The following is a 72,089-nucleotide window of genomic DNA, read 5'->3' as shown; positions in this document are numbered from 1 at the left end:
TTGCTAAGTATGGATCCTTTCTAGAGAAGGAGTTTCTCTCGAAAGAAGTGAGTGGGAGGAAAGTAGAACTTGATGAGGTAATTGTACCTGCTCCCTTATTGGAAAGTAGTTCATCATAGAAACCAGTTTCTGTGACGCCTATACCAATTAGTGAGGAAGTTAATGATGATGATCATGGAACTTCAGATCAAGTTATTACTGAACCTCGTAGGTCAACCAGAGTAAGATCCGCACCAGAGTGGTACGGTAATCCTGTTCTGGAGGTTATGTTACTAGACCATGACGAACCTACGAACTATGAAGAAGCGATGGTGAGCCCAGATTCCGCAAAATGGCTTGAGGCCATGAAATCTGAGATGAGATCCATGTATGAGAACAAAGTATGGACTTTGATTGACTTGCCCAATGATCGGCGAGCCATTGAGATTAAATGGATCTTCAAGAGGAAGACGGACGCTGATAGTAGTGTTACTATCTACAAAGCTAGAATTGTCGCAAAAAGTTTTCGACAAGTTTAAGGGGTTGACTACGATGAGAGTTTCTCACTCGTATCTATGCTTAAGTCTGTCCGAATCATGTTAGCAATTGCCGCATTTTATGAAATCTGGCAAATGGATAAACAAAACTGCATTCCTTAATGGATTTATTAAAGAAGAGTTGTATATGATGCAACCAGAAGGTTTTGTCAATCCTAAAGGTGCTAACAAAATATGCAAGCTCCAGCGATCCATCTATGGACTGGTGCAAGTATCTCGGAGTTGGAATATACGCTTTGATAAGTTGATCAAAGGATATAGTTTTATACAGATTTGCGGTGAAGCCTGTATTTACAAGAAAGTGAGTGGGAGCACTACAACATTTCTAATAAGTATATGTGAATGACATATTGTTGATCGGAAATAAAGTAGAATTATTCTGCAAAGCATAAAGGAGTGTTTGAAAGGAGTTTTTCAAAGAAAGACCTCGGTGAAGCTGCTTACATATTGAGCATCAAGATCTATAGAGATAGATCAAGACGCTTGATAAGTTTTTTCAATGAGTACATACCTTAACAAGATTTTGAAGTGGTTCAAAATGGAACAGTCAAAGAAAGAGTTTCTTGCCTGTGTTACAAGGTGTGAAATTGAGTAAGACTCAAAGCCCGACCACGGCAGAAGATAGAAAAAGAATGAAAGTCATTCCCTATGCCTCGGCCATAGGTTCTATAAAGTATGCCATGCTGTGTACCAGATCTATTGTATACCCTACACTGATTTTGGCAAGGGAGTACAATAGTGATCTAGGAGTAGCTCACTGGACAGCGGTCAAAATTATCCTTACTAGAATAAGGATATGTTTCTCGATTATGGAAGTGACAAAAGGTTCGTCGTAAAGGGTTACATCGATGCAAGTTTTGACACTAATCTAGATGACTCTAAGTCTCGGTCTAGATACATATTGGAAGTGGGAGCAATTAGCTAGAGTAGCTCCGTGCAGAGCATTGTAGACATAGAAATTCGCAAAATACTTACGGATCTGAATGTGACAGACCCGTTGACTAAAATTATCTCACAAGCAAAACATAATCACACCTTAGTACTCTTTGGGTGTTAATCACATAGCGATGTGAACTAGATTATTGACTCTAGTAAACCCTTTGGGTGTTGGTCACATAAAAATATGAACTATGGGTGTTAATCACATGGTGATGTGAACTATTGATGTTAAATCACATGGCGATGTGAACTAGATTATTGACTCCAGTGCAAGTGGGAGACTGAAGGAAATATGCCCTAGAGGCAATAATAAAGTTATTATTTATTTCCTTATATCATGATAAATGTTTATTATTCATGCTAGAATTGTATTAACCGGAAACATGATACATGTGTGAATACATAGACAAACAGAGTGTCACTAGTATGCCTCTACTTGACTAGCTCGTTGATCAAAGATGGTTATGTTTCCTAGCCATATACATGAGTTGTCATTTGATTAACGGGATCACATCATTAGGAGAATGATGTGATTGACTTGACCCATTCCGTTAGCTTAGCACTCGATCGTTTAGTATGTTGCTATTGCTTTCTTCATGACTTATACATGTTCCTATGACTATGAGATTATGCAACTCCCGTTTACCGGAGGAACACTTTGTGTGCTACCAAACGTCACAACGTAACTGGGTGATTATAAAGGTGCTCTACAGGTGTCTCCGAAGGTACTTGTTGGGTTGGCGTATTTCGAGATTAGGATTTGTCACTCCGATTGTCGGAGAGGTATCTCTGGGCCCTCTCGGTAATGCACATCACTTAAGCCTTGCAAGCATTGCAACTAATAAGTTTGTTGCGAGGTGATGTATTACGGAACGAGTAAAGAGACTTGCCGGTAACGAGATTGAACTAGGTATTAAGATACCGACGATCGAATCTCGGGCAAGTAACATACCGATGATAAAGAGAACAATGTATGTTGTTATGCGGTTTGACCGATAAAGATCTTCGTAGAATATGTGGGAGCCAATATGGGCATCCAGGTCCTGCTATTGGTTATTGACCGGAGACGTGTCTCGGTCATGTCTACATAGTTCTCGAACCCGTAGGGTCCGCACGCTTAACGTTACGATGACAGTTTTATTACGAGTTTATGAGTTTTGATGTACCGAAGGAGTTCGGAGTCCCGGATGAGATCGGGGACATGACGAGGAGTCTCGAAATGGTCGAGACGTAAATATCGATATATTGGATGACTATATTCGGACATCGGAAAGGTTCCGAGTGATTCGGGTATTTTTCGGAGTACCGAAGAGTTACGGGAATTCGTATTGGGCCTTAATGGGCCATACGGGAAAGGAGAGAAAGGCCCCAAAGGGTGGCCGCACCCCTCCCCATGGACTAGTCCGAATTGGACTAGGGAGGGGGGCGCCCCCTTCCTTCCTTCTCCTTCTCCCTTCCCTTCTCCTACTCCAACAAGGAAAGGAGGAGTCCTACTCCCGGTGGGAGTAGGACTCCCCCCTTGGCGCGCCCTCCTCCTAGGCCGGCCGCCTCCCCCCTTGCTCCTTTATATACGGGGGCAGGGGGGCACCCCAGAGACACAACAATTGATCTATTGATCTCTTAACCGTGTGCGGTGCCCCCCTCCACCATATTACACCTCGATAATATCGTAGCGGTGCTTAGGCGAAGCCCTGCGTCGGTAGAACATCATCATCGTCACCACGCCGTCGTGCTGACGAAACTCTCCCTCAACACTCGGCTGGATCGGAGTTCGAGGGACGTCATCGAGCTGAACGTGTGCTGAACTCGGAGGTGCCGTGCGTTCGGTACTTGATCGGTCGGATCGTGAAGACGTACGACTACATCAACCGCGTTGTGTTAACGCTTCCGCTTTCGGTCTACGAGGGTACGTGGACAACACTCTCCCCTCTCGTTGCTATGCATCACCATGATCTTGCGTGTGCGTAAGAAATTTTTGAAATTACTACGTTCCCCAACACTGCCGGGCCTAATTCGGATAGGGCGTAACGGGCCTTGGGTTAGCGGGCTGTAAATGGGCTATATGCGAACAAGCCATTAACAGGCTTTCCATGGGCCGGCCTGCCAGCTTTTGACCAAGTCAAATGGGCCGGCCTTTTCATAGGAATGGGCCACTGTTGGGCCGTGCCACGTGTTGACGTATCATAGGCGCCTTCTGTCCAGTGAGTGGATGACATCTGTCCCAACGATGAGCCGACACGTGTTTCCTCTAGCCAATGATGATTTTACACGTGGAAAATCCCCATTGGTCGGGGCTGTTAATGGGTTATCAGATCCAAAACCCGACCCGATAGCTTAACGGCGTTCCGTTACGGTGGATGCCACGTGTCGGTCACCCTTGACGAAAGCACTTCTGTGACGCGCGATTTATCATCATGGAAGTGGACACTTCCGTGATGATAATTTTGGTAATGTCATGGAACACTTCTACGACAGCACAGGTATGACTATCTTGATTCTGTCATAAATTTGTCATGGATGTACATGCATGACAAAAAACGCGACCTACTGTGACAAACACGTATCATCACGGAAGTGTATTTTTTTGTAGTGTATACAAGCCAAGTTCTATAATGAAAAATTCCCACTAGTATATGAAAGTGAAAAAATGAGAGACTCTTTATCATGAAGATCATGGTGCTACTTTGAAGCACAAGTGTGGTAAAAGGATAGTAACATTGTCCCTTCTCTCTTTTTCTCACATTTTTTTATTATTTGGGCCTTTCCCTTTTTTTTATGGCCTCTTTTTTTTTGTCCGGAGTCTCATCCTGACTTGTGGGGGAATCATAGTGTCTCCATCATCCTTTTCCTCACTTGGGACAATGCTCTAAAAATGAAGATCATCACACTTTTATTTTCTTACAACTCAACAATTACAACTCGATACTTAGAACAAAATATGACTATATGAATGCCTCCGGTGGTGTACCGGGATACGCAATGAATCAAGAGTGACATGTATGAAAGAATTATGAACGGTGGCTTTGCCACAAATACGATGTCAACTACATGATCATGCAAAGCAATATGACAATGATGGAGCGTGTCATAATAACGGAACGGTGGAAAGTTGCATGGCAATATATCTCGAAATGGCTATGGAAATGCCATGATAGGTAGGTATGGTGGCTGTTTTGAGGAAGGTTTATGGTGGGTGTATGATACCGGTGAAAAGTGCGCGGTATTGGAGAGGCTAGCAATGGTGGGAGAAAGAAGAGTGCGTATAATCCATGGACTCAACATTAGTCATAAAGAACTCATATACTTATTGCAAAAATCTACAAGTTATCAAAGCAAAGTATTACGCGCATGCTCCTAGGGGGATAGATTGGTAGGAAAAGACCATCGATCGTCCCCGACCGCCACTCATAAGGAAGACAATCAATAAATAAATTATGCTCCGACTTCATCACATAACGATTCACCATACGTGCATGCTACGGGAATCACAAACTTTAACACAAGTATCTCTCAAATTCACAACTACTCAACTAGCATGACTCTAATATCACCATCTTTATATCTCAAAACAATTATCAAGCATCAAACTTCTCATAGTATTCAACACACTCATAAGAATTTTTATTATTCTTGAATACCAAGCATATTAGGATTATTTAAGCAAATTACCATGCTATTTAAGACTCTCAAAATAATCTAAGTGAAGCATGAGAGATCAATAGTTTCTATAAAACAAATCCACCACCGTGCTCTAAAAGATATAAGTGAAGCACTAGAGCAAAACTATATAACTCAAAAGATATAAGCGAAGCACATAGAGTATTCTAACAAATTCCTCATGTATGACTCTCTCAAAAGGTGTGTACAGAAAGTATGATTGTGGTAAACTAAAAAGCAAAGACTCATATCATACAAGACGCTCCAAGCAAAACACATATCATGTGGTGAATAAAAATATAGCTCCAAGTAAAGTTACCGATGGAAGTAGACGAAAGAGGGGATGCCTTCCGGGGCATCCCCAAGCTTTGGCTTTTTGGTGTCCTTAGATTATCTTGGGGGTGCCATGGCATCCCCAAGCTTAGGCTCTTGCCACTCCTTGTTCCATAATCCATCAAAATCTTTCACCCAAAACTTGAAAACTTCACAACACAAAACTCAACAGAAATCTCGTGAGCTCCGTTAGTGAAAGAAAACAAAAGACCACTTCAAGGTACTGTAATGAACTCATTCTTTATTTATATTGGTGTTAAAACTACTGTATTCCAACTTCTCTATGGTTTATAAACTATTTTACTAGCCATAGATTCATCAAAATAAGCAAACAACACACGAAAAACAGAATCTGTCAAAAACAGAACAGTCGGTAGTAATCTGTAACTAACGCAAACTTCTGGAACTCCAAAAATTCAGAAAAATAGGACGACCTAGAAAATTTGTTTATTGATCAGAAGCAATTGGAATCAGTATTTTATCACGTTCTGGTGATTTTTAACAATTATTTTCGTGACCAGAAAGTTTCTGGAAACTACAGCAAGATCAAATAACTATCATCCAAGAAGATCCTATAGGTTTAACTTGGCACAAACACTAATTAAAACATAAAAACACATCTAACCAGAGGCTAGAACAAATATTTATTCCTAAACAGAAGCAAAAGGCAAAAAACTAAAAATAAAATTGGGTTGCCTCCCAACAAGCGCTATCGTTTAACGCCCCTAACTAGGCATAAACGCAAGGATAGATCTAGGTATTGCCACCTTTGGTAGGCAATCCATAAGTGGCTCTCATAATAGATTCATATGGTAATTTTATTTTCTTCCTAAGGAAGTGTTCCATGCCTTCCTTTAATGGAAATTTGAATCTAATATTCCCTTCCTTCATATCAATAATTGCACCAATCGTTCTAAGGAAAGGTCTACCAAGAATAATAGGACATGAAGGATTGCAATCTATATCAAGAACGATAAAATCTACGGACACATAGTTCCTATTTGCAACAATAACAACATCATTAATTCTTCCCATAGGTTTCTTAATAGTGGAATCCGCAAGGTGCAAGTTTAGAGAGCAATCATCAAAATCACGGAAATCTAGCAAATCACACAAAGTTTTGGGAATATTGGAAACACTAGCACCCAAATCACATAAAGCATAGAACTCATGATCCTTAATCTTAATTTTAATAGTAGGTTCCCACTCATCATAAAGTTTTCTAGGGATAGAAACTTCCAACTCAAGTTTTTCTTCATAAGATTGCATCAAGGCATCAACGATATGTTTGGTAAAAGCTTTATTTTGACTATAAGCATGCGGAGAATTTAGCACGGATTGCAACAAGGAAATACAATCTATCAAAGAGCAATTATCATAATTAAATTCCTTGAAATCCAAAATAGTGGGTTTATTAACATCTAGGGTTTTGATTTCTTCAATCCCACTTTTATCAATTTTAGCATCAAGATCTAAAAACTCCAAATTTTTGGAACGCCTTCTAGGTAAAGGTGGATCATATTCAGTCCCATCATTATCTAGATTCATATTGCAAAACAAGGATTTAATAGGAGACACATCAATAACTTTTAGATCTTCATCTTTATTTTCATAGAAATTTGAAGAACACGCTTTTATAAAGCAATCTTTCTTAGCACGCATCCTAGCGGTTCTTTCTTTGCACTCATCAATGGAAATTCTCATGGCTTTGAGAGACTCATTGATATCATGCTTAGGAGGAATAGATCTAAGTTTTAAAGAATCAACATCAAGAGAAATTCTATCAACGTCCTAGCCAATTCATCAACTTTAAGCAATTTCTCTTCAAGCAAAGCATTCAAATTCTTTTGCGAATTCATAAACTCTTTAACACTAGTCTCAAATTCAGAGGGCATTTTATTAAAATTTCCATAACAGTTGTTGTAGGAATTACCATAATTATTAGAGGAATTACTAGGATAAGGCCTAGGATTAAAGTTTCCTCTATACGCGTTGTTACCAAAATTATTCCTACCAACAAAATTCACATCCATAGATTCATTATTATTCTCAATCAAAGTAGACAAAGGCATGTCATTAGGATCAGAAGAAACACTTTTATTAGCAAATAATTTCATAAGTTCCTCCATCTTTCCACTCAAAATATTAATTTCTTCTATCGCATGAATTTTTTTATTAGTAGATCTTTCAGTGTGTCATTGAGAATAATTAACCATAATATTATCTAGGAGTTTAGTAGCTTCTCCTAAAGTGATTTCCATAAAAGTGCCTCCCGCGGCCTAATCTAAAAGATTTCTAGAAGCAAAATTCAATCCGGCATAAATTTTTTGTATAATCATCCACAAATTCAAACCATGAGTAGGGCAATTACGTATCATTAATTTCATCCTCTCCCAAGCTTGTGCAACATGTTCATGATCAAGTTGCTTAAAATTCATAATATCGTCTCTAAGAGAGATGATCTTAGCGGGAGGAAAATATTTAGAGATAAAAGCATCTTTGCACTTATTCCATGAATCAATACTATTTTTAGGCAAAGACGAAAACCAAGCTTTAGCACGATCTCTAAGCGAAAAAGGAAATAGCTTCAATTTAACAATATCATTATCAACATCTTTCTTCTTTTGCATATCACACAAATCAACGAAGCTATTTAGATGAGTAGCGGCATCTTGTCAGGACCGGGTTTTCGGGATATTAATTCTCCAGAAAATGGCCCTTGTGCTCACCAGCCCCAGGATTACTGTTAGCTGATGAGGCACCAACTTGATACAAGAATTCCAAGCAAAGTACAAAATATGAAGTACAAGACCATTGTGGCCTATGAGTACAACGCTTGGTTTCTAGGGGTTGATGGCGGAAGCGGTTTGTGGTTCATCTGCGTCCATGGGACTCCATTTCCCCACAAGAACAGCTTACCAGGATAACTCCTATCTTCGCGAGGCTGCTATCAACACTGCATAGGTTCCGGGGCTGTCGTCGTAACGCTCTTCTCCACGCAAGAAATCTGGCCAAGACAATAGCGAGGGACAAGCCAGTGAGTACGTTTGAATGTACTCGCAAACATCAAGAACACGGGTATAATATAACCAGGGGGTAATCATGCTCCGGAATATTCTATGACCATAACGTCAGTCACGAGATAAACAAAATATTCATGATGTACGCATGCGAGTTAAAAATGCATTACGGGAGTAGACATAGAATGCACCGATCGAGTGTCTGAAGCGACGCCTCGAAAGGAAAGTAAATTAAATCATGCCTCAGTCGGGCGTCTGAGCGACACCACATAAGGGGCTTATAAATAAAAGGAATAACACGCATGCCACAGTCGGGCGTCTATGCGACACCACATAAATGGCTTATAAATGATAAAGAAATAACAAGCATGCCACAGTCGGGCGTCTATGCGACACCACATAAACGGCTTATAAATAATAAAGAAATAACAAGCATGCCACAGTCGGGCGTCTATGCGACACCACACAAAGGGCTTATAAAGGATAATTAAATAACAAGCATGCCGCAGTCGGGCGTCTGAGCGACACCACATAAAGGGTTTATAAATAATAATAACAGTGAATATCCAGGAGGTAGAACCGTCCCAGGGATACTCAATAATTCAAATAATGTAAATGGTTAGTCCATAATAATAGTAATCATAATCATCAAGTCACAAGTCATGATTCAAGTTCTGTATTAACAGTTTTTCCTCCGAAGACCGACACTAAGACCGACACTTGACCCATCCCAGACTGTAGTCCTTAACCATGGACACGGCTATTCAAATAGATGTATAATCTCTGCAGAGGGTGTACTCTTTACCCACGGGTAACGGATTTCTTTAGTCCATCGGGACTAATTCCGTCTACGGTCTTTTAATTGAAAACACGCCTGACCTGGACACACCAGCTTAACTTACCGGTGTCTGGAATCACCCACGACACCTGTCAAGCGAAACTCTAAGTGGGGAGGCTACAACCTCGACGTAGCATGGGATCACAAAAATTTATACCGCGCGCAAACTAGGGGAGCTACCCCTTCGGCTACAACCGAAACACCCATGCCCCCAGACCGGATGACTGGCTTTAATCCATGGCCATGGGACCCTCATCACGGCATCTCTGTACGGTGTGTGCTAGAAAGGGGTTGACAACTTACTGAACCGTACCCTACCTATGGCAGGGACAAGTGGTAGTACGAAGCAAGTATGGGGGTTACTGGACAAGACTCGATCTACGGCCGACTCAGGAGGTTCAAGTATTCTCTGCATGAATAGCATAACAAAAATATTTCCATTAACCGATAAACTTACCACTCGTCAAGCCTCACCATGCCATACCGGACATACTCGTCCCGACGAGGAACTAGGGACAAGCTCGTGTCTACCCAAGACCGCGACTTTCCCGACTTCCTTCCGGCATGCATGAGAAGCTTACGAGGATGATCACTATCACCAGCATATCCATTTATAACAGCAAAGAAATCTCCATTTTGCACTTATGCGTATGATCTTATTGTCACATAAAATAGCGTATGCTCCAAGTCAAGGTGATGTTGTAACCGTATCAACAACATCCCAAAGGTATTAAGCCAGGGTTCAGAATGCTTGCCTTCAAGTGTATGCATGTGGGGGTGCACTTTTTGAAGGTTGCCTTTTTCTCCAAAATCCTATTTAGAGAAATATTCAAATAACACACATTTCAAAAACAGTACAAAAGGTTGTCCCAAATATTTTTTAAATAAATCTTAAAATAAACTAGATGAAATTTGAGAGAGGTAGGAAAAAGAATCAACTCATTTGGAGTTTTATTTTAAAAGTTATAGCCAGTCAAAGATTTGTCAAAGTTCTGTTTTTAAATAAAACCAGAAAAGAAAACGCTTCGAGGGAGAATACGCTTTCGAAGCAGAGGAGACGTACTCGGGATTTTGCGCTATCACTTAACCAGAGTGGACGGGCGAGCGGGTCACTGACAGTGGGTCCAGGGGGCCCACTGGTCAGGTTTGACTGGTCTTCCCTCCCTCCTCTCTCTCTGCCCGAACGGGGCGGGACTCCGGCGATCGCCGTCGACGAACGGCAGCTCCCCACGGGGCCCCGAGGGCAGAGATGGATCCGCCAGACCGGGGCGGTCCTCCAGGTGGGCGCTAGGCAGGTGGGGACGGAGGAAGTCACCGGCGGCGAGCTCCGCGGCGGACGGAGGTTCGGGAGCAAAGTGAGCTTCGGGCTATGGTGGTCCTTGGTCGAGGCTGAGGCGCTAGGCAGCTCCGCGTGACTATGGGGAGACAGTTGGTGGCGTTGGATGGGCGGGGGAGGGTCTGGCTGCGACGTACTGCATCGGAGCTCGGCGGCGGCCGAACTGGCCGGAGACGAGGAAGAAGGCCCCTCCCCGTCGATTGCTGGCTGCGGGAGTACTATGGGGGTGGCCTGGGGTTGGCTGAGTGTTCGGAGGAGCTCGGGGCCTCCTTAAATAGGCGCTCGAGGTCGGTCCCGCGGCGGCCGAGGATAGGATCGCCGGCGACCACTGTTCTGTAGCTGCAGGACTACGTGGCGGCGACGAGCGCGTGCCGACGGCTTGCGGATAAGCTCGGGCTGTTCCCAGGGGGCAGCTGGCGCGCGCGGGTGGCTTGGGCGGCGCCGTCCACGGCAGAGCCCGCTGCCGACACCGGCGTGCCGCCAAGGGAGCCCTGACGGCGGTGCTGTAGGGCGCCAGGGAGTCTTGGATGGTTCTGGTGAGTGGGCGAGAGCAGGGCGCGGCTCTGCAGGTGAGCAAGGGCCAGGGGTGCGACGCGGCGACCCGTGCGCACGCACGTGCAAAACGCGCGCTCTGGCCGCGCCCAGAGCACGCACGCTAGGTGCTCGACGAAATGCCAGCGCGTGCTAGAGAGCTTGGGTGATGCTGGTAGTTAACAGGCCAGGGTTAGGGATAGCTAGGAGGTTAGTGGACATGCTGAATGGGTCAGGGGCTCAAGCTCACAATGCAAACTAGAAATCATGCCAAGACTGTCCCTGCACACAGGGTGTTCGACAGAATGCCATGGGCATCTAGGCAACTCTTGGGGTGGCCAAAATCTCCAGTTCCTAGTCTCTTTAGGAGCTAAAGGAAGTGGTAAGGTTAGTTTGGCAAAAACAGAAATTTGTTAGTGCAAGTTTTTGAGAAAACCAGTTTTGGGTAGAAACTAAAGGCTATCATTGCATGCACCAAAAATACTCCAATGGGTCCAATCTCCTGGACTTAAGGGTTTGGTAGGGAGGACTATAAGTAGGAAAAAGCTCAAGGGCACTAGAGCAAAATAAAATAGGGTTGCAGTACCAATCACCAAACTGGACCAGAATGAAAATGGAGATGATTCACTCAAATTTTTCATAGAGCATCACTGGGTTTTAGCATAAAGTTGAATTATATGCATCTCCTGACATCCCCAAACACTTGGAAGAATTTTTAGGGAAATATTTAAATAGGTTGTAGTGCAAAAGTACCTACTGGCCCAGATTTAAAAATTGATGTAGAGCCCAAAATCTCCAATAACCAAAAGATATTTTTGCATAAAAGTGAACTGGAAACCTCACATGATATCCCCAAATTTTGGTGAAAATTTTAAAAGCATTTATCAAAAGGTTGCAGTGAAAAAGGGGCTCCAAATTTATGAAAAATCATTTTAAAAGAATAAAGCTCATAAAAAATAATTATGCAAATAAATCCACTGATAAAGAATTGTGTTTATAAAGAGGGCATACAAGTCCAATAATAATTTTGGAAAGTTTCCACTTGAGGTAAAAACCCACAATATTAAAGAGAAGAGGGGTTCTGAAATCCAAGGAGAAATCCAGAAAAATAAAAATTTAATTTCCTGGCAAAATTTTAATTGATAAAACAAGGTCAAATTTTGGGGTGTTACACATCTTCACTAGGAAGGCCGGCGAATTGATCTTTCATGACAAGATTCAACAAAGCAGCATTGATTTCACAAGATTCAGTATTGGTAAGAGGAGCAATCGGAGTGCTAAGGAAATCATTATTGTTGGTATTGGTAAAGTCACACAATTTGGTATTATCTTGAGCCATCGCGACAAACAAGCAATCCAACACACGAGCAAACAAAAAGCAAGCGAAAAAGAGGCAAACGGAAAAGAGAGGGCGAACAAAACGGCAAGGGTGAAGTGGGGGAGAGGAAAACGAGATGCAAATGGAAAATAATGTAGTGCGGGAGATAAGGGATTGTGATGGGTACTTGGTATGTTGACTTTTGCGTAGACCTCCCCGGCAACGGCGCCCGAAATCCTTCTTGCTACCTCTTGAGCACTGCGTTGGTTTTCCCTTGAAGAGGAAAGGGTGATGCAGCAAACTAGCGTAAGTATTTCCCTCAGTTTTTGAGAACCAATGTATCAATCCAGTAGGAGGCTATGCGCGAGTCCCTCGCACCTACACAAAACAAATAAATCCTCACAACCAACGCGATAAGGGGTTATCAATCCCTTCACGGTCACTTACGAGAGTGAGATCTGATAGATATGATAGGATAATATTTTTGGTATTTTTGTGATAAAGATGCAAAGTAAAATAAAAGCAAAGTAAAAAAGCAAAGGAAATAACTAAGTGCTGGAAGATTAATATGATGGAAGATAGACCCGGGGGCCATAGGTTTCACTAGTGGCTTGTCTCGAGAGCATAAGTATTTTACGGTGGGTGAACAAATTACTGTTGAGCAATTGACAGAATTGAGCATAGTTATGAGAATATCTAGGTATGATCATGTATATAGGCATCACGTCCCAGACAAGTAGACCGACTCCTGCCTGCATCTACTACTATTACTCCACTCATCGACCGCTATCCAGCATGCATCTAGAGTATTAAGTTCATAAAAACAGAGTAACGCCTTAAGCAAGATGACATGATGTAGAGGGATAAATTCATGCAATATGATAAAAACCCCATCTTGTTATCCTCGATGGCAACAATACAATACGTGCCTTGCTGCCCCTACTGTCACTGGGAAAGGACACCGCAAGATTGAACCCAAAGCTAAGCACTTCTCCCATTGCAAGAAAGATCAATCTAGTAGGCCAAACCAAACTGATAATTCGAAGAGACTTGCAAAGATAACCAATCATACATAAAAGAATTCAGAGAAGATTTAAATATTGTTCATAGATAAACTTGATCATAAACCCACAATTCATCGGTCTCAACAAACACACCGCAAAAGAAGATTACATCGAATAGATCTCCACGAGAGAGGGGGAGAACATTGTATTGAGATCCAAAAAGAGAGAAGAAGCCATCTAGCTAATAACTATGGACCCGAAGGTCTGAGGTAAACTACTCACACTTCATCTGAGGGGCTATGGTGATGATGTAGAAGCCCTCCGTGATCGATGCCCCCTCCGGCGGAGCTCCGGAACAGGCCCCAAGATGGGATCTCGTGGGTACAGAAGGTTGCGGCGGTGGAATTAGGTTTTTGGCTCCGTATCTGATCGTTTGGGGGTACGTAGGTATATATAGGAGGAAGGAGTACGTCGGTGGAGCAACAGGGGGCCCACGAGGGTGGAGGGCGCGCCCTGGGGGGGGGGGGGTAGGCGCGCCCCCCTACCTCGTGGCCTCCTCCTTTATTTCTTGACGTAGGGTCCAAGTCTCCTGGATCTTGTTCGTTCTGAAAATCATGTTCCCGAAGGTTTCATTCCGTTTGGACTCCATTTGATATTCCTTTTCTGCGAAACTCTGAAATAGGCAAAAAACAGCAATTCTGGGCTGGGCCTCTGGTTAATAGGTTAGTCCCAAAAATAATATAAAAGTGAATAATAAAGCCCCAATAATGTCCAAAACAGTAGATAATATAGCATGGAGCAATCAAAAATTATAGATACATTGGAGACGTATCACCCCTTGGCCTTATTTATAAGGTGAATGGATAAGTGGTAGGCGCGAGAATCGAGGAGCCCGGAAAATGGGATATGTGACAGCTCTATTGCCTCGATTGTCGGAGGCCCATTAATAAAGGTGGGTTATGCGTAGTTCTTAATAACAGATGACGTCATGGCGATTTATCATGGTCCTGGAAAGTGACGTCATGGCGGTTTACAAGATTTCTGTGAAGATGATGATGCGTTGAGGATTGACATGAACCGGTTCAAATTAATCTGGGGCCTAATGTTGGGGATATTACTACTGGGCGTAAACCGGCCAGGAGAGGCCGGGTTAACCCCATAATGGTTCACTATATCTAAAGCCCATGAAGACAAAGACGGTGACGATTTATGAAGGCCCAGGGCCCAAAGCCGGTTTAAGACCTGTAGACATAAGCCGGCATTGATATGTGAACTTGTGTTGTAAGATAGAAAGAGCAGAGACCGAGCCGGACACGTTTATGAGCCGGCCTCGGGATTCTGTAAACCGACGGGAGTCAACCCATGTATATAAGAGGACGACCCGGCGGCGGTTTAGGACACACACAACAACTTGAGACTCAGGCAAAGCGTATTCGCTCCCTGGTCATCGAAACCCTAGCAATTCCACAACAACTGGAGTAGGCTTTTACCTTCACCGCAAGGGGCCGAACCAGTATAAACTCTTTGAGTCCCTTGTCCGCTTTAACCCCTTTAAGCTAACCCGTGGCGATGGCTCCACGACTAAGTCCTTTCCTTAGGACATCTGCCGTGACAAAACCACGAAAACTATGATGATTATTATTAGCTAGTGTTGGTGGTGATTAAATAGCTACCGCATCTAGTGTTGGTGGTGATTAGCTAGCTATAATGAGTTTGAAGATGATGATGTGCTACACTATGACTATGGTGATTAAATAAATACTGTTGGTGGTAATGACTATGATGATGATTAAATAGCTTGTGCTGGCGGATTAGATTCAAGTGGAGGCAACATGTGGTGCACATCGAAAGTACTACTAGTCCAAACTAGATCAAGTTTGGATTAGTAGTATACTTTTGACATGCACCACATATTGCCTCCACTTGAACCTAATCCACCTTCATTTGACACACTGTTATGGAAAGAATGATATAAACCTCATAATTGGTATTGTACCAAAATTTGTATAACGGCGTATAAATACACTAAAAATGAAAAAAGAGTACTAGTAGCGATGGATAGTAAACACGCTACAACTAGCTGGATTAGCAGCAGCGCGGGATAGAACAAGCGCTGCCGCTATGTGTCTTAGCAGTAGCGCTTGTCGCACGCGCTACTGCTAAGTAATAGCTGTAGCGCCTTATTGGTAGCGCGGCTGCCCGCGCTACTAGTGGGCATTAAACCCGCGCTACTACTAGGGTTTTCCCTAGTAGTGAGGGTATTCCAAAATTTAATCTTGATAGATTTCTTGATTTTGATCTAGAAGAAATTTTTATGTATTGTGCGGTGAATTGCATTGAAAACCCTTATATTGCCAATTACATAAAGATAAGAAAACAAATAGAAGATGAAGAGAATACTAATGAAAGGGAAGAGACTTCCCAATATCCTCCTATTATTTCTTATCATGAATCAGGTAACGAGGAGGAGCCTTCTATTCAACCAATCTCATTAATAAGGAGCTCCGAAAAGAGGATTAAACCCATACATGATGTGAAGAAGAAAAAGAAAAGACGTAGGAGCAAAGGTGAAAAGGTATCCCTCCCAAATGATGTTGCTCCTATTACTCATTGTGATGATGATAATTGCTATACTATTGGTGCTATCCATACTATTAATTATGAGAGTGATTATGCTTATGATATGAAAAGGCCCAAGCTTGGGGATGCTATGTTTGATGAGAATGACATGTTTGAGAATGTATTTGCTGCAATTAATGTTTGTCCCAAGCTTGGGGATGCTATGTTTTATGAAGATGATATGTTTAACCTCCCAAGTTTTGATATGCAAATTTATTATGATGATAGCATGCCTCCTATTTATGATAGTTATATTGATGAAAGTGGGTTTGGAAGAGTGTTAACTTTAGGAAGTAATGATCCCACTATTTTGGAGGGTGTTGAATCTTATTGTGACAATTATGAAAGTGGATTTGGAGAGGTCATGACTTTATTTAGTAATGATTCCACTATCTTGGAAGAGGTTTCAATTGATTATGATAACAAAGTTGCTACTTATGATGATTATTGTGATGACACTTATGCTATAAAAAGTAGTGATGATTATATTTATAAAACTTGCCATGATTATATTACCCTTTTTCTGAACATTACTCTTTTAATGTGGAAACAATTTATAGTATTCGATTTCTTATGATACTCCCACTATTCCGAATGAGAAGAATCTTGCATATATGGAGAGTAGTAAATTTTCTATGCTTGTAGATCATGAAAATAATGCTTTATGTGATAGTTATATTGTTGAATTCATTCATGATGCTACTTCAAATTATTATGAGGGAGTAACATATGCTTGTAGGAGTTGCAATAATATCAAGTTTCCTCTCTATGTGTTGAAAATCTTGAAGATTTGCTTGTTTTACCTTCCTATGCAAGTTGATTCTTGTTCCCACAAGTTGTTTGCTCATAAAATCCCTATGCATAGGAAGTGGGTTAAACTTAAATGTGCTAGTCATATTCTTCATGATGCTCTCTTTATGTTTCAATTCTTATCTTTTATGTGATCATCATTGAAATCATCATGCCTAGCTAGGGGCGTTAAACGATAGCGCTTGTTGGGAGGCAACCCAATTTTGTTTTGTTCCTTGATTTTTGTTCCTGTTTAGTAATAAATATATCATCTAGCCTCTGTTTAGATGTGCTTTTATGTTTTAATTAGTGTTTGTGCCAAGTAGAACCTTTGGGAAGACTTGGGGAAAGTCTTTGCTATCTTGCTGTAAAAAACAGAAACTCTAGCGCTCACGAGATTAGCTGCCATTTTTTACTGGAGAGTACTATTTAGTTGATTATTTTTGCATATGATTAATAGATAAATTCCTCACGTCCAGCAATTTATTTCAGAATTTTTGGGGTTCCAGAAGTATACGTTTGATACAGATTACTACAGACTGTTCTGTTTTTGACAGATTCTGTTTTCATTGTGTTGTTTGCTTATTTTTATGAATCTATGGCTAGTATCGGAGTGTATGAACCATATAGAAGTTGGAATACAGTAGGTTTAACACCAATATGAATTTAGAATGAGTTCACAACAGTACCTAAGTGGTGATTTATTTTCTTATACTAACGGAGCTTACGAGTTTTCTGTTGAGTTTTGTGTTGTCAAGTTTTCAAGTTTTGGGTAAAGATTCGATGGACTATGGAATAAGGAGTGGAAAGAGCCTAAGCTTGGGGATGCCCAAGGCGCCCCAAGGGGACAACCAAGAGCCTAAGCTTGGGGATGCCCCGGAAGGCATCCCCTCTTTCGTCTTCGTTCATCGGTAACTTTACTTGGAGCTATATTTTTATTCACCACATTATATGTGTTTTGCTTGGAGCGTCATTTTATTTTCTTTTGTTTTGCTTGATGTTTGAATAAAATACCAATATCTTAAATTCTTAAATGTTAGAGAGTCTTCACACAGTTGCATAATTATTCGACTACTCATTGATCTTTACTTATATCTTTGGGATAATTAGATTTATGCCCCTAGTTGTGTCCCACTCGTCTGTTTCACCCCTAATTTCCAAAAGTCACCGGTTCTGTCCAAGTCAATTCGCTCCTCTTATGCTTTTGCCCTTTGCCTGTTTGACCGTCAGTTTGAAAACTTCATAACTAATTCATACTAAATCAGAAAAATGCAAATAAGATACCAAAATGTTCAGAAAAACATCACCTATATGTTAGTGTCATTTGCATTAATGAAAAAAGTTTGGGAAAGTGCACATCCAAGTTTTAGCTCTTTTGATACCACCATGAATAGTAAAATCTAAAAAAATTCAAAAAAATTAAAAAAAAATATGGTGGCAAAGAACGACAAATGTTCTAAGTGCCTGCCAAGTTTCATCAGGGAACGACATTCCTGGAAGTTGTGGCAAAACAATAATCTATTTTGGAGTGCTGATTGTTTTTTTTTGCTGGGGCACCCACAAATGTCATTCCCTGATGAAACTTGGCAAGCACATAAAACATTTGTCATTCTTTGCCACCAATTTTTGTTGAATTTTTTAGATTTTACTATTCATGGTGGTAGCATAAGAGCTAAAGCTCGGATGGGCACTTTCAAACACTTTTTTCATGAATGCAAATGACACTGACATATAGGTGATGTTTTTCTGAACATTTTGGTATCTTATTTGCATTTTTCTGATTTAGTATAAATTAGTTATGAAGTTTTTAAACTGATGGTCAAACGGTCAAATGGTAAAAGCATAACAGGAGCGAAGTGACTTGGACAGAAGCGGCGACTTTTGGAAATTAGGGGTAAAACAGCCGAGTGGGACACAACTAGGGGCATAAATCTAATTATCCCTATATCTTTTGGAGTAGTTTGTCGTTTGCTCTAGTGCTTCACTTATATCTTTTTAGAGCATGGCGGTGGTTTTATTTTGAAGAAATAGATGAACTCTCATGCTTCACTTATATTATTTTGAGTCTTTAGAACAGCATGGTAATTTGCTTGGGTTATAAAATTAGTCCTACTATGATGGGCATTCAAGATGGGTGTAATAAAAACTTTCATATAGAGTGCATTGAATACTATGAGAAGTTTGATACTTGATGATTGTTTTGAGATATGAAGATGTTGATATTAGAGTCATGCTAGTTGAGTAGTTGTGAACTTGAGAGATACTTGTGTTAAATTTTGTGATTCCCGTAGCATGCACGTATGGTGAACCGTTATGTGATGAAGTCGGAGCATGATTTATTTTTTGATTGTCTTCCTTATGAGTGGCGGTCGGGGACGAGCGATGGTCTTTTCCTACCAATCTATCCCCCTAGGAGCATGCACATAGTACTTTGTTTCGATAACTAATAGATTTTTGCAATAAGTATGTGAGTTCTTTATGACTAATGTTGAGTCCATGGATTATACGCACTCTCACCCTTCCACCATTGCTAGCCTCTCTAGTACCGCGCAACTTTCGCCGGTATCAAAAACCCATCATTTACCTTCCTCAAAACAGCCACCATACCTACCTATTATGACATTTCCATAGCCATTCCGAGATATATTGCCATGCAACTTTCCACCGTTCCGTTTATTATGACACGCTCCATCATTGTCATATTGCTTTGCATGATCATGTAGTTGACATCGTATTTGTGGCAAAGCCACCATTCATAATTCTTTCATACATGTCACTCATGAGTCATTGCACATCCCGGTACACCGCCGGAGGCATTCACATAGAGTCATATTTTGTAATTCTTGAGTTGTAAGTAAATAAAAGTGTGATGATCATAATTATTAGAGCATTGTCCCATGTGAGGAAAGGATGATGGAGAATATGATTCCCCCACAAGTCGGGATGAGACTCCGGACAAAAAAAAAGAGGCCATAAAAAAGGAGAAGGCCCAAAAAAAAGAGAGAAAAAGAGAGAAGGGGCAATGCTACTATCCTTTTACCACACTTGTGCTTCAAAGTAGCACCATGATCTTCATGATAGAGAGTCTCCTATGTTGTCACTTTCGTATACTAGTGGGAATCTTTCATTACAGAACTTGGCTTGTATATTCCAATGATGGGCTTCCTCAAAATGCCCTAGGTCTTCGTGAGCAAGCGAGTTGGATGCACACCCACTTAGTTTCTTTTTGAGCTTTCATACACTTATAGCTCTAGTGCATCCGTTGCATGGCAATCCCTACTCACTCACATTGATATCTATTGATGGGCATCTCCATAGCCCGTTGATACGCCTAGTTGATGTGAGACTATCTTCTCCTTTTTGTCTTCTCCACAACCACCATTCTATTCCACCTATAGTGCTCATGTATTGCGTGAAGATTGAAAAAGTTTGAGAACATCAAAAGTATGAAACAATTGTTTGGCTTGTCATCGGGGTTGTGCATGATTTAAATATTTTGTGTGATGAAGATAGAGCATAGCCAGACTATATGATTTTGTAGGGATAGCTTTCTTTGGCCATGTTATTTTGAGAAGACATGATTACTTTGTTAGTATGCTTGAAGTATTATTATTTTTATGTCAACATTAAACTTTTGTCTTGAATCTTATGGATCTAAATATTCTTGCCACAATAGAGAAGATTACATTGATGAATATGTTAGGTAGCATTCCACATCAAAAATTCTGTTTTTATCATTTACCTACTCGAGGACGAGCAGGAATTAAGCTTGGGGATGCTTGATACGTCTCCAACGTATCTATAATTTTTTATTGTTCCATGCTATTATATTATCAACCTTGGATGTTTTATATGCATTTATATGCTATTTTATATGATTTTTGGGACTAACCTATTAACCTAGAGCCCAGTGCCAGTTTCTATTTTTTTCCTTGTTTTCGAGTTTTATAGAAAAGGAATACCAAACAGAGTCCAATTGACGTGCCAATTTTTGACGATTTTTTATGGACCAAAAGAAGACCCCGGAGTAAAAGAGTTGGGCCAGAACAGTCTCGGGCCGTACACGAGGGTGGGGGGAGCACCCACCCCCCCCCCCCCGGGCGCGTGGGCCTACCTCGTGGACGACTCGGGCACCTCCTTGACGTGAGACCTATGCCAAAACTTCCTATAAATACTGAAACCTTCAGAAAATAACCTAGATCGGGAGTTCCGCCGCCGCAAGCCTCTGTAGCCACCGAAAACCAATCTAGACCCATTCCGGCACCCTGCCGGAGGGTGGAATCCCTCTCCGGTGGCCATCTTCATCATCCCGGCGCTCTCCATGACGAGGAGGGAGTAGTTCACCCTCGGGGCTGAGGGTATGTACCAGTAGCTATGTGTTTGATCTCTCTCTCTCTCTCGTGTTCTTGATTCGGCACGATTTTGATGTATCGCGAGCTTTGCTATTATAGTTGGATCATATGATGTTTCTCCCCCTCTACTCTCTTGTGATGAATTGAGTTTTCCCTTTGAAGTTATCTTATCGGATTGAGTCTTTAAGGATTTGAGAACACTTGATGTATGTCTTGCATGTGCTTATCTGTGGTGACAATGGGATATCACGTGATCCACTTGATGTATGTTTTGGTGATCAACTTGCGAGTTCCGTGACCTCGTGAACTTATGCATAGGGGTTGGCACACGTTTTTGTCTTGACTCTCCGGTAGAAACTTTGGGGCACTCTTTGAAGTACTTTGTGTTGGTTGAATAGATGAATCTGAGATTGTGTGATGCATATCGTATAATCATACCCACGGATACTTGAGGTGACATTGGAGTATCTAGGTGACATTAGGGTTTTGGTTGATTTGTGTCTTAAGGTGTTATTCTAGTATGAACTCTATGATAGGTCGAACAAAAAGAATAGCTTCGTGTTATTTTACTACGGACTCTTGAATAGATCGATCAGAAAGAATAACTTTGAGGTGGTTTCGTACCCTACAATAATCTCTTCGTTTGTTCTCCGCTATTAGTTACTTTGGAGTGACTCTTTGTTGCATGTTGAGGGATTGTTATATGATCCAATTATGTTATTATTGTTGAGAGAACTTGCACTAGTGAAAGTATGAACCCTAGGCCTTGTTTCCTAGCATTGCAATACCGTTTTTGCTCTCTTTTATCATTAGTTACCTTGCTCTTTATATTTTCAGATTACAAAAACGTATATCTACCATCCATATTGCACTTCTATCACCATCTCTTCGCCGAACTAGTGCACCTATACAATTTACCATTGTATTGGGTGTGTTGGGGACACAAGAGACTCTTTGTTATTTGGTTGCAGGGTTGCTTGAGAGAGACCATCTTCATCCTACGCCTCCCACGGATTGATAAACCTTAGGTCATCCACTTGAGGGAAATTTGCTACTGTCCTTCAAACCTCTGCACTTGGAGGCCCAACAACGTCTACAAGAAGAAGGTTGTGTAGTAGACATCAACCTCTGACAGTACTTTGCCTACAAGATGGAGGAGAATAGCTCAACCAGTGAGCATGTGCTCAGATTGTCTGGGTACTACAATTGCTTGAATCAAGTGGGAGTTAATCTTCCAGATAAGATAGTAATTGACAAAGTTCTCTAGTCACTATCACCAAGTTACTAGAACTTAGTGATGAAGTATAATATGCAAGGGATGACGAAAGTAATTCCCAAGCTCTTCACGATGCTGAAATCGGCGAAGGTAGAAATCAAGAAAAGCATCAAGTGTTGATGGTTGACAAGACCACTAGTTTCAAGTAAAAGGGCAAGGGAAAGAAAGGGAACTTCAAAGAAGAATAGCAAGCAAGTTGCTGCTCCCATGAAAAAGCCCAAAGCTAGACCCAAGCCTGGAACTGAGTGCTTCTACTGCAAAGGAAATGGTCACTAGAAGTGGAACTGCCCTAGATACTTGGCGGATAAGAAGGATGGCAAAGTGAACAAATGTATATATTATATACATGTTATTGATGTGTACTTTACTAGTGTTTATAGCAACCCCGCAGTATTTGATACTGGTTCAGTTGCTAAGAGTAGTAACTCGAAACGGGAGTTGCAAAATAAACAGAGACTAGTTAAGGGTGAGGTGATGATGTGAGTTGGAAGTGAGTCCAAGGTTGATAAGATCACCATCGCACACTCCCTTTACCTTCGTGATTAGTGTTGAACCTAAAATAAATGTTATTTGGTCTTTGCATTGAGCATAATATGATTGGATCATGTTTATTGTAATAAGGTTATTCATTTAAGTCAAAGAATACTTGTTATTCTGTTTACATGAATAAAACCTTCTGAGGTCATACACCCAAGGTGAATGGTTTATTGAATCTCGATCGTAGTGATACACATATTCATAATATTAAAGGCAAAAGATGCAAAGTTAATAATGATAGTGCAACTTATATTTGGCACTGCCATTTAGGTCATATTGGTGTAAAGCGCATGAAGAAACTCCATGCTGATGGGCTTTTGGAATCACTTGATTATGAATCATTTGATGCTTGCGAACCATGCCTCGTGGGCAAGATGACTAAAACTCCGTTCTCCAGAACAATGGAGCAAGCAACTGACTTATTGGAAATAATACATACTTATGTATGCAATCCGATGAGTGTTGAGGCTTGCGACGGGTATCATTATTTTCTGACCTTCACATATGATTTGAGAAGATATGGGTATATCTACTTGATGAAACATAAGTCTGAAACATTTGAAAAGTTCAAAGAATTTCAGAGTGAAGTGGAAAATCATCGTAACAAGAAAATAAAATTTCTGCGATCTGACCGTGGAGGAGAATATTTGAGTTACGAGTTTCATCTTCATTTGAAACAATGCGGAATAGTTTCGCAACTCACGCCACCTGGAACACCGCAGCGTAATGGTGTGCCCGAATGTCATAACCGTACTTTATTAGATATGGTACGATCTATGATGTCTCTTACCGATTTACCACTATCGTTTTGGGGTTATGCATTAGAGACAGCTGCATTCACGTTAAATAGGGCACCATCTAAATCCGTTGAGACGACATCGTATGAACTATGGTTTGACAAGAAACCTAAGTTGTCGTTTCTTAAAAGTTTGGGATTGCGATGGTTATGTGAAAAAGTTTCAACCTGATAAGCTCAAAACCAAATCGGAGAAGTGCGTCCTCATAGGATACCCAAAAGAAAATGTTGGGTACACCTTCTATCATAGATCCAAAGGCAAAATCTTTGTTGCTAAGAATGGATCTTTTCTAGAGAAGGAGTTTCTCTCGAAAGAAGTGAGTGGTAGGAAAGTAGAACTTGACGAGGTAACTGTACCTACTCCCTTATTGGAAAGTAGTTCATCACAGAAATCAGTTCCAGTGATTCCTACACCAGTAAGTGAGGAAGCTAATGATGATGATCATGAAACTTCTGATCAAGTTACTACCGAACCTCGTAGGTCAACCAGAATACGTTCCGCACCAGAGTGGTACGGTAATCCTGTTCTGGAGGTCATGTTACTTGACCATGACGAACCTACGAACTATGAGGAAGCGATGATGAGCCCAGATTCCACGAAATGGCTTGAAGCCATGAAATCTGAGATGGGATCCATGTATTAGAACAAAGTATGGACTTTGATTGACTTGCCCGATGATCGGTGAGCCATTAAGAATAAATGGATCTTCAAGAGGAAGACGGACGCTGATAGTAGTGTTACTATCTACAAAGCTCGAATTGTTGCAAAATGTTTTCGACAAGATCAAGGTGTTGACTACGATGAGATTTTCTCACTTGTATCGATGCTTAAAAGTTTGTCCGAATCATGTTAGCAGTTGCCGCATTTTATGAAATCTGGCAAATGGATGTCAAAACTGCATTCCTTAATGGATTTCTTAAAGAAGCGTTGTATATGATGCAACCAGAATGTTTTGTCAATCCTAAAGGTGCTAACAAAGTGAGCAAGCTCCAGCGATCCATTTATGGACTCGTGCAAGCATCTCAGAGTTGGAATATATGCTTTGATAAAGTGATCAAAGCATATGGTTTTGTACAGACTTGCGGTGAAACCTGTATTTACAAGAAAGTGAGTGGGAGCACTACAACATTTTTGATAAGTATATGTGAATGACATATTGTTGATCAGAAATAATGTAGAATTTTCTGGAAAGCATAAAGGAGTGTTTGAAAGGAGTTTTTCAAAGAAAGACCTCGGTGAAGCTACTTACATATTGAGCATCAAGATCTGTAGAGATAGATCAAGACGCTTGATATATTTTCAATAAGTACATACCTTGACAAGATTTCGAAGTAGTTCAAAATAAAACAGTCAAAGAAGGAGTTCTTTCCTGTGTTGCAAGGTGTGAAGTTGAGTAAAGACTCAAAACCTGACCACGGCAGAAAATAGAAAGAGAATGAAAAGTCATTCCCTATGCCTCATTCATAGGTTCTATAAAATATGCTATGCTGTGTAACAGACCTATTGTGTACCTTACCATAAGTTTGGCAATAGGGTACAATAGTGATCCAGGAGTGGATCACTGGACAGCGGTCAAAAATTATCCTTAGTGGAATAAGGAAATGTTTCTCGGTTATGGAGAGGTGACAAAGAGTTCGTCGTAAAGAGTTACGTCGATGCAAGCTTTGATACCGATCTGGATGACTCTAAGTCTCGATACATATTGAAAGTGGGAGCAATTAGCTAGAGTAGCTCCGTGCAAAGCACTGTAGACATAGAAAATTTGCAAAATACATACGGCTCTGAATGTGGCAGACCCGTTGACTAAATTTCTCTCACAAGCAAAACATGATCACTCTTTGGGTGTTAATCACACAGCGATGTGAACTAGATTATCTACTCTAGTAAACCCTTTGGGTGTTAGTCACATGAAGATGTGAACTAATCACATAAAGATGTGAACTATTCGTGTTAAATCACATGACGATGTGAACTAGATTATTGACTCTAGTGCAAGTGGGATACTGAAGGAAATATGCCCTAGAGGTAATAATAAAGTTGTTATTTATATTTCCTTATATCATGATAAATGTTTATTATTCATGCTAGAATTGTGTTAACCGAAAACTTAGTACATGTGTGAATACATAAACAAACAGAGTGTCACTAGTATGCCTCTACTTGACTAACTCGTTAATCAAAGATGGTTAAGTTTCCTAGCCATGGAGAAAGAGTTGTCATTTGATAAGCGGGATCACATCATTAGAGAATGATGTGATAGAATTGACCCATCTGTTAGCTTAACACGATGATCGTTACAGTTTCATTGCTACTGCTTTCTTCATGACTTATACATGTTCCTCTAACTATGAGATTATGTAACTCCCGAATACCGGAGGAACACCTTGTGTGCTATCAAACGCCACAATGTGACTGGGTGATTATAAAGATGCTCTACATGTTGGGAATCGTAGCATAATTTAAAAAATTTCTACGCTCACCAAGATGCATCTATGGAGTCTACTAGCAACGAGGGGAAAGGAGTGCATCTACATACCCTTGTAGATCGCGAGCGGAAGAGTTCCAATGAACGTGGATGACGGAGTCGTACTCGCCGTGATCCAAATCACCGATGACCGAGTGCCGAACGGACGGCACCTCCGCGTTCAACACACGTACGGTGCAGCGATGTCTCCTCCTTCTTGATCCAGCAAGGGGAAGGAGAGGTTGATGGAGATCCAACAGCACGACGGTGTGGTGGTGGATGTAGCGGTTCTCAGGCAGGGCTTCGCCGAGCTTCTGCGCGAGAGAGAGAGAGGTGTTGCAAGGGAGGAGGGAGGCGCCCAAGGCTGTTGTGTGCTGCCCTCCCTCCCCCCTCCTTTATATAGGCCCCCTGGGGGGGGCGCCGGCCCTGGAGATCAGATCCAAAGGGGGGGCGGCGGCCAAGTGGGGGGGAAGGGGTGCCTTGCCCCCCAAGGCAAGGGGGAACCCCCCTAGGGTTCCCAACCCTAGGCGCATGGGGGGAGGACCAAGGGGGGCGCCCCAGCCCACTAAGGGCTGGTTCCCTTCCACTTTCAGCCCACGGGGCCCTCCGGGATAGGTGGCCCCACCTGGTGGAACCCCGGGACCCTTCCGGTGGTCCCGGTACAATACCGGTAACCCCCGAAACTTTCTCGGTGGCTGAAACTGGACTTCCTATATATAATTCTTCACCTCCGGACCATTCCGGAACCTCTCGTGACCTCCGGGATCTCATCCGGGACTCCGAACAACTTTCGGGTTTCCGCATACATATATCTCTACAACCCTAGCGTCACCGAACCTTAAGTGTGTAGACCCTACGGGTTCGGGAGACATGCAGACATGACCGAGACGCCTCTCTGGTCAATAACCAACAGCGGGATCTGGATACCCATGTTGGCTCCCACATGTTCCACGATGATCTCATCGGATGAACCACGGTGTCGAGGATTCAATCAATCCGTATGCAATTCCCTTTGTCAATCGGTATGTTACTTGCCCGAGATTCGATCGTCGGTATCCCAATACCTTGTTCAATCTCGTTACCGGCAAGTCTCTTTACTCGTACCGCAATGCATGATCCCGTGACTAACGCCTTAGTCACATTGAGCTCATTATGATGATGCATTACCGAGTGGGCCCAGAGATACCTCTCCGTCACACGGAGTGACAAATCCCAGTCTCGATCCGTGCCAACCCAACAGACACTTTCGGAGATACCCGTAGTGCACCTTTATAGTCACCCAGTTACGTTGTGACGTTTGGCACACCCAAAGCACTCCTACGGTATCCGGGAGTTGCACGATCTCATGGTCTAAGGAAAAGATACTTGACATTGGAAAAGCTCTAGCAAACGAAACTACACGATCTTTTATGCTATGCTTAGGATTGGGTCTTGTCCATCACATCATTCTCCTAATGATGTGATCCCGTTATCAATGACATCCAATGTCCATAGTCAGGAAACCATGACTATCTGTTGATCAACGAGCTAGTCAACTAGAGGCTTACTAGGGACACGTTGTGGTCTATGTATTCACACATGTATTACGATTTCCGGACAATACAATTATAGCATGAATAATAGACAATTACCATGAACAAAGAAATATAATAATAACCATTTATTATTGCCTCTAGGGCATATTTCCAACAGTCTCCCACTTGCACTAGAGTCAATAATCTAGTTACATTGTGATGAATCGAACACCCATTGCGTCCTGGTGTTGATCATGTTTTGCCCTAGGGAGAGGTTTAGTCAACGGATCTGCTACATTCAGGTCCGTGTGTACTTTACAAATATCTATGTCTCCATTTTGAACACTTTCACGAATGGAGTTGAAGCGACGCTTGATATGCCTGGTCTTCCTGTGAAACCTGGGCTCCTTCGCAAGGGCAATAGCTCCAGTGTTGTCACAGAAGAGAGTCATCGGGCCCGACGCATTGGGAATCACCCCTAGGTCGGTAATGAACTCCTTCATCCAGACTGCTTCCTGTGCTGCCTCCGAGGCTGCCATGTACTCCGCTTCACATGTAGATCCCGCCACGACGCTTTGCTTGCAACTGCACCAGCTTACTGCTCCTCCATTCAAAATATACACGTATCCGGTCTGTGACTTCGAGTCATCCAGATCTGTGTCGAAGCTAGCGTCGACGTAACCCTTTACGACGAGCTCTTCGTCACCTCCATAAACGAGAAACATATCCTTAGTCCTCTTCAGGTACTTCAGGATATTCTTGACCGCTGTCCAGTGTTCCTTGCCGGGATTACTTTGGTACCTTCCTACCAAACTTACGGCAAGGTTTACATCAGGTCTGGTACACAGCATGGCATACATAATAGACCCTATGGCCGAGGCATAGGGGATGACACTCATCTCTTCTATATCTTCTGCCGTGGTCGGGCATTGAGCCGTGCTCAATTGCACACCTTGCAATACAAGCAAGAACCCCTTCTTGGACTGATCCATATTGAACTTCTTCAATATCTTGTCAAGGTATGTACTTTGTGAAAGACCAATGAGGCGTCTTGATCTATCTCTATAGATCTTGATGCCTAATATATAAGCAGCTTCTCCAAGGTCCTTCATTGAAAAACACTTATTCAAATAGGCCTTTATACTTTCCAAGAATTCTATATCATTTCCCATCAATAGTATGTCATCCACATATAATATGAGAAATGCTACAGAGCTCCCACTCACTTTCTTGTAAACACAGGCTTCTCCATAAGTCTGTAAACCCAAACGCTTTGATCATCTCATCAAAGCGAATGTTCCAACTCCGAGATGATTGCACCAGCCCATAGATTGAGCGTTGGAGCTTGCATACTTTGTTAGCATTCTTAGGATCGACAAAACCTTCCGGCTGCATCATATACAACTCTTCCTTAAGGAAGCCGTTAAGGAATGCCGTTTTGACGTCCATCTGCCATATCTCATAATCATAGTATGCGGCAATTGCTAACATGATTCGGACGGACTTCAGCTTCGCTACGGGTGAGAAAGTCTCATCGTAGTCAACCCCTTGAACTTGTCGATAACCCTTAGCGACAAGTCGAGCTTTGTAGATGGTCACATTACCATCTGCGTCCGTCTTCTTCTTAAAGATCCATTTGTTTTCTATGGCTCGCCGCTCATCGGGCAAGTCAGTCAAAGTCCATACTTTGTTTTCATACATGGATTCTATCTCGGATTTCATGGCTTCTAGCCATTTGTCGGAATCCGGGCCCGCCATCGCTTCTTCATAGTTCGAAGGTTCACCGTTGTCTAACAACATGATTTCCAGGACAGGGTTGCCGTACCACTCTGGTGCGGAACGTGTCCTTGTGGACCTACGAAGTTCAGTAACTTGATCTGAAGCTTCATGATCATCATCATTAACTTCCTCCCCAGTCGGTGTAGGCACCACAGGAACATTTTCCCGCGCTGCGCTACTTTCCGGTTCGGAAGGGTGACTATCACCTCATCAAGTTCCACTTTCCTCCCACTCAATTCTTTCGAGAGAAACTCCTTCTCTAGAAAGGACCCGTTCTTGGCAACGAAGATCTTGCCTTCGGATCTGAGGTAGAAGGTATACCCAATAGTTTCCTTAGGGTATCCTATGAAGACGCATTTTTCCGATTTGGGTTCGAGCTTTTCAGGTTGAAGTTTCTTGACATAAGCATCGCATCCCCAAACTTTTAGAAACGACAGCTTAGGTTTCTTCCCAAACCATAATTCATACGGTGTCGTCTCAACGGATTTAGACGGTGCCCTATTTAAAGTGAATGCGGCAGTCTCTAAAGCATAACCCCAAAATGAGAGCGGTAAATCGGTAAGAGACATCATAGATCGCACCATATCCAATAGAGTGCGATTACGACGTTCGGACACACCATTTCTCTGAGGTGTTCCAGGCGGCGTGAGTTGTGAAACTATTCCACATTTCCTTAAGTGTGTACCAAATTCGTGACTTAAATATTCTCCACCACGATCTGATCGTAAGAATTTTATTTTCCTGTCACGTTGATTCTCGACTTCACTCTGAAATTCCTTGAACTTTTCAAAGGTTTCAGACTTGTGTTTCATTAGGTAGACATACCCATATCTACTTAAATCATCAGTGAGAGTGAGAACATAACGATATCCTCCGCGAGCCTCAACACTCATTGGACCGCACACATCGGTATGTATGATTTCCAATAAGTTGGTTGCTCGCTCCATTGTTCCGGAGAACGGAGTCTTGGTCATCTTACCCATGAGGCATGGTTCGCACGTGTCAAATGATTCGTAATCAAGAGACTCCAAAAGTCCATCTGCATGGAGCTTCTTCATGCGCTTGACACCAATGTGACCAAGGCGGCAGTGCCACAAGTATGTGGGACTATCGTTATCAACTTTACATCTTTTGGTATTCACACTATGAACATGTGTAACATCACGTTCGAGATTCATCAAAAATAAACCATTGACCAGCGGGGCATGACCATAAAACATATCTCTCAAATAAATAGAACAACCATTATTCTCAGATTTAAATGAGTAGCCATCTCGAATTAAACGAGATCCAGATACAATGTTCATGCTCAAAGCTGGCACTAAATAACAATTATTGAGGTTTAAAACTAATCCCGTGGGTAGATGCAGAGGTAGCGTGCCAACGGCGATCACATCGACCTTGGAACCATTCCCGACGCGCATCGTCACCTCGTCCTTTGCCAGTCTCCGTTTATTCCGTAGTTCCTGCTTTGAGTTACAAATATGAGCAACCGCACCGGTATCAAATACCCAGGAGCTACTACGAGTACTGGTAAGGTACACATCAATTACTTGTATATCACATATACCTTGGGTGTTGCCGGCCTTCTTCTTGTCCGCTAAATATTTGGGGCAGTTCCGCTTCTAGTGACCACTTCCCTTGCAATAAAAGCACTCAGTCTCGGGCTTGGGTCCATTCTTTGACTTCTTCCCGGTAACTGGTTTACCGGGCGCGGCAACTCCCTTGCCGTCCTTCTTGAAGTTCTTCTTACCCTTGCCCTTCTTGAACTTAGTGGCTTTATTCACCATCAACACTTGATGTTCTTTTCTGATCTCTACCTCAGCTGATTTCAACATTGAATATACCTCGGGAATGGTCTTTTCCATCCCCTGCATATTGTAGTTCATCACAAAGCTCTTGTAGCTTGGTGGAAGCGACTGGAGGATTCTGTCAATGACCGCGTCATCCGGGAGATTAACTCCCAGCTGAGACAAGCGGTCGTGCAACCCAGACATTCTGAGTATGTGCTCACTAACAGAACTGTTCTCCTCCATTTTACAGCTGAAGAACTTGTCGGAGACTTCATATCTCTCGACCCGGGCATGAGCTTGAAAAACCAGTTTCAGCTCCTCGAACATCTCATATGCTCCATGTTTCTCAAAATGCTTTTGGAGACCCGATTCTAAGCTGTAAAGCATGCCGCACTGAACGAGGGAGTAATCATCAGCACACTGCTGCCAAGCGTTCATAACGTCTTGGTTCTCAGGGATTGGTGCTTCACCTAGCGGTGCTTCTAAGACATAATCTTTCTTGGCTGCTATGAGGATGATCCTCAGGTTTCGGACCTAGTCCGTATAGTTGCTGCCATCATCTTTCAGCTTGGTTTTCTCTAGGAACGCGTTGAAATTGAGGACAACGTGGGCCATTTGATCTACAATACATAGTGTAAAGATTTTAGACTAAGTTCATGATAATTAAGTTCATATAATCAAATTATTTAATGAACTCCCACTCAGATAGACATCCCTCTAGTCATCTAAGTGAAACATGATCCGAGTCAACTAGGCCGTGTCCGATCATCACGTGAGACGGACTAGTCAAGATCGGTGAACATCTCCATGTTGATCGTATCTTCTATACGACTCATGCTCGACCTTTCGGTCCTCCGTGTTCCGAGGCCATGTCTGTACATGCTAGGCTCGTCAAGTCAACCTAAGTGTTTTGCGTGTGTTCCGAGGCCATGTCTGTACATGCTAGGCTCGTCAACACCCGTTGTATTCGAACGTTAGAATATATCACACCCGATCATCACGTGGTGCTTCGAAACAACGAACCTTCGCAACGGTGCACAGTTAGGGTGAACACTTTCTTGAAATTATTATAAGGGATCATCCTACTTGCTACCGTCGTTCTAAGCAAATAAGATGCAAAAACATGATAAACATCACATGCAATCAAATAGTGACATGATATGACCAATATCATCATGCTCCTTTGATCTCCATCTTCGGGGCACCATGATCATCTTTGTCACCGGCATGACACCATGATCTCCATCATCATGATCTCCATCATTGTGTCTTCATGAAGTCGTCACGCCAACGATTACTTCTACTTGTATGGCTAACGCGTTTAGCAACAAAGTAAAGTAAATTACATGGCGTTATTCAATGACACGCAGGTCATGCAAAATAATAAAGACAACTCCTATGGCTCATGCCGGTTGTCATACTCATCGACATGCAAGTCGTGATTCCTATTACAAGAATATGATCAATCTCATACATCACATATATCATTCATCACATCTTCTGGCCATATCACATCACATAGCACTTGCTGCAAAAACAAGTTAGACGTCCTCTAATTGTTGTTGCAAGTTTTTACGTGGTTTGTAGGTTTCTTGCAAGAACGTTTTCTTACCTACGTATGACCACAACGTGATTTGCCAATTTCTATTTACCCTTCATAAGGACCCTTTTCATCGTATCCGTTCCGACTAAAGTAGGAGAGACAGACACCCGCTAGCCACCTTATGCAACTAGTGCATGTCAGTCGGTGGAACCTGTCTCACGTAAGGGTACGTGTAAGGTCGGTCCGGGCCGCTTCATCCTACAATGCCGCCGAAACAAGAAACGACTAGTAGCGGCAAGAAGAATTGACAAACTCAACGCCCACAACTTCTTTGTGTTCTACTCGTGCATAGTAACTACGCATAAACCTGGCTCTGATACCACTGTTGGGAATCGTAGCATAATTTAAAATTTTTCTACGCTCACCAAGATGCATCTATGGAGTCTACTAGCAACGAGGGGAAAGGAGTGCATCTACATACCCTTGTAGATCGCGAGCGGAAGCGTTCCAATGAACGTGGATGACGGAGTCGTACTCACCGTGACCCAAATCACCGATGACCGAGTGCCGAACGGACGGCACCTCCGCGTTCAACACACGTACGGTGCAGCGACGTCTCCTCCTTCTTGATCCAGCAAGGGGAAGGAGAGGTTGATGGAGATCCAACAGCACGACGGTGTGGTGGTGGATGTAGCGGTTCTCAGGCAGGGCTTCGCCGAGCTTCTGCGCGAGAGAGAGAGGTGTTGCAAGGGAGGAGGGAGGCGCCCAAGGCTATTGTGTGCTGCCCTCCCTCCCCCCTCCTTTATATAGGCCCCCTGGGGGGCGCCGGCCCTGGAGATCAGATCCAAAGGGGGGGCGGTGGCCAAGTGGGGGGGAAGGGGTGCCTTGCCCCCCAAGGCAAGGGGGAACCCCCTAGGGTTCCCAACCCTAGGCGCATGGGGGGAGGCCCAAGGGGGGCGCCCCAGCCCACTAAGGGCTGGTTCCCTTCCACTTTCAGCCCACGGGGCCCTCCGGGATAGGTGGCCCCACCCGGTGGACCCCCGGGACCCTTCCAGTGGTCCCGGTACAATACCGGTAACCCCCGAAACTTTCCCGGTGGCTGAAACTGGACTTCCTATATATAATTCTTCACCTCCGGTCCGGAAACCTCTCGTGACGTCCGGGATCTCATCCGGGACTCCGAACAACTTTCGGGTTTCCACATACATATATCTCTACAACCCTAGCGTCACCGAACCTTAAGTGTGTAGACCCTACGGGTTCGGGAGACATGCAGACATGACCGAGACGCCTCTCTGGTCAATAACCAACAGCGGGATCTGGATACCCATGTTGGCTCCCACATGTTCCATGATGATCTCATCGGATGAACCACGGTGTCGAGGATTCAATCAATCCGTATGCAATTCCCTTTGTCAATCGGTATGTTACTTGCCCGAGATTCGATCGTCGGTATCCCAATACCTTGTTCAATCTCGTTACCGGCAAGTCTCTTTACTCGTACCGCAATGCATGATCCCGTGACTAACGCCTTAGTCACATTGAGCTCATTATGATGATGCATTACCGAGTGGGCCCAGAGATACCTCTCCGTCACACGGAGTGACAAATCCCAGTCTCGATCCGTGCCAACCCAACAGACACTTTCGGAAATACCCGTAGTGCACCTTTATAGTCACCCAGATACGTTGTGACGTTTGGCACACCCAAAGCACTCCTACGGTATCCGGGAGTTGCACGATCTCATGGTCTAAGGAAAAGATACTTGATATTGGAAAAGCTCTAGCAAACGAAACTACACGATCTTTTATGCTATGCTTAGGATTAGGTCTTGTCCATCACATCATTCTCCTAATGATGTGATCCCGTTATCAATGACATCCAATGTCCATAGTCAGGAAACCATGACTATCTGTTGATCAACGAGCTAGTCAACTAGAGGCTTACTAGGGACACTTTGTGGTCTATGTATTCACACATGTATTACGGTTTCCGGACAATACAATTATAGCATGAATAATAGACAATTACCATGAACAAAGAAATATAATAATAACCATTTATTATTGCCTCTAGGGCATATTTCCAACACTACAGGTATCTCCGATGGTGTTTGTTGAGTTGGCATAGATCAAGATTATGATTTGTCACTCCGAGTATCGGAGAGGTATCTTTGGGCCCTCTCGGTAATGCACATCACTATAAGCCTTGCAAGCAATGTGACTAATGAGTTAGTTACGGGATGATGCATTACGGAACAAGTAAAGAGACTTGCCGGTAACGAGATTGAACCAGGTATTGAGATACTGACGATCGAATCTCGGGCAAGTAACATACCGATGACAAAGAGAACAACGTATATCATTATACGGTTTGACCGATAAAGATCTTCGTAGAATATGTAGGAACCAATATGAGCATCCAGGTTCCGCTATTGTTTATTGACTGGAGATGAGTCTCGGTCATGTCTACATAGTTCTCGAACCCGTAGGGTCCGCACGCTTAACGTTCTGTGACGATTTGTATTATGAGTTATGTGATTTGATGACCGAAGTTTTTCGGAGTCCCGGGTGAGATCGGGGACATGACGAGGAGTCTCGAAATGGTCGAGACGTAAAGATCGATATATTGGAAGGCTATATTCGGACATCGGAAAGGTTCCGAGTGATTCGTGTATTTTTCGGAGTACCAGAGAGTTACGGGAATTCGTATTGGGCCTTAATGGGCCATACGGGAAAGGAAAGAAAGGCCTCAAGGGTGGCCGCGCCCCTTCCCCATGGACTGGTCCGAATTGGACTAGGGAAAGGGGGCGCCCCCTTCCGTCCTTCTCCTTCTCCCTTCCCTTTTCCCTATTCCATGTGGGAGGTGCAATCCTACTAGGACTAGGGAGTCCTAGTGGGACTCCACACTTTGGGCGCGCCCTATGAGGGCAGGCCTCCTCCTCCCTCCATCCTTTATATACGTGGCCAGGGGGCACCCCATAGACACACAAGTTGATTGTTTCCAGCCGTGTGCGGTGCCCCCCTCCACCATAATCCACCTCGGTCATATCGTAGCAGTGCTTCAGCGAAGCCCTGTTCCGGTAGCATCATCATCACCGTCATCACGACGTCGTGCTGACGAAACTCTCCCTCGACATTCTGCTGGATCGTGAGTTCATGGGACGTCACCAAGCTGAACGTGTGCAGATCGCGGAGGTGTCGTACTTTCGGTACTAGGATCGGTCGATCGTGAAGACGTACGACTACATCAACCGCGTTGTCATAACGCTTCCGCTTACGGTCTACGAGGGTACGTAGACGATACTCTCCCTTCTCGTTGCTATGCATCACCATGATCTTGCGTGTGCGTAGAATTTTTTTGAAATTACTGCGTTCCCCAACAGAAGAAACTTTCTAGTGTTAATTATTTGCATCCCTAATTAATTAATTAATTGCATTAATGACTCGATTTCATAATTGATTTGTCGCACAAAAATCCCTACTTAAATAGACTTAATTAACTGCATGCATAATTAATTGTCTGGCTAATTAATTACATTAATGGCTTGATTTTCAAATTGATTCGTTGCTTGTTTCCAAATCTTCTTTTGTATTTTTTTTCATGTGAGACAAGGGAGGTGGGTTTTCTTGTGCGTGTGGGAAGATGAGAGGGGATGGGTTTCTTTGTAGGGGGTCAACGGGAGGAGATCGAGTTGGACGTACCACGTCTAATCCACAACGCCACTTCAATAGTAGAGATACGGTTGGAAAAACTTTCTACTATATTAATTATCCACATCCCTAATTAAGTGACTGACTAATCAATTGTTGCATTAATGACTTGATTTTCATAATTGATTTGACACAGATAAAATCCCTACTTATACGGACTTAATTAATTACATGTGTAATTAATTATCTAGCTAATTAATTGCATTAATGACTTGATTTCCAAATTGATTCGATGCTTAGTTTTCAAATTGTTTTACATTAATAACTGATATACAAATTAATTCGTTGATAATTTTCGTGATTAACGTGATCCTTATGTACAAATAATGATATTCTAATAATTAACGTGATCATTTCATTACACACCAGATTATACTTTTCATTATTAACATGATACTCATGTCCAAAAAGTAATACTCTCCATAATTAAAGTGATCATACTATTAAACGCTCAATAGTACTTTGCATAATTAACATGATCCTACCGCCAAGTACTGATACTCTTCATAATTAATGTGATCCTTCCGTCCAAAGAATGATACTCTTCATAATTAATGTGATCCTCTCATTCAAGTGCTCGATTATACTTTCTAAATTAACTGGTATGGCTAATTAATTGCATCCAGCCGTGGGCAAGGCAAAAATTGCACAAAAGATAACTAACACGATTTTTGGGCATCAATGACTGCATGTAAACGAACGAAACGACCTATGGACTCCCCCTTTAGGAGCATAGATGACTTCTAATTTATTTTCTATTTTTAAATTTGTGAAAAAATTAACTCAGAAATACCTATTTAAATATTGAAATTGTTCCAATATGGGACATAATTTAAATTCATGTAAAAATCAAGTTCAGAAACATTTTTTTGAGTTCATGAACATTATTTTGAATTTGCAAAGAATTTTTTCAAACCACGACATTTTTTAAATTCCTAAACAATTTTGGATTAGTGAACTTTTTCAAATTTGCGAATATTTTTTGGATCATGAACATTTTTTCAAATTCATTACCTGAATTTGCAAATATTTTAGCCACCGTGAATTTATTTTGAAATTGTGAACAGTATGATCTTTTTTGAATTCACAAACAAGTTTTGAATGTCCATGCAGTGCTAAAAAATTATGAACATTTTCAAATCCGTGAACATGTTTTGAATTCATTAATATTTTTTAAACACATGAATATATTTGGAATTCAGGAACATTGTTTATATTTGGCAACATTTTTCAAATTCACAAATAGTTTTTGAAATTGCAGATTTTTTTTTAAATCAGGGTTTTGCAATGCAGCATTTTTTAATTGACAAAATGCTTTTGAAATAGCAAGCATTTTCTCAAATTCTCAAATATTTTTTGAATTTGGAACATTTTTTAAATTCATGCATATTTTCAAACGCATTGTGTTTTTTCAATTAGTGAATATGTTTCTGAATTCATGAACATTTATTGAATTCGTAATCATTTTAAAATTTTGATTTGTTTGAAATTGCAAAAAAAAATTGAATTCATGATTTTTTTCCAGATTTGTGGAAATTTTAAATTTTCAAATATTTCCCTAAATTGGAGTATAAAACAGTCAAATGAGTAGAGAAATGAAGAATCAGGCATGGAAAGAAAAGAAATAGTGTGAAAGAAATATTTTTTTAAAACCAGTGGGAAAGTTATCACTGGAGAAAGGAGGGTCGAATCAGTACAGCGAACGAGTCGAGCGAAAAAAAGGTGAACGAGAAAAATGGGCCAGCCCAACACCTGCGCGCGCACGCAACAGGAGCACTCCCGTAAAACTCCGCCGTAAGTTAGCTAGCACTTTTGTGTTCCGGGCTGCCTGGCCCGCGTACGCCTGCTGATCTTTTCATTAGGCCCTGTCCACCCTTTCTCTCCCCCCTCCGGCTCCGCCAACGCCGCCGTCGGCCAACGCCGAGTCAGGGGGACCGCCATCGCCTCCGCCGCGAAGCGTGCTTCCGTGCACAAGCTCTCCAAGGAGGAGTTCTGGGCCTTGGCTGAGAAGATCCGGTCGACGGACGCGGCGGCGGCCGTGGAAATGCGCGAGTCGTATGTCGCCACAGATGGATGAGGGGCAGGTTGATAGGTGGGCTCTTTGGCAGTACTAACAAAGTCCGTCATATACTCGTACTTCGGACATTGTAAGCTGTTTGAATTGCTTTTAAGAGATTTTTTTTTCCTTTTTTAGATAAAAATTTCCTCTTATGACTAGGGATTGTGGAGGAAAAGAGTTCCATGCGATGCCATGCCATGGTTTAGCAGTTGGGCTGTGGACGGCGATCACAGCTCACAAGACTCTTTGCAGGCTGAAGACTTGTCTTCTGAAGTCAGGTAGGAACCATTAAACAAGTGCCAACTAAGCCTTAACTCTGCTCTACATTTCAACAAATGCAGAGAACGTTGTATTACAATCACAGTAGGATCTTTATCATCAATCTAGCATTATATCTAGCCAGTGAAAGTTTTAAACTGGAGCAACATTGCAAAAACTCATTTTACAAGTCAGGTAAGGAATCACTAAATAAGCGTCAACTAGGCCTTAGCTCTGCTCAACAATTTTTAAAAGACCGCGTTGCAAACTTGGTAAGATGTTTATTATCACCCTCGCACTATGTCTAGTGAAAGTTTAAAGTCCGACCAGCATAGCAAAAGTCCGCATCATTCTGGAAGATTGGAACCTTGAGATGCATATTGCTTATGCCAATCAATAACCTTAGCATCCACTGAATGCTTAATTTATTTCTAACGCCGTATTTGATTGGACAAGGAACAGAGAAACCGAGAGAAGCCCGATCTGGAGATCGTCGGAATCAAGAGAATCATTCGCGGTATACCAGGTGTGGAGAGGAGCGCTCTGTGTTTTATGTGTAAAAACACATCATGGACACCAGGCTAGACTTCCAATAAAGGTTTACCAGTTTCAAACACCCATGCACGTTTAAAACTAACAGCTACACACACCATCTATCCTGATTTTTACAAGAGCTTTACTTCCCGTTACGAGTTTCTTAACAGGTAAATACCCTACGCATCTACTTAAAAATTTCAAGCTGTCAGTTCAAAAAAGAAAATCCAAGCTGTGAGATCAATGCTTATCTGAAATGCAAAAACACAGATTGTGCAATTGTACAAAAGACACAGCAGGTTGTAGATAGATTGTGCAAGCGAAAATAGCAGATTGCTCACTCGGAGACTAAAGACCTGCAAATGTCAAAACACCGAATTTCGTCTCTTGGATTACACTTTGTGATCTAAGCCCTGAAAATGTCAAAACCGAAGTTCTCTTTTATTGTTTTAGCAGTAGATGGGGTTTTCTTCTCTGCAGATGCTTTCTTCTTGGCCTCTTTACCATCTGCCCTCTTCATCGCAGCTGCTAGCTTCCTTGCTCCTTTCTTCGCGGCAGCTGCCTTCTTCCTTGCTTCAGCCTCTGCAGCCTTCATTTTTGCAGCTTCTTCCTTCCTATCAAGTGTCTCTGCAGCTGTCTTTTTTGCACCTTTTTTGACTTTACTCTGGAAGGGCAACACTAGCTTCGAGGGCCTCTTTCCCGACTGCTTGCGAGTTACACATGGTTTATCATTATGTAACACAGCAACATGTACTGCGTTGGTTGATTTGTGACAGGATAGCGAAGAGGTTTTGCTCTTCCGAGCTCGGCCGTGTGTCTGATAGGAAGAAGCTTTGGCAGGCTGAAAGAATGACATTCCAAATAGAAACTGAAGTCGCAAGCAAAAAATTATAAAGCATGAATGGTTACGAGAAATTTACCTCGGTAGCAGCAGGCTCCGAAATCTTTGACTTGCTGGTTTGGCGATGACAATGTAGAGCCCTAGCCCTAGCAGCAACTGTTTTTGAGCTTCGCGCCAATGTTTGATGTTCCTGGCATACCTGACATTACCATAAATTACTAACAAATGATTTTACACATTGAGCAAAACATATACTCCAGGCTGCACGTTGAGAGGATTCATCGTGGTTTAGAGTAGCAATTACGTATACAATGGTGCAACTGAGAGCTGAAAGAAGGGGTCAAGGCGTGCGCCACTGACCCACACGCATACTGAGGGTAAAGCCTCCAAGAACCACACCTCTAGGGAGGTAGCGACATCATCGATGGGGTTGTGGTCCTCAGATCCAGCTCCGAATTGGCAAGCTGGATCTGGGTTTTCAGTTTTTCACCCAGAGGGGACTAGACCACAAGGCAAGGCATTGATAAGGTCGGTCAGGGCTTTCGCCTGGAGCCGCATGGTCACAACTCACCAGTCACGCTAAGGTTCATTATACTACAGGTATAACGAACCTGATATTAGGACAGTGAGCCAGTGAGGTGCTAGTCCTGCAGCTCTAAGCTGCTGACCAGCCAGCCAATGTCGTGTAGGATCTCCCAATGAACGTGGATTCAGTTCATGATTCAGCCAGCCAGCCCGGTATAGTGACCCATATTACAGCCAGTGCACCCTCATCTGACTGTAATATGGATTCAGTGAACACATACTCTGGGAGATCAATTGATTCGACATATTGGACGCAATGACAATTAGATTAGTGTAGTGAAAATAATACATCTTACACAGATACCTGGGTTTGAATTTCACCAGCAGGAGAGAACTGGGCATCGCTCAGTAGGCGAGAGGCAAACGTGCTCCCCCAGACCGCCCGGGTCTGATTGTCGGCCTCCCCTGTAGTTTCTTCCAAATGAAATGCCACAGATCCTTGACTCAATGGTCGAATAAGTTCAGCACCATATTGTCCTAGATCCAGGTCCCAGTCTATATCATCATAATCCGTTTCTACGCCGTCGTATAGAGCTACTCTTGGATCATTCTGAAGTCTAAGCATCAAGTCATCAAAAGGGATACATGCACCTGAAACTACATGCTGATCTGCAGGCATAGCTTCAACACAGAACAGAGCAGTTACTTAAATACTGGGAAGGATAACACCGCAAGCAGCGGCTAAACAATGAAAAACATGTGTAGTAAAATTAGAAGTGCTATACAAAAGCTGCATCAAAGACAAAACAAATACGAGATGAGTAAATCTTAGATACCAGCTTCGCGTGCAGATATGTCTCTAGCCTCTTCTTCTTCGCACCTATCATCATCAATATTTGCTTCATGCCTCGTCATCTCAGCTTGAAAAATTAATATACAATGCAATACGAGACGTTAAAAAGCATAAAAACACTGACAATATTAATAAAGGTATGTACTATACAGATCTCGTTGCAACTAACTGGACATCAAATTCAACACTTTCAGATAACACTGGGTAAATAGTAGTACCTCCTGTCTCCAATGTCTCAACAGTCTGGCAGAATTGTCCCGACGGAGGTAAATGCTTGAGATTTGCAGGTACCTCCTTACTAACATTGGCGTCACCAGATGATCCACCATGAACTGAAGCATGGTTGTCAAGATCATCCATGCAGGTGGCAACAGTAGGCAGCGCGGAAGGTGGATTAGCTACAGAACAAAAGTTAATAGAAATGTGATCAAAATTAACATAGAAAGAATAAGATGAACATCCAATCACCTTGATTCCTGTCAGGTAGGATTGTGGCATCATCCACTTTGTCTGCTCTGAAACCCCATAGCTCATCAACATGCTCTAAAATACAAATACAAATGTAACTATAGTAATGTGCTAACACAGCATACAGAACAAAAAAGCTTAATTATTAATCTAATGGTACCTAGCTGTGACGCAAGACGATCGTAATCTCCTTGCAAAATATGCGTGAGAGAAATATTAGCAGTGGCATCCTGCTGACCCAGAGCACTCAATGGGTCAAATGCAGCAGCCTGAAGACCGCCGGCAACAGTTTCTGATGTACCCATCTCCAGGGACATAAAACTGCCTTGCACTTGGTCTTTGGTCAGCGGCAACACTTCCTCGGTTGGACCAGAACCCTCTATTTGTGTAGATGTTATGACAGCTGAAATTACATGCTGATCTGCAGGCATAGCTTCAACACAAATGGAGCAGTTACTTAAATACTGATGCACAGACAATAATGCTCCCAGCACCTAAAATTAGAAATGTAAAACAAATATGAGAGCAGTGAGTAAAATCTTAGATACCAGCCTCCCGTGCAGCTATCTCTCTAGCCTCTTTAGCTTTGCGCCTATCATCAATATTTGCTTCTTCCATCACCTCAGCTTGAAAAAGATAATAGGCAATGCAAAATGAGTCGTTAATAACATTAAAACATAAACTAGAGTAATGAAATGATGTTTCGTACAGATACAATACCAACATCTACGTCCAGTTCCATCAAATTCAGAACATTCAGATAACTAGGGTAAGTGTAGTACCTCCTGCCTCTAATGTCTCAACAGTCCGGCAGGGTTGTCGGGGCGGAGATAGATGCTCAAAATTTGCAGGTACCTTCTTACTAAGATTGGCATCACCAGATGATTCATCATGAACTGAAGCACAGTCGACAAGATCATCTGTCAGAACAGGAACAGTAGGCGATGGGGCTAAAGAAATAAGAAACGGTTAAATAGAAACGTAGGCAAGAAACATACAATAATCTTGATTCTTGTCAGGTACTCCCTCCGTCCAAAAAAGCTTGTCCCTCAAATGGATGTATCTAGCACTACTTGTCCCTCAAATGAATGTATCTAGCATCAAGTTAGTGCTAGATACATCCATTTGAGGGACAAGCTTTTTCGAACGGAGGGAGTATGATTGACTCATCAATAACAGAAAAAAATAATATAATTGTAGTAATGTGCTAACGCAGCATAGAGGACAAAAATTGCTTAATAATTAAATATAACAGTACCTAGTTGTGACGCCAGACGACTATCGTTATCACCTTGCACAATTTGCGTGAGAGAAATATTAACGTTGGCATCATGCTGACCCTGAGGACACATTGGGTCAAATGCAGCAGCCTGACGACCGTTGCAAACAGTTTCTGATGTACCCATCTCCAGAGACGTAAAATCGTGTTGCACTCGGTCTTCGGTCAGCGGCAAGACTTCCTCGGTTGGCTCATCATTCTCCATTTGAGTAGATGGTGCAGGTACAGAAGCTGATGAAGTCGGTATGCTCGATGGTCGAATAGGAGAGGGAGTATGTGGGTCTGCAGGTTGCATCATCTCTCGAAGCTCATGCACCACCCTGGTGTGTGCAAGTTGGATTACCTTACACACATCATCATCACATCTTTGGACAGCAGCAATCACAGCATACTTTCTAGATTGAGTCAAGCCAGTCAAAAGAGTCAGCCAGTTGTTGACGCAAGCTAGGCACAAAATTTATATGAGACTGAGTATCCTCGAAATAGCAGGTACCCTCCCTCGACCTAAGCTGATAACAGTAAAAACATAGTGATGTCATTTGAAATCTGAGATTATAATGAACAATATATCGATTATTGTATGGTTCGAAGAGAGGACACACCGCAAGTTTACCATATGTTTCGAGGCCGTTCAGACCCTTCCACCTATCCTCATTCAATATCCCCAGTATAGTGCCAGTGGTGAAGTGTGCAATGCGTGGGATTTCAATAGCATCAAGGCGATTCAAACTGAATAGATTGTCCAAATAAAAAACCTACAAAAATAGCATGTCAACATTATAAAGAACTGAAATGCAGATCATGTCCTTTGATTAAAACAGAAGAAAAAAAGTGACAAAACAGGGCGATGAATTACAATATAAAAGAGGGTATAACTACTGATGGACAGGGTTCCTCCAGCCAATTTCTTGGACTTCCAGGCAACAATAGCATCACGAAGGTCGTCAACAAGGACCTTGCAACAATCAACATTTGGGAGATTACCCAAGTCAGAAGTCCAGGCGGCATCCCTCCCTGTAATATATGTTGCTGTCGTGGGGAATAGGAGACGATTGAACACAATTAGAATGAAGCATCTTATCGTCAATTCGTCCTCACCCTTGAGTTTGATGCGTTCGTACAAGACATCGTAAGTAATTTTCTTTTTCTTACGGACACCGAGTAGTTCCTTAAGCTTCAAAAGTTCTTCTCTTCTTTGTGCATAGGAGAAAACAGGTGGGTCTCTGCCGCCAATCGGTATGCCAAGGACACAATGCACAGCATGGGGTGTGATCTTAAGACCACCTTGCGTGCCAACTTCGATCACAAGGGAAAATGCGCTTGTATTATCCAGCAGAAACATTGGTAGGTTCCTTGTCTCGAGCGCATTAATACTCAATTTGAGCACCTCCCCGAAACCCAGCTGCTTGATTATATTCTTCTGGCCATCTGTTAAAATCTTAACAGCTGAAACAATTAAGTTTGGAGTGCACCTTATGGTGGGAGACCTCTTGGAGACCTTCTTAGGCTGCAAATATTATAATTATGTAAATGCAGCATACTGTCGGATAATTAAGAATAGTACTAATATAATTCGAAGTATATATGACCAAAAGAGAGACACTGATTGGCACTTTGGCAGCATTGTCTAGATAACAACTAGCATCAGATGGATACTATCAGCAAGGAACTATTAGTGAGAAGTATTTATGCTATCAATAGACTGCACTGCATGGGATTAACATAAATTACCTTGGCAACTTTTGCTTTACAGCTATTCCTCTTGGAGCGCGTAGTCTGTTGTGCAACGCGGGAAACTGTCGGGTCAATAGAAACACCATCGCCATTTCGGTCTCCCCTGGGGATGGGTCCAAAGGAGCGGGAGCCTTCCTCTTGCGCACCCGAGGTTTCGACTTTGAAGAACCAGCTGATGCAGAAGGTGGTTCCTCTGCAGATGCAGGCGGGGCAGTATGTAAAGAACAGGCTGCGGCATTACCAAGAGCACGATCAGCTGCTCCGCCTTCAATCTGAACTGTGGGTGCCATGCCCATCGTTTCAGGGGGCGCCAAAGCAAGCGTGATACTGAAGGTGATGCCCTGAGCCTGAGCGAGAGGACCCTCAAAACTGTAGGTTGCATTGTTCAGGCTGTCCTGGATAGTAAGCCTGCGAAACTTAACGTCCATACCTTCATAGCAGAGCCCCTAAAAAGTGTGGAATGAAATTGCAACATATTTGTCTGCCAAGTCAAATTACTATGTGAAGAAACGTGTGGAGTACGGAGTAGATAATAGCTCGACATAACAAGTATACTAATTCTGAGATGGGCACACAGATGTTTGGATCTTGAAAAAGAAACCCTATATTGAACGTGACGCAACTGCAGAAATGGGCACACCAGATTTTACAAAATCTGAGACGGTAAAGAGTACTAGTACGATCGAGCTGACTTACCCGAGCAGAAAAAGGGGGCGAGATCTGATCGAGCTGTCGGGGACGGGGAGGCTTCGCCGCCGGGAAGGACGAACCGAGCAGCCGGCAGATCGACGAGATGAGGGAGAGAAAAGGGGTATCGGAATTAACGAGAAGGGCAAGGAACGGGCAGCAACAGCGGTAAGTAGCCACCAGCGGGTAACTTTTTTGGGGCGTGACACGTATACGCCTTGGTTGAGACACACGATACCCTCTATCAGCTGCACGCATGACTTGGTCGAGACACGTATTCTTCTCCCCTTATCTCCGTCGGCGAGCTCACGTGTAACTTCTTTTCTAAATTTGCCAACACTTTATTGATCTATGTGAATGTTTAAAAGAATACTGGGTCATGAGGATAGATAAGTCACAATAAATTTGCCAACATTTTATTGATCTATGTGAATGTTTAAAAGAATACTGGGTCATGAGGATAGATAAGTCACAAGAGACGACCCTAATAAGCATATCCAAGTGTTTGGCAAAATTATGAGCTCACGTAAACCTGATCAACCAGCTAAGAGTCCGACCTAATTAAAGCCCGACCTGAAGCTTGAAAATGTTTCTTTTCCCGAGCCCAAAAGCCCGGCACAAATGCTTATTTCAGTGCGTGCACGTGTAAGCCAGACCTAAAAAGTTGTAGTAAAACGGAAGCCTGAACCAGGCGAGAATCTTTCAGGCTACAAAATGAAGCCCGAGCGTAACCCAAAGCAAGCCCGACTTGGTCCGGCCCAGTTTTTTTGTCGGGGCTATACCCTTGATCAGATTTAAACTTGTGGATTAATCTAAAAAAATATTAAACTTGTGGATTCGTCTGCCGCTTCGGGGGTCGGCGTTGGGGAGAGGAATCCGGATGGCTCGGCTCCGTCTAACTAGATACGTTAGAGTTTTAGTCCTCTTAGTGGCAACGCCCACGCGGATGACGATGCTTCATTTTCAAAGTGAGCCTTCTCGGCTCCGATCCTCCTCAAGCTCGTCTGTTGAGACGGCGCAAAGCTCCGGTGTAGATTCATGTCGGCTCCTTGGGGCGGGTAGGTTAGGTTTTTTGTCGTGCACACACAACGACGATATTTGGCGCAATGTACTTCGAATATATAGAAACCCAATGTGGACCAGAAGACGTTGGCAATTGTGATCTGCATAAAAATTCGTCACCTAGAGAACAAAACGCGGGAGACCACTGCGGGAGAACAAAACGCATGTAAAACCCCTCAGTTCTGATCAAACGGGGTTGGAAAACTACGGTGACGTTGCACACCACTGCATAGTATAGTGTGCCGGTCTTTGATATGACGTTCATGAGACACAGTCTCATGAACTTTATATCCCTCGAAGTTGTACAACATAGGCATAGCGGGTCCAAATACAACTTATATTATTACAAACCATGTTCAACAAGATTCAAACTAATGGTACCGAAAGACATAGTACCACTATGATATTACGATTCTTAATTGGTCTCGTCTGCTGATGCAGTAACCGCTCTCATTACTACCCTAGTTTAAGTATGTTGTTTCAATCCCTTCTATCCATAGCCTTCACCATAAGCAACAACATAGTCGACTCCTTCAACTCCACCAAACAAGTCTTGCTTCTCGTAAAAGTACTCTCTAGTTGTGTTGGAATCTTTTGGCATCTCCTCCAAATGTTCAGATTCTAAAGAGTAGAATACAAAGGGATAAGTATAGATGGTACTCAACAAGTTCATAGATATTGTGAGTGGACGATGTCCCGCAAGTGCACATGGCTTTGTAGCAATATTGTGATAAGTAAGGTTTATCAATCCCCGCAGTTGCATCGTCATTTACGCAACTACGCTCATCCAACCCGGAATTTGGAAATAGTTCAGTAAAGTCGGGTGCTAGGGGGAACAACAAAAGATGGGAATTAAACTAAGTACTAGAGCAAACCAAAAATAAATACTAAACTAAGCTAAGGAAATTAACTAGGGAGAATTACTGTGATGTTTTAGATGAGTACGCTGGTGTCTAGGTATGGTTTCGTTCTGCTTTGGTGTTGAATGGAGTTAAGCTGAGTCAGTACCTTGCATTATAGGATATGAAAATTGATCAATGGTGGGTGGTCTCTCACATAACATTCTCTCAAGCAGCGCCATATTGAGACAACTCAATCGTCCCTCTTCCCATTCCATACCAGCGGCGGTAACACAAAGACATTAATGTCACGAGGACCGTACTGAAGGCAATAGTTCTATGGGCAAACATTACTCCTATATAAGGTGTGTTCCCCTCAAGATATCAATGGCTGTCACTAGGAAGTCTATCGGATCACACAACTACCTATCAACTTCATGTGTGGCCTAGGGAGTTGGATGTATCCAACTACACTGATGGATCAAATATGTCCAGTCACTAAATTACTGTAAAGGTAAATAATCAACACGAAGAAGACACACATGAATAGACGACCCATATCAAATAACCACTTATTAGTTGACCAACTCATAGCCAAAAATTACTCAAATAACAGTACATATAAAAGGGGTTCAAGAGTTGTTATAATCCATCGCGGATATCGTGATGGGGATCCATCGCGGATACCGTGATGGGGGAGAAGAAGGGGTGTTGGTGAGCAATGGAAACTTTATGCCATGGTGGTGGAGGTGGAGAGCATGATAAGCACCTCCAGTTAGAGACGACAACAATTGCGAGCAACACGCGAGCGGGGCTGCGAGCTCGTCCAGTGCCTTCTTGACGAGCTCGATCTTCATGGACGGGTGATGACCCACAAGTATATGGGATCAATTTTAGCCTTTTCGATAAGTAAGATTGTCGAACCCAACGAGGAGCAGAAGGAAATGACAAGTGGTTTTCAGCAAGGTAATGTCTGCAAGTGCTGAAATTGTAAGTAACAGAGTAGTTTGATAGCAAGATAATTTGTAACGAGCAAGTAACGATAGTAGTAACAAAAGTGCAGTAAGGTAGCCCAATCCTTTTGAGGCAAAGGACAAGCCAAAACGGTCTCTTATAATAAGCAAAACGTTCTTGAGGTTACATGGGAATTTCTGTTGGGGAACGTAGTAATTCAAAAAAAATCCTACGATCACGCAAGATCTATCTAGGAGATGCATAGCAACGAGAGGAGAGAGAGTGTCCACGTACCCTCGTAGACCGAAAGCGGAAGCGTTTAGTAACGCGGTTGATGTAGTCAAACATCTTCGCAATCCAACCGATCCAAGTACCGAACGTACGGCACCTCCGTGTTCAGCACACGTTCAACACAATGACGTCCCTCAAGCTCTTGATCCAGTTGAGGGCGAGGGAGAGTTCCGTCAGCACGATGGTGTGGTGATGGTGATGATGAAGTTACCGGCGCAGGGCTTCGCCTAAGCACTACGACGATATGACCGAGGTGTTAAACTGTGGAGGGGGGCACCGCACACGGCTAAGAGATTGTCTGTTGTGCTTTGGGGTGCCCCCCTGACCGGCGGCCAGGGAGGGCGCGCCATAGGGGGAGTCTAACTAGGATTACCAATCCTAGTTGGAGTCCCCTTCCTTTCCAAGAGGGGGAGAGAGGGAAGGAGGAGAGGGAGAAGGAAAGAGGGGGGGGTGCCGCCCCCTCCCTAGTCCAATTCGGACATGCCATGGGGGGCGCGTGGCCACCCCTTGCGACCCTTCTCTCCTTTCCACTAAGGCCCACTAAGGCCCAATACTTCCCCGGGGGGTTCCTGTAACCTCCCGGTACTCCGAAAAATACCCGAATCGATCCGGAACCATTCCGATGTCCGAATATAACCTTCCAATATATCAATCTTTATGCCTCGACCATTTCGAGACTCCTCGTCATGTCTGTGATCTCATCCGGGACTCCGAACAATCTTCGTTCATCAGATCACATAATTCATAATACAAATCATCATCGAAGTTAAGCGTGCGGACCCTATGGGTTCGAGAACTATGTAGACATGACCGAGACACATCTCCGGTTTATAACCAATAGCGGAACTGGATGCTCATATTGGCTCCTACATATTCTATGAAGATCTTTATCAGTCAAACCGCATAACAACATACGTTGTTCCCTTTGTCATCGGTATGTTACTTGCCCGAGATTCGATCGTCGGTATCCTCATACCTAGTTCAATCTCGTTACCAGCAAGTCTCTTTACTCGTTTCGTAATGCATCATCCCGCAACTAACTCATTAGTCACATTGCTTGCAAGGCTTATGGTGATGTGCATTACCGAGAGGGCCCAGAGATACCTCTCCGATACACGGAGTGACAAATCCTAATCTTGATCTATGCCAACCCAACAAACACCTTCGGAGACACCTGTAGAGCATCTTTACAATCACCCAGTTACGTTGTGACGTTTGATAGCACACAAGGTGTTCCTCCTGTATTCGGGAGTTGGATAATCTCATAGTCAGAGGAACATGTATAAGTCATGAAGAAAGCAATAGCAATAAAACTAAACGACCATTTATGCTAAGCTAACGGATGGGTCTTGTCCATCACATCATTCTCTAATGATGTGATTGTTGGGGAACACAGTAATTTCAAAAAAATTCCTACGCACACGCAAAATCATGGTGATGCTTAGCAACGAGAGGGGAGAGTTTAGTCCATGTACCCTCGTAGACCGTAAGCGGAAGCGTTATGACAACGTGGTTGATGTAGTCATACGTCTTCATGATTCGACCGATCCTAGTACCGAAAGTACGGTACCTCTGCGATCTGCACACGTTCGGCTCGGTGACGTCCCACGAACTCTCAATCCAGCTGAGTGTCGAGGGAGAGCTTCGTCAGCACGACGGCGTGATGACGGTGATGATGAAGCTACTGGCACAGGGCTTCACCTAAGCACTGCAACGATATGACCGAGGTGGATTATGGTGGAGAAGGGCACCGCACACGGCTAAGAGATCAATGATCAACTTGTGTGTCTATGGGGTGCCCCCTCCCCCGTATATAAAGGGGTGGAGGAGGGGGCTGGCCGGCCTCAAGGGGTGCGCCCCAAAGGGGGGAATCCTACTCCAACTAGGAGTAGGTTCCCCCCTTTCCTAGTCCAACTAGGAGGGGGAAGGAAGTGGAAGAGGGAGAGAAGGAAAGGGGGCCGGCCCCCTTCCCAATTCGGATTGGGATAAGGGGGGGCGCCCCTCCTCTTGGCCTTCTCCTCTCTCTTCCACTAAAGCCCATGTAGGCCCATTAAGCCCCCAGGGGGTTCCGGTAACCTCCTAGTACTCCGAAAAATGCCCGAACTCATCCGGAACCTTTCCGGTGTCCAAACATAGCCTTCCAATATATCGATCTTTATGTCTCGACCATTTCGAGACTCCTCGTCATGTCCGTGATCACATCCGGGACTCTGAACAACCTTCGGTACATCAAAACACATAAACTCATAATACCGATCATCATCGAACGTTAAGCGTGCGGACCCTACGGGTTCGAGAACTATGTAGACATGACCGAGACTCATCTCCGGTCAATAACCAATAGCGGAACCTGGATGCTCATATTGGCTCCCACATATTCTATGAAGATCTTTATCGGTCAAACCGCATAACGACATACGTTGTTCCCTTTGTCATCGGTATGTTACTTGCCCGAGATTCGATCGTCGGTATCTCAATACCTAGTTCAATCTCCTTTTTTTGACAGAAAGTCTGTAAGGGATCCCCCTACAGTATAATTGGTGCAACAAACCCAAATTGCAAGTACCGTGCCTTGAACCTGGGTGGGTGGGAAGGCATCAGCCCCTTCCTACCACTAGGCTATGCCTTAGTCCGGCAAGTCTCTTTACTCGTTCTGTAATGTATCATCCCGCAACTAACTCATTAGTCACATTGCTTGCAAGGCTTATAGTGATGTGCATTACCGAGAGGGCCCAGAGATACCTCTCCGACAATCGGAGTGACAAATCCTAATCTCGATCTATGCCAACTCAACAAGTACCATCAGAGACACCTGTAGAGCACCTTTATAATCACCCAGTTACGTTGTGACGTTTGGTAGCACACAAAGTGTTCCTCCGGTATTCGGGAGTTGCATAATCTCATAGTCATAGGAACATGTATAAGTCATGAAGAAAGCAATAGCAATATACTAAACGATCAATTGCTAAGCTAACGGAATGGGTCAAGTCAATCACATTATTCTCTAATGATGTGATCCCGTTAATCAAATGACAACTCATGTCTATGGCTAGGAAACTTAACCATCTTTGATTCAACGAGCTAGTCAAGTAGAGGCATACTAGTGACACTTTGTTTGTCTATGTATTCACACATGTACTAAGTTTCCGGTTAATACAATTCTAGCATGAATAATAAAAATTTATCATGATATAAGGAAATATAAATAACAACTTTATTATTGCCTCTAGAGCATATTTCCTTCAGTCTCCCACTTGCACTAGAGTCAATAATCTAGTTCACATCGTCATGTGATTTAACACCAATAGTTCACATCTTTATGTGATTAGTTCACATCGCCATGTGACTAATACCCAAAGGGTTTACTAGAGTCAATAATCTAGTTCACATCGCTATGTGATTATTACCCAAGAGTAATAAGGTGTGATCATGTTTTGCCTGTGAGAGAAATTTTTAGTCTACGGGTCTGCAACATTCAGATCCGTATGTATTTTGCAAATTTCTATGTCTACAATACTCTGCACGGAGCTACTCTAGCTAATTGCTCCCACTTTCAATATGTATCTAGATCGAGACTTAGAGTCATCCAGATCGGTGTCAAAGCTTGCATCGACGTAACTCTTTACGACGAACTCTTTGTCACCTCCATAACCGAGAAACATTTCCTTATTCCACTTAGGATAATTTTGAATGATGTCCAGTGATCCACTCCTGGATCACTATTATACCCTCTTGCCAAACTCATGGCGAGGTACACAATAGGTCTGGTATACAGCATAGCATACTTTATAGAACCTATGACTAGGGCATAGGGAATAACTTTTCATTCTCTTTCTATTTTCTGTCGTGGTCGGATTTTGAGTCTTTACTCAACTTCACACCTTGCAATACAGGCAAGAACTCTTTCTTTGACTGTTCCATTTTGAACTACTTCAAAAACTTGTCAAGGTATGTACTCATTGAAAAAACTTATCCAGAGTCTTGATCTATCTCTATAGATCTTGATGCTCAATATGTAAGCAGCTTCACCGAGGTCTTTCTTTGAAAAACTCCTTTCAAACACTCCTTTATGCTTTCCAGAAAATTCTACATCATTTTCGATCGACAATATGTCATTCACATATACTTATCAGAAAGACTGTAGTGCTCCCACTCACTTTCTTGTAAATACAGGCTTCACCGCAAGTCTGTATAAAACTATATGCTTTGATCAACTTATCAAAGCGTATATTCAAACTCTGAGATGCTTGCACCAGTCCATAGATGGATCGCTGGAGCTTGCATATTTTGTTAGCACCTTTAGGATTGACAAAACCTTCTGGTTGCATCATATACAACTCTTCTTTAATAAATCCATTAAGGAATGCAGTTTTGTTTATCCATTTGCCAGATTTCATAAAATGCAGCAATTGCTAACATGATTCGGACGGACTTAAGCATCGCTACGAGTGAGAAAAACTCATCATATTCAACACCTTGAACTTGTCGAAAACCTTTCGCGACAAGTCGAGCTTTGTAGATAGTAACACTACCATCAGCGTCCATCTTCCTCTTGAAGATCCATTTATTCTCAATGGCTTGCCGATCATCGGGCAATTCCACCAAAGTCCATACTTTGTTTTCATACATGGATCCCATCTCAGATTTCATGGCCTCAAGCCATTTCGCGGAATCTGGGCTCATCATCGCTTCCTCATAGTTCGTAGGTTCATCATGGTCTAATAACATAACTTCCAGAACAGGATTACTGTAACATCCCAAATTTTCAATTTGGAATGTTATACATAGGTCATTCATGCATATCATACTTTATTGCATTTCGTTTTGCGATCCTCGAAATTCTAAGCAACTCAAGGACCCTCGGAGAGAGTTGGGGATTTCCTAGTTTTCATATTTGATTTTTTCTCAAATATCGAAACAAGGATCATTTTGGTTTTAATAATTTTTCTCTCCAAAAATATTTCATACTAAAAATATGAGAGGAGATAATATGACTTCTCCAAAATAAATGAAATATTGGAGGAAAATATTAAAATCAATTAATATATTTTATTTGGATTTTATCGCTATTTTATTTGAATTAGGAAAAATATGCGTTTTTCAAAATTGAATTAGAGGGCCAAATAAATGTTCACTTTGTCCGCTATACTTTTAGAGGACAGGGAAAATTTATTTCAGGATTTTTGAAGTCCGTTTAGTATTTCTTTTAATCGTTTTTCTGCGCGATGAATTTTTTTTTAAGAAGAGTTCTAACCGACTCCGGGCCGTAACCGGCCAGGACTCCCTAGGCCGCCCCTTTATAAGCCGCCGCCCCGCGACCCCGCAGCCCACCCGAGCCCAGCCGCCGCCCTCGCGCCCAAACCCTAACCCTAGGCCGCCGCCGCCGCCGCCCACGCCAGCCGCCGCCGGACGCCGCCGCCCCGACCCGTCGCCGCCGGATCCGCCGCCGGAGTACGCCGCCGCCGCCGTCCCGTTCCACGAGGTAGCCGCCGGTTTTTCTTAAAACCGGTCGGTTTTTATTTCGTAAACCTAGATCTCATTTTTTTAGAATCGGTTTTCTCGGTTCGGTTAAATAGCGGACGTTCGTCCGTACGTTCGTTTTAACGAACGTTGTTCGCCCGTTAGCCGCAGACGGCGAAGGTTCGTTCGTTAGCCTATTCGTCAGTTTTTCTTTTTCCAGGGTTTTCCGCGATTATTTTCGATCGCGATTTCTGCCCTGATTTTCGTTTTAGTTTATCTTTTCGCTCGTTTATCGGAATCAGGCGATTCAAGCGCCTAGATCTTCATCTCAAAGTTCTCTTTCTGTTTAACCAACTTGAAAAAGATTTTGATATAGTAAAATTTTGACTTTAGTCCAGATTAGTAATCGGATCTTGTTTTTCTTTCATAGTTTAAGTTTCGTTGCTCCGTTTGATTTGATTCTTTTGCAAACCGGAGTTCTTCATCTGAACTTTCTGGTTAGATCTTCTTATTTGAGTTTTACCCGTGCATCATTGCTTGAGTGCTTATGTATGCTATTGTTTGTTTGCGATAGAATTTCCAGGAGTGCGAAGCGTGCTACTACAGTACGAGTCTCGAGGATTTGCGGATCGTCAGCAAGGCAAGTAACACATTGATCATACTTCTTTCATACCCAGTTTTTATGCATTAGTTCCAATCCTCAAACATTGCATGATTAGGATGTGTTTAACTTGTGGGTATTGGGAAGTAGTTGATGAGGTAGAACCTATTGCCCTGTTTATTATCAAACCCTTGGGAGTTACTTCTACGTTATGCTTAAATTGCCATGCTATGCTCGTAGACGTGGTTTGGTCTGAGAGATCCATGACAGATGTGAGTTGTTAATTAATGGTTAACTTAAGGTGGCAACTTTAATACACATCTGGGTGGATTGCTTGTGGGCACCTGGAGAATCCAGTGTTGTCCTGGGATATCCCGGAGTACCCGTGTGATCATCCTACGGTCCGCCACCCAGGCTCAAAGGGATCATAAGATTATTCATGCTAGAAACTTCCGTGTGCAGCCACAAGCTATTATGGGCTCTAGCATAGTTGAGTATGTTGCATGACCTCTTCCAGTGGTGGGCTAGCAGATGTAGAGGGAAAGTAGGTGTAACTGTCCACCCGGGGTTAGAGTTAATGTTTCTGAAAGACTGTGTCTCGGTCATCCGTTTCTCAAACACCATGTAGTGCGAGAAATCCAACGGAGGAGATCGAGTCTTGTGGAGAAAAGTGCGCAAACCTCTGCAGATTGTACAAACTAATCATGGTTAGCCGTGTCCCCGGTTATGGACATCTTGAGTATCTGGTTCTTGGATTATCATATGGATCTCATCACTCTAAATTAATTTTGTTGGGTTGATAATTACTTTTAATTGGGATTGAGTTGGAGGAACCTTCTCAATGATGTTTCAACTACCATGATAGTTAAATAAAATATATTCCTTTGTTGTAGGGAAAAATTTGCTTTTCGCAAAAACATATTAACCATAGAGCCTCCACCAGCCATATATGCATATAGTGATAGCCTTTATGTGTTCATTACTCTACTGTGTTACATTGCTAGCATATTCCATGTGCTGACCCATTTTTGGGCTGCAACGTATCATGTTGCAGACTTTTCAGACGAGGAGTAAGGTTCGCTAGGCCGTTGTCGTGCACTCAGCTATGCCGTTGGAGTTGATGGACTCACTTTATCTTCCAAGCCTTCCGCTGTTATCTTATTTAGATGGCCTTAAGCCATATTTATGGTAATAAGTTCTCTTTGGAGACTATCGATGTAATAAGTGTGTGATTGCTACTCTGTTATAAATCCTTCGAGTACTGTGTGTGTCAGCATTACCGATCCAGGGATGACACTGAAACACAGAGACTTGACCGTCTGAGGTCGGGTCGCTACAAGATGGTATCAGAGCACACGCTAAATGTAGGACACGACCACTAAGAAAAGCCATAGGCCACTCTTCTCTACTCATTTCTGATTTCTCTCCATTTTCTACTCTTTAGGATGGCAGACTCGAGGAACAAGTTTGCACAACCGGATGAAGACACACCTTTTGGACGACACTTGAAGGAAGTCACTAGGTACCTGAACATTGGAATACCAGGCTTCACCGGGACCTACACCGCCACTTACCAGAAGAGGAGCGCTGGATGATTCAAGTTCAAATCCCAGGAAGGACATTCACACCAGTCATTGAGCCCATAGAGTTTTCCTTTGATGCACCAACCTGGAGTCTAAGCAAGAGTATGGCAGCCCACATCGCTATAGGACGTATTGGAGAAGTCTACAAACAGGAGCTGAAGGACACTATCTACCAGATATGTTGGCGCCGAGATGAGCAATGGGAGATGATCAGTACCAGGAAGGACATGTCCATTGCAGCTTTCATCCAGGAGTTAAACCAGCACATTCGACGCCAGGAGAACCAGATGTGCGCAAACATGATAGATTTGAAGAAGGCGATGACCAGGAACATGGAGCTAGAAGAGGAACTCAAGTCTACGCGCGACGGATATGAGGAGGAAATCGCAATACTATTGGAGAAGAATGACGACCTGATAAAGAAGATTGGAGTGTTCATGGGAGACCCCGCACCAGGAAGAGATGACGACGAACCCAAGGAGATACGTTCTGAAGACTACATCATCATCGACGACACCGACTCCGACCCTGACAGTAGTGATGATGACTATGAAGATGAAGCTGGAGCAGATATTATGGAGTCTTCCACCGTTCAAAATTTCTAGTAGACTACCCTATGACCAAGTAGTTTTCCCCCATGTATATAATATAGTCTGAGCACTGTACGATAGTTAGACCGATTGTATGCCCTTGCTTGATTGATTGAGTGATATGATATGATTGTGTTTGTCTCATGTGCATATGGGTAGTGTTTTCTCACTAGACCTCATTCTATTCTAATCTCTTCCCTCTAAACCCATCAGATGCCTCTCAGACGTGATACCGGATTTGTCTTCCCACCGGAGCTCACTCAGTTGATCCAGCAGCAGAATGCCTTGATGCAGTTGTTAGTTCAGAACCAAGGCAACAACAACAACAACCCGCCGCCACCACCTCCAGTTGACAACTTAGCCCGTTTTCTGAGGTTGCAGCCGCCGGTGTTTTCCAGTAGCACCGAGCCAATAGTTGCGGATGACTGGCTGCGCAGGATTGGAAGGGAGTTGACCACCGCAGGTTGCACAGATGCTAAGAAGGTGCGTTTTGCCGCACACCAATTGGATGGACCAGCAGCCTCATGGTGGGAGAATTACACAGCCACTTTTCCTATAGCCAATATCACCTGGGATCAGTTTCAGCAAGCATTCCGCACAGCCCACGTCTCAACTGGAGCTATGAGCATGAAGAAGCGTGAGTTTCGCAACTTACGTCAAGGGAACCATACTATGGGGCAGCACGTGGATGAGTTTAGCAAGTTATCCCGCTATGCCCCAGATAATGTGGCCACTGATGCCGCGAAGCAGGAGAAGTTTATGGAAGGGCTGAATGATGAGATGAGCATGCAGTTAATGGTGGCAACATTTAACAACTACCAGGAGTTGGTAGATAAAGCTCTCATGATCGAAGGCAAGCAGCAGCAGATAGAGAGCCGCAAGAGGAAATATGGACAAGGGAAGTACAATTCAGGAGCTCAGCAGAAGCCTCGCTTTACCCCGAACTCGGGAGGGCTTACCCATAACCATGGAGGCCACACTCACAATCGAGGAAGTTCTCATAATCATAATGGCCCAAAGAATGGGAATGGGAATGGAGCAAGCAGCAATCAGAACTGCTCCAATCCAGCCACACCCGCCAAGAGGGACCTAAGTCACATTACTTGTTTCAAGTGCGGGAAGACTGGACACTATGCCACTAAGTGCCCTGAAGCGAAGAACGGAAATGGTAATGGGAGCTCTGGGAAGAAGCCCAATCCATTTAACAAAGGACAAGTGAACCACGTGAACGTGGAGGAGGTTGAAGAGCAACCAGATGCAGTTATCGGTAAGTTTTTAGTTAAGTCATTTACTGCAATCGTTCTTTTTGATACTGGTGCATCGCGTTCATACACATCAAGGGGATTTGTGGATAAGTATAAGCTGCCCACCAAAGTTCTTAGGACACCTATGCTAGTAACCTCACCCGGAGCTGAGTATATGGCAAGCAGTGGATGTTTTCAGATGCCATTAACCATAGGTAGTCATGTTTTCCCCTCTGACTTGATAATTCTGGAGTCGCAAGGATTGGATGTGTTACTAGGAATGGATTGGCTGTTGATGTATGGAGGAAACATCGATTGCGCCAGTAAGTCAATTTTGCTTACCACCCCAGAGGGAAAAAGGATCAAGTATGTATCCAGGCATGCGCCAAGGAGAACCCAAGTAAATTCTCTCACGGGAGTTGTTCAGGAGGAAGTGCCTGTTGTGAAGGATTACCCAGATGTATTTCCAGAGGAGTTACCAGGCATGCCGCCAGATCGAGACATCGAGTTTTGATAGAGCTGTTGCCAGGCACCGGGCCTATATCGAAGAGACCATACCGGATGCCCGCGAATGATCTGGAGGAGATCAAGAAACAGATTAAGGAGTTATTGGAGAAAGGTTACATCCGACGAAGTTCATCACCATGGGGAGCCCCAGTACTCTTGGTTGAGAAGAAGGATGGATCATTGAGAATGGTTGTTGATTATCGTGCGTTGAATGAAGTGACGATCAAGAACAAGTACCCACTGCCGATGATCAATGATTTGTTTGACCAGCTGCAAGGAGCTAAAGTGTTTTCGAAGATCGATCTGCGATCAGGATACCACCAGTTGAAGATTCGAGAGAAAGATATACCTAAGACAGCTTTCACCACAAGGTACGGGCTTTACGAGTATACGGTTATGTCATTCGGATTGACTAATGCCCCTGCCTATTTCATGAGTATGATGAACAAGGTGTTCATGGAGTTCTTGGATAAGTCTGTTGTGGTTTTCATTGATGATATCTTGGTATGCTCAAAGAATGAAGAGGAACACAAGGAGCATTTGCGTTTAGTTCTCGAGAAGCTCAGGGAGCATCAGTTGTATGCCAAGTTCAGCAAATGTGAGTTTTGGTTGAAGGAAGTTGGATTCCTTGGACATGTTATATCAGGAGAAGGTATAGCAGTAGACCCCACCAAGGTTAAATCAGTCACTGATTGGTTATCACCCACCTCAGTCGGAGAGATCCGCAGTTTTCTTGGACTAGCAGGATATTACCGGAGATTTATTGAGAATTTCTCTAAAATTGCGAAGCCCATGACGGAGTTGCTGAAGAAGGACACCAGGTTCAAATGGACAGAAGAATGTGAGGCCAGTTTTCAGGAGTTGAAGAAACGTTTGACTACAGCCCCAGTGCTAATTTTGCCGGATATACGCAAGGATTTCCAAGTGTATTGCGACGCATCTCGCTTAGGACTTGGAGGAGTACTTATGCAAGACGGAAGAGTTGTTTCATATGCCTCACGACAGCTTCGACCGCATGAGTTGAATTATGCCACGCATGACTTGGAGTTAGCAGCAGTAGTGCATGCGCTCAAAACCTGGAGACACTTTCTTATTGGAAACCGTTGTGATGTGTACACGGATCATAAGAGTTTGAAGTACATATTCACCCAGAAGGAGCTGAACCTCAGGCAGAGGAGATGGTTGGAGCTTATAAAGGATTATGACATGAAGCTGCATTATCATCCAGGAAAGGCCAATGTCGTAGTAGACGCTTTGAGCCGGAAGAGTTATGTCAATACTCTCTTAATGGGAGGGATGCCAAAGGAGTTAGTTGAGGATCTTAGGGAACTTCGTTTGGAGATTGTTCCTAGATGTTTTGTTGCAGTGATGGAAGTTCAGTCTACATTGTTGGGAAAGATTCGTGAAGCTCAGAAGGATGACAAGGAAATTGCCGAGATAAAGGAGAGAATGAGCAAAGGAAAGGCCAAAGGTTTTCGTGAGGATGAGCACGACACCTTGTGGTTTGAGGACCGCATTTATGTGCCCAATAATGCAGAGATCAGGAAGTTGATACTTCAAGAAGCTCATGACTCGCCAGACTCGATATACCCCGGAAACACTAAGATGTATTTGGATTTGAAGGAGCGTTTCTGGTGGACTGGAATGAAGAAGGATATTGCCGAGTATGTAGCCGTATGTGATGTATGTCAGAGAGTGAAGGCAGAACATCAGAAGCCAGCAGGATTACTGCAGCCTATGCCGATACCCGAATGGAAGTGGGATAAGCTTGGCATGGATTTTATCACCGGATTACCCAGGACCCGATCGGGATATGATTCTATCTGGGTAGTAGTGGATCGCTTGACCAAAGTAGCTCACTTTATCCCAGTGAAAACCACCTATACAAGTGCGAAGTTGGCCAAGATATACATGACCAGGATCGTATGTCTGCACGGAGTTCCGAGGACCATCGTATCAGATAGAGGAACACAGTTTACTTCAAAGTTTTGGCATCAGTTGCACCAGACTTTGGGTACCAGGCTAGAGTTCAGTACAACTTTTCATCCACAGACAGATGGACAGACTGAGAGAGTCAATCAGATTCTGGAGGACATGTTGAGAGCTTGTGCGCTAGATTATGGATCTAGTTGGGATGACAACTTGCCCTACGCGGAGTTCTCATACAACAACAGCTATCAGGCCAGTTTGAAGATGGCACCTTTCGAAGCCCTGTATGGAAGAAGGTGCAGAACACCGTTGATGTGGGATGAAGTTGGAGACCGTCAGTTGTTTGGACCGGATTTGATTAAAGAGTCAGAAGAGAAGGTTAAGCTGATTCGAGATAGACTGAAGGTAGCTCAGTCCAGGCAGAAGAGTTATGCAGATTCAAAACGCAAGGAGGTAGTCTATGAAATCGGAGACAGAGCATATCTGCGAGTGTCGCCTCTGCGAGGAGTTAAGCGTTTTGGAGTTAAGGGAAAGTTAGCCCCGAGATTTGTAGGACCATACCGAGTTTTGGAACGCATGGGAGAGGTTGCCTACAAGTTGGAGTTACCCGAAGGACTGTCAGGAGTTCATGATGTGTTTCACGTTTCCCAGTTGAAGAAGTGTCATGCAGAGATGGCCGATATTCCCCTGAGAGATACAGTGCCCCTGGAAGCAATTCAGTTGGACAGTGATTTGACATATGAGGAGAAACCTGTCAAGATTCTCGAGTTTGCCAGCCGAGTTACTCGCAGCAAGGTTATCAAGTTTTGCAAAGTTCAGTGGAGCCACCATACCGAGGATGAAGCCACCTGGGAACGAGAGGATGATCTACGGAAAGACCACCCACACCTGTTTTCTAGCCAACCCGAATCTCGAGGGCGAGATTCATCTTAAGGGGGTAGGTTTGTAACATCCCAAATTTTCAATTTGGAATGTTATACATAGGTCATTCATGCATATCATACTTTATTGCATTTCGTTTTGCGATCCTCGAAATTCTAAGCAACTCAAGGACCCTCGGAGAGAGTTGGGGATTTCCTAGTTTTCATATTTGAATTTTTCTCAAATATCGAAACAAGGATCATTTTGGTTTTAATAATTTTTCTCTCCGAAAATATTTCATACTAAAAATATGAGAGGAGATAATATGACTTCTCCAAAATAAATGAAATATTGGAGGAAAATATTAAAATCAATTAATATATTTTATTTGGATTTTATCGCTATTTTATTTGAATTAGGAAAAATATGCATTTTTCAAAATTGCATTAGAGGCCCAAATAAATGTTCACTTTATCTGCTATACTTTTAGAGGACGGGGAAAATTTAGTTCAGGATTTTTGGAGTCCATTTAGTATTTCTTTTAATCGTTTTTCTGCGCGACGGAATTTAAAAAAAAAAGAAGAGTTCTAACCGACTCCGGGCCGTAACCGGCCAGGACTCCCCAGGCCGCCCCTTTATAAGCCGCCGCCCCGCGACCCCGCAGCCCACCCGAGCCCAGCCGCCGCCCCCACCCCGCGCCCAAACCCTAACCCTAAGCCGCCGCCGCCCGCGCCAGCCGCCGCCCCGACCCGCTGCCGCCGGATCCGCCGCCCCGCCGCCGAAGTACGCCGCCGCCGCCGTCCCGTTCCACGAGGTAGCCGCCGGTTTTTCTTAAAACCAATCGGTTTTTATTTAGTAAACCTAGATCTCGTTTTTTAAGAATCGGTTTTGTTCGGTTTTCTCGGTTCGGTTAAATTGAGGACGTTCGTCCGTACGTTCATTTTAACGAACATTGTTCGCCCGTTAGCCACAGACAGCGAACGTTCGTTTGTTAGCCTGTTCGTCAGGTTTTCTTTTTCCAGGGTTTTCCGCGATTATTTTCGATCGCGATTTCTGCCCTGATTTTCGTTTTAGTTTATCTTTTCGCTCGTTTATTGGAATCAGGCGATTCAAGCGCCTAGATCTTCGTCTCGAAGTTCTCTTTCTGTTTAACCAACTTGAACAAGATTTTGATACAGTAAAATTTTGACTTTAGTCCAGATTAGTAATCGGATCTTGTTTCTTTCGTAGTTTGAGTTTCGTTGCTCCGTTTGATTTGATTCTTTTTGCAAACCGGAGTTCTTCATCTGAACTTTCTGGTTAGATCTTCTTATTTGAGTTTTACCCGTGCATCATTGCTTGATTGCTTATGTATGCTATTGTTTGTTTGCGATAGAATTCCCGGAGTGCGAAGCGTGCTACTACGAGTCACTAGGTTTTGCGGATCGTCAGCAAGGCAAGTAACACATTGATCATACTTCTTTCATACCCAGTTTTTATGCATTAGTTCCAATCCTCAAACATTGCATGATTAGGATGTGTTTAACTTGTGGGTATTGGGAAGTAGTTGATGAGGTAGAACCTATTGCCCTGTTTATTATCAAACCCTTGGGAGTTACTTCTACGTTATGCTTATATTGCTATGCTATGCTCGTAGACGTGGTTTGGTTTGAGAGATCCATGGCAGATGTGAGTTGTTAATTAATGGTTCAACTTAAGGTGGCAACTTTAATACACATCTGGGTGGATTGCTTGTGGGCACCTGGAGAATCCAGTGTTGTCCTAGGATATCCCGGAGTACCCGTGTGATCATCCTACGGTCCGCCACCCAGGCTCAAAGGGATCATAAGATTATTCATGCTAGAAACTTCCGTGTGCAGCCACAAGCTATTATGGGCTCTAGCATAGTTGAGTATGTTGCATGACCTCTTCCAGTGGTGGGCTAGCAGATGTAGAGGGAAAGTAGGTGTATCTGTCCACCCGGGGTTAGAGTTAATGTTTCTGAAAGACTGTGTCTCGGTCATCCGTTTCTCAAACACCATGTAGTGCGAGAAATCCAATGGAGGAGATCGAGTCTTGTGGGGAAAAGTGCGCAAACCTCTGCAGAGTGTACAAACTAATCATGGTTAGCCCTGTCCCCGGTTATGGACATCTTGAGTATCTGGTTCTTGGATTATCATATGGATCTCATCACTCTAAATTAATTTTGTTGGGTTGATAATTACTTTTAATTGGGATTGAGTTGGAGGAACCTTCTCAATGATGTTTCAACTACCATGATAGTTAAATAAAATATATTCCTTTGTTGTAGGGGAAAATTGGCTTTTCGCAAAAACATATTAACCATAGAGCCTCCACCAGCCATATATGCATATAGTGATAGCATTTATCTGTTCATTACTCTACTGTGTTACATTGCCAGCATATTCCATGTGCTGACCCGTTTTCGGGTTGCAACGTATCATGTTGCAGACTTTTCAGACGAGGAGTAAGGTTCGCTAGGCCGTTGTCGTGCACTCAGCTATGCCGTTGGACTTGATGGACTCACTTTATCTTCCAAGCCTTCCGCTGTTATCTTATTAGATGGCCTTAAGCCATATTTATTGTAATAAGTTCTCTTTGAGACTATCGATGTACTAAGTGTGTGATTGCTACTCTGTTACAAACCCTTCGAGTATTGTGTGTCAGCATTACCGATCCAGGGATGACACTGAAACACAGAGACTTGACCGTCTGAGGTCGGGTCGCTACAATTACCGTACCACTCTGGTGTGGAACGTACTTTGGTTGACCTACGAGGTTCGGTAGTAACTTGATCTGAAGTTTCATGATCGTCATCATTAACTTCCTCACTAATTGGTGTAGGCATCACTGGAACAGATTTCTGTGATGAACTACTTTCCAATTCGGGAGAAGGTACAATTACCTCATCAAGTTCTACTTTCCTCCCACTCACTTCTTTCGAGAGAAACCTCTTCTCTAGAAAGAATTCATTCTTAGCAACAAAGATATTGCCTTCGGATCTGTGATAGAAGGTGTACCCAACATTTTCTTTTGGGTATCCTATGAAGACGCACTTCTCCGATTTGGGTTCGAGCTTATCAGGTTGAAACTTTTTAACATAAGCATCGCAACCCCAAACTTTAAGAAACGACAGCTTAGGTTTCTAGCCAAACCATAGTTCATACGGTGTCGTCTCAAAGGATTAGACGGTGCCCTATTTAACGTTAATGTAGCTGTCTCTAATGCATAACCCCAAAATGATAGTGGTAAATCGGTAAGAGACATCATAGATTGCACTATGTCCAATAAAGTAGGGTTATGACGTTCGGACACACCATTATGCTGTGGTGTTCCAGGTGGCATGAATTTGTGAAACTATTCCGCATTGTTTTAATTGAAGACCAAACTCATAACTCAAATATTCGTCTCCGCGATCAGATCGTAGAAACTTTATTTTCTTGTTACGATGATTTTCCACTTCACTCTGAAATTCTTTGAAGGTGAGAAAACGATACCCACCGTGAGCCTCAACACTCATCGGACCGCATACATCAGTATGCATTATTTCCAATAAGTCACTTGCTCGCTCCATTGTTTCGGAGAACGGAGTCTTAGTCATCTTGCCCATGAGCCATGGTTCGCAAGTATCAAGTGATTCCAAAAGCCCATTAGCATGGAGTTTCTTCATGCGCTTTACACCAATATGACCTAAACGGCTGTGCCATAAATAAGTTGCACTATCATTATTAACTTTGCATCTTTTGGCTTCAATATTATGAATATGTGTATCACTATGATCGAGATTCAATAAACCATTTATATTGAGTGTATGACCATAGAAGGTTTTATTCATGTAAATAGAACAACAATTATTCTTTGACTTAAATGAATAACCATATTGCAATAAACATGATCCAATCATATTCATGCTCAACGCAAACACCAAATAACATTTATTTTAGGTTCAACACTAATCCCGAAGGTAAAGGGAGTGTGCGATGGTGATCTTATCAACCTTGGAATTACTTCCAACTGAAGCAAATACGCCCTAGAGGCAATAATAAAGTTATTATTTATATTTCCTTATATCATGATAAATGTTTATTATTCATGCTAGAATTGTATTAACCGGAAACTTAGTACATGTGTGAATACATAGACAAAACAGAGTGTCACTAGTATGCCTCTACTTGACTAGCTCGTTGAATCAAAGATGGTTAAGTGTCCTAGCCATAGACATGAGTTGTCATTTGATTAATGGGATCACATCATTAGAGAATGATGTGATTGACTTGACCCATTCCGTTAGCTTAGCATTCGATCGTTTACTATATTGCTATTGCTTTCTTCATGACTTATACATGTTCCTATGACTATGAGATTATGCAACTCCCGAATACCGGAGGAACACTTTGTGTGCTACCAAACGTCACAACGTAACTGGGTGATTATAAAGGTGCTCTACAGGTGTCTCCGATGGTACTTGTTGAGTTGGCATAGATCGAGATTAGGATTTGTCACTTCGATTGTTGGAGAGGTATCTCTGGGCCCTCTCGGTAATGCACATCACTATAAGCCTTGCAAACAATGCAACTAATGAGTTAGTTGCGGGATGATGTATTACGGAACGAGTAAAGAGACTTGCTGGTAACGAGATTGAACTAGGTATTGAGATACCGACGATCGAATCTCGGGCAAGTAACATACCGATGACAAAGGGAACAACGTATGTTGTTATGCGGTTTGACTGATAAAGATCTTCGTAGAATATGTGGGAGCCAATATGAGCATCCAGGTTCCGCTATTGGTTATTGACCGGAGACGTGTCTCGGTCATGTCTACATAGTTCTCGAACCCGTAGGGTCCGCACGCTTAACGTTCGGTGACGATCGGTATTATGAGTTTATGTGATTTGATGTATCGAAGGTAGTTCGGAGTGCCGGATGAGATCGGGGACATGAAGAGGAGTCTCGAAATGGTCGAGACGTAAAGATCAATATATTGGAAGGCTATATTCGGACATCGGAAAGGTTCCGAGTGATTCAGGTATTTTTTGGACTACCGGGGAGTTACAGGAATTCGTCCGGGGAGTCAATGGGCCTTAGTGGGAAGGAGAAGCAGCGGTCACAAGGTGGTGCGCGCCCCTCCCAAGCCCAGTCCGAATTGGACAAGGGGTTTGGGGGCGCGGCTCCCCTCTCCCTTCCTTCTCCCCTGCCCCTCCTTTCCCCCTTCTCCTAGTTGGACTAGGAAAGGAGGAAACCTACTCCTACTAGGAGTAGGAATCCTACTCCCTTGGCGCGCCCCTCCTAGGGCCGGCCTCCTCCTCCCTCCCTCCTTTATATATGTGGGGAGGGGGCACCCCATAGATACACAAGTTGATCAGTTGATCTTTTAGCCGTGTGCGGTGCCCCCCTCCACCATAATCCACCTCGGTAATATTGTAGCGGTGCTTAGGCGAAGCCCTACGCCGGTAGCATCATCATCACCGTCATCACGCCGTCGTGCTGACGGAACTCTCCCGTGAAGCTCTGCTGGATCGTGAGTTCGTGGGACGTCACCGAGCTGAACGTGTGCGGAACTCGGAGGTGCCGTGTGTTCGGTACTTGGATCGGTCGGATCGTGAAGACGTATGACTACATTGATACGTCCCCAACGTATCTATAATTTATGGAGTATTCATGCTATTATATTATCCATCTTAGATGTTTTATATGCGTTTATATGCTATTTTATATGATTTTTGGGACTAACATATTAACCTAGAGCCCAGTGCTAGTTTCTGTTTTTTCCTTGTTTTTGAGTTCTACAGAAAAGGAATACCAAACGGAATCCAATTGACGTGCCAATTTTTGTTGATTTTTATGGACCAAAAGAAGCCCCTGGAGCAAAAGAGTTGGGCCAGAAGAGTCCCGGGCTATCCACGAGGGTGGGGGCGCGCCCACCCCCCCTGGGCGTGGGCCCCTGCCTCGTGGACGACTCGGAGACCCCCCTGACGTGAAACCAACGCCAAAAATTCCTATAAATACAGAAACCCCCAGAAAATAACCTATCGGGAGTTCCGCTGCCGCAAGCCTCTGTAGCCACGATAAATCAATCTAGGCCCTCTCTGGCACCCTACCGGAGGGGGCCATCATCACCGGAGGCCATGGAGGAGGATCCCGGAGGGGCCATCATCGCCATGAAGGCCAAGGACCAGAGGGAGAACCTCTCCCCATCCAAGGGGGAGGCCAGGGAGGAGGAAGCACAAGGGGGAGAACCTCTCCTCCTCTCTCTCGGTGGCGCTGGAGTGCCATCGAGAGGGGAATCATCGCCGCTGTGATCGTCTTCATCAACATCACCACCATCATCACCATCCTCATCTCTTTTATGCGGTCCACTCTCCCGCACCCCGCTGTAATCCCTACTTGAACATGGTGCTTTATGCCACAAATTATGATCCAATGATGTGTTGCCATCCTATGATGTTTCGAGTAGATATCCTTTGTCTTTGGGTTGACTGATGATCTAGATTGGTACGAGTTGTATGTTTTATTTTGGTGCTGTCCTATGGTGCCCTCCGTGTCGCGGAAGCGTGAGGGATTCCCGCTGTAGGGTGTTGCAATACGTTCATGATTCGCTTATAGTGGGTTGGTGAGTGACTGAAACACAAACCCGAGTAAGGGGGTTGTTGCATATGGGAATAAAGAGGACTTGATGCTTTAATGCTATGGTTGGGTTTTACCTTAATGATCTTTAGTAGTTGTGGATGCTTGCTAGAGTTCCAATCATAAGTGCATATGATCCAAGTAGAGAAAGTATGTTAGCTTATGCCTCTCCCTCATATGAAATTGCAATGACGACTATCGGCCTTGTTAACAATTGGCTAGGACAATTCCGCACACCGATCCATCATTATTCCACACTCGCTATTTATAATATTTAGTAATATATTCTAACTTTATGATAACAACACCTACTTTTATATTTTAGCTCTCCGATATCATGCAAAGTTATCCTCTTCATACCCACAACGTAGTTTTATTTCTCGTTTCTAGTTGGAAGCAAACGTTCGGTGTACGTAGAGTTGTATCAGTGGCAGATAGGACTTGAGAGAATATTGATCTTACCTTTAGCTCCTTGTGGGTTCGACACTCCATACTTATCACTTCCACCTTTGGGAATTGCTACAATGATTCCCTGCACTTGGGGATTATCAAGCTCTTTTCTGGCGCCGTTGCCGGGGAGCAATAGCGTGGGGTTGATATTCTCGTGTGTGCTTGTTTGCTTTCTTCACTAAGTAGATTTTGTTTTTCCTTTTTGTTTCTGTTTAGTTGTGGGTGAAACATACAAAAAAAATTAAATAATTAAAATACAAAAAGATTCACTTGCCTCTCATGCCTAAAAAGTTTTTAAAAAAGAGAAGTGATTGGAAAGTTATGCATTGAAGAAGTGAGGGTCGACCTTGAGCACTTGTGTTCATGCTCACGGAAACAATGTAGAATTTTTCATGGAAGTTTCTCTGTAAATAATTATCCCCGTGTGTATATCCATTGTATTATAAAAATAATGTGCCAAGCTTTGGTTTTAGGATGATTAGATTGCTTGTTTACTATGTGCAGAACAAAAACAGAAACTTTGGCTGTAGCGCGTGATTTTACATTTTTTACTGGAAGGGTCAAATGGGTCTGAAACTTTTTGCAAATTACTTCTGTACAAGTTTTTCAAATTGTCAAATTTATTTCATAATTTTTGGAGCTACAGAAGTTTACTAAACTTCCAGATTACTACAGACTGTCCTGTTTTTGACAGATTCTGTTTTTCGCGTGTTGTTTGCTTATTTTGATGAATCTATGGCTAGTATCGGGGGATATGAACCATAGAGAAGTTAGAATACATTAGGTTTAACACCAATATAAATAAAGAATGAGTTCATTACAGTACATTAAAGTGGTAGTTTGCTTTATTACACTAACGGATCTCACAAAGTTTTTTTAAAGTTTTGTGTGGATAAAGTGTTCGAAGATCGAGGAGCTATCAATATGAGAAGAATAAAGAGAGGCAAGAGTTCAAGCTTGGGGATGCCCAAGGCACCCCAAGTAAATATTTCAAAGGATACTCAAGCATCTAAGCTTGGGGATGCCCCGGTTGGCATCCCATCTTTCTTCTTCAACAAATATCGGTATACCTCGGTTTTTGTTTTGTTCACATGATTTGTGTCCTTTGTGTTTTTGTTTTTCCTTTAAGAACCAAGCTAGTATGAGATAGCCCTTCATTTATTTATAGAATACTTCATGCGCTTCACTTATATCTTTTAAGTATGATCTTATGGAATTGCTCTTTGTGCTTCACTTAAATCATTTGAGTATGGTTTTGTAGAATGCTTCGTGTGCTCCACTTATATGTTTTGAGCGTGGATATTGGTTAGTCTATATTAATTATAGAATGCTCCATGAACTTCACTTATATCTTTTGGAGTATGAATAATACTATAATCTAAAGTGGGGTTGGAAGAGTGTCAACTTTAGGAATTAGTGATCCCACTATTCCGAATGAGAAGAATTTTGCTTATGCGGAGAGTAGAAAAATTTCTATGCTTGTAGATCATGAAAAGAATGCTTTATGTGATGGTTATATTGTTGAATTCATTCATGATGCTACTGAAAATTATTATGAGGAGGAATATATGCTTGTAGGAGTAGCAATAATACCAAGTTTCCTCTCTATGTGCTTAAAGTTTTGAAGTTATACTTGTTTTGCCTTCCTATGCTAGTTGATTCTTGTTCCTATAAATTATGTGCTCACAAAATCCCTAGGCATAGGAAGTGGGTTAGATTTAAATGTGCTAGTCATATTCTTCATGATGCTCTCTTTATGTTTCAATTCTTTGCTTTTATGTGAGCATCATTAAAATCATCATGCCTAACTAAAAGGCACTAAAGAAAAGCGCTTGTTGGGAGACAACCCAATATTTACGCTTACTGTTTTGTGTGTTTACATGATTAATCTACTGTATTAATCATGTTTTATATCTTTTGTTTCAATAAAGTGCCAAGTAAGACCTTTGGGAAGACTTGGGTGAAAGTTAATGTGATCTTGCTGTAAAAAACAGAAACTTTGTGCCCACGAGATTAGCTACCATTTTTTACAGAAGAGAGATTTTGAGTTGATTCTTTTTGCAGAAGATTAATAGACAAATTCCTCACGTCCACCAATTTATTTCATAATTTTTTGGAGTAGCAAAAGTATGGTTGCTGTTCAGATCATTACAGATTGTTCTGTTTCTGAAAGATTCTGTTTTCATTGCATAGTTTGCTTGTTTTATAGTTTCTATGGCTTATATTTATCAATATAAATTGTAGAAATGATATGGTACAGTAGACATTGTGTGGGAACAATTATGAACCTTGTCTTTGATAGTACCAAAGTGAATGGTTTACTCTTTATCATACTAACCTATCTCACGAAGTTTCGTTAAGTTTTATGTGATTGAAGTTTTCAAGCTTTGGGTGAGATATCAATATGAGGAGAATAAGGAGTGGAAAGACCCTAAGCTTGGGGATGCCCAAGGCACCCCAAGGTAATATTCAAGGAAGACTCAAGCGCCTAAGCTTGGGGATGCCCCGGAAGACATCCCCTCTTTCGTCTTCAAAACTATCGGTATACCTTACTCGGAGCTATATTTTTATTCATCACATGATATGAGTTTTGCTTGGAGCGTATTTTCAATTTTACTTGCTGTTTGAATAAAATCATTGGATCTGGATTATTGAATGAAAAAGAATCCTCCCATGGCTAGTTAATTATTTGACTACTCAGTGTTCTTCACTTATATCTTTTTGGAGTAGTTTGTCATTTACTCACGTGCTTCAAGTATATCCTATGAGTAAATGGTTGAATGAATTGAATATCATAAATCTGAATTTATAAATGTTTCATATGCTTATACCATGGGGAGTAATGACTTCACACATAATAAGTATATGTAACACCCCAAAATTTTGACCTTGTTTTATTAATTAAAATTTTGCCAGGAAATAAAATTTTTATTTTTCTGGATTTCTCCTTGATTTCAAAACCCTCTTCTCTTTAATATTGTGAGTTTTTACCTCTAGTGGAAACTTTCCCAAAAGTATTATTGGACTTGTGTGCCCTCTTTATAAAATATATTCTTTATCAGTGGATTTATTTGCATAATTATTTTTCCATGAACCTTATTCTTTTAAAATGAACCTTCATTAATTTGGAGCCCCTTTTTGCACTGCAACCATTTGATAAATGCTT

General features: G+C 42.8%; 1 protein-coding gene across 9 annotated transcripts; it reads left to right on the top strand.

Annotated features, from left to right (window-relative positions):
• The first annotated feature begins 38,526 nt into the window (after positions 1-38,526).
• On the top strand, positions 38,527-45,745 carry LOC123123634 (uncharacterized). 9 transcript variants are annotated; one of them, XM_044544179.1, is made up of 4 exons: positions 38,527-38,780; positions 38,907-39,025; positions 39,468-39,531; positions 45,259-45,745. In XM_044544179.1, the coding sequence occupies exons 2-4, from the start codon at positions 38,940-38,942 to the stop codon at positions 45,562-45,564; spliced, it is 456 nt and encodes a 151-aa protein (XP_044400114.1). In that variant the 5' UTR covers positions 38,527-38,780; positions 38,907-38,939; the 3' UTR covers positions 45,565-45,745. The 9 variants fall into 9 exon arrangements, 8 of the variants coding, with proteins under 8 accessions (XP_044400114.1, XP_044400112.1, XP_044400113.1 ...); XM_044544177.1 differs by having other exon boundaries at positions 39,462-39,531; XM_044544178.1 differs by having other exon boundaries at positions 38,883-39,025.
• The last annotated feature ends 26,344 nt before the right edge of the window (positions 45,746-72,089 follow it).

Source organism: Triticum aestivum, chromosome 5D, assembly GCF_018294505.1.
Source record: "Triticum aestivum cultivar Chinese Spring chromosome 5D, IWGSC CS RefSeq v2.1, whole genome shotgun sequence".
Classification (NCBI taxonomy): Eukaryota; Viridiplantae; Streptophyta; class Magnoliopsida; order Poales; family Poaceae; genus Triticum; species Triticum aestivum.
The sequence above is the reverse complement of the archived record's forward strand: the minus strand, read 5'-3'. Positions and strand labels throughout refer to the sequence as shown.

Bases quoted from the DNA above. Each gene is read 5' to 3' on its own strand.
- LOC123123634 (XM_044544177.1), top strand. From the start codon at position 38,940: ATGCCATGGTTTAGCAGTTGGGCTGTGGACGGCGATCACAGCTCACAA. The intron at 39,026-39,461 runs GTAGGAACCATT...TGATTGGACAAG, and splicing joins GACTTGTCTTCTGAAGTCAG to GAACAGAGAAACCGAGAGAA. The intron at 39,532-45,258 runs GTGTGGAGAGGA...TTTGCTTTACAG, and splicing joins AATCATTCGCGGTATACCAG to CTATTCCTCTTGGAGCGCGT.